We start from the raw sequence: 72,089 nt of genomic DNA, 5'->3' as shown, positions 1-72,089 counted from the left end.
GGAACCTCAGACTGTGCGGGACGGTGCCGGACCATCGTATTCCTCTTATCCTGAGGAACCTCAGACTGTGCAGGATGGTGCCAGACCATCGTATTCCTCTTATCCCGAGGAACCTCAGACTGTGCGAGACAGTGCCGGACCATCGTATTCCTCTTATCCTGAGGAACCTCAGACTGTGCGGGATGGTGCCATCCTTCCAACAGAGAAGAGGCTTTCCTGTACTGAGTGCGGGAAGTGTTTCCGTTTTAAATCCAATCTTAATAGGCATAAAAGATCTCACACGGGGGAGAAGCTGCAGTCCTGTCCTGTGTGCGGGAAATGTTTTTCACAGAAGTCCAGTCTTTACACACATCGGAGATCTCACACGGGGCAGAAGCCATATTCCTGTCCTGAGTGTGGGAAATGTTTTTCACAGAAGTCCAGTCTTTACACACATCAGAGATCTCACACAGGGGAGAAGCCGTATTCCTGTCCTGTGTGCGGGAAATGTTTTTCACAGAAGTCCAGTCTTTACACACATCATAGATCTCACACAGGGGAGAAGCCGTATTCCTGCCCTGAGTGTGGGAAATGTTTTTCAGAGAAGTCCCGTCTTTCCAGACATCAGAGATATCACACGGGGGAGAAGCCGTATTCCTGTCCTGAGTGCGGGAAATGTTTTTCACAGAAGTCCGATGTTTCCAGACATCGGAGATCTCACACGGGGGAGAAGCCGTATTCCTGTCCTGAGTGCGGGAAATGTTTTTCACAGAAGTCCGATCTTTCCAGACATCAGAGATCTCACACGGGGAGAAGCCGTGTTCCTGTCCTGAGTGAGGGAAATGCTCCTCACTGAAGTCCTGTCTTCCTGTACATCAGGGATCCCACACAACCCTTGAGGTGTATTAGTGCCTTGAGTGCGGGAAATGTCTTCTATATGAATGTTGCTGGACATCACAGCTCTCATGTGGGGAAGAAGCACACCCTGATATACACCTCAGATATACTCCATGGCTGATCTTCATCATGTAAGAAACACTTCATAAGGAGATCAGAGATCACCAAAGACATGGATGAAGTGTTGTACCGTGTTGGCCATTGATAGCAGGAGAAAAATAAAAATGGAGTCATTCCCTCTCATTGGCTGAGTACATTTTGTGGTGGAAGATTTCACAAACACTTCGAGGTCTGTTTAAAAAAAAATAGTTGAACGTTTATGACCGGCATTCACCCAGCTGTGATGAATATTGGTCGTATTTTATTTCATACTCTGATTTCCTTGACTCCATCTAGTGACCATAATGTAGTATTGCACTAATTGAGGTATTTTAGGAAAAATACCCGATTATGGCCACTAGATGGAGCTGATGATCATAGGAAATCACTGTGTTAGATCACAGCCAGAAATTGTAACAGCTGGATGAATGATTGTCACATTAGTCCAATAAATTCTTTGAAAAACAGACGTCTTATTTCCCTTTATCAGACATGTCTTCATACTAATACCTGAGATCATACTCATACACTTATCAGTACAGTACACACTGAAGGATAGAACTTCAATAAGACAACACTATTAGACTAACCATTGAATTAAAATGAGAAATACTATGTTTGGACTTTAGATGGCGCTAAGTATAATAGCAATTATCTCCAGCTAGTGACAAATGTAGTATTTTCTATTTTAAATCAATGGAAATTATTCGACCAGCAAATAGCCAATTAAACTCCATTTTCCCCTCATTCACACAGAAGGAATGTACATGTATTTTCACCCGGAAAATTGCTGTACAATTATTTATGACTAGACCCCTAAATGTCAGGAGACGTTTATATAAAGATGGGAAGTATGTAGCAGATAAATGAATAGACCTCCTAGCAATGTTATTACCAGGCTGCAGCTAGGGGGAGCTCTAATGATTAGAGTGTGACCACAGCAGAGTGATCCCATCTAGCTCACATTAACCCTTTCACTGCCAGAGCTGGTTTTCCGTTATTTTTGCACACATGGTAAAATGCAGATTTTGGGCCTGAAGATTAGATAAAACCCCCAAACATATATTTTCTGAAAGCAGAGGCCCTGGAGAATAAAATGGTGGTAATTGTTAAGGTGTTCCTCGTACACAAATGTCACCTTCATATCCGGGTTTATTTTCTCCTTTCCCCCATTTTCTATGGTGTGATCTTTTCTACAATACTTTGTTATAATAATGTAACACGTTGTGTATTGTATTGTACCCAAATGAATAATGACTCCGCCTCCACATTCCAGACACGTCATTTTCCTGACCAATCGGATTTCTTCCTTTACTATTCCCTGATTTTATGACTGCAATCTTGTTATAAGTAACATTATAATAAAAAGTTTATTGAATGAAGAAAAATAAAGAGTGTGTGTGGGTGTAATGATGAAAATCTGTGATATGAAACATTTCTCATCGGTGACACTATAAAAGTCTTTACAGGTCATCAGTTTAGAGTTCGGGGTCATTATTCTCACCATCTGCAGAGATCTGCCTTGTTCTGCACTAGGGAAATGCACATCTGTGCAAGACACATAGATAACAATTGTTTTCTATGTCTGGTTCACACCCAAACCCGTGTGTGATGTGCGGGGCGGAGCTGTGTGGGGTTATGCAGCATGTCTGCAGTTTTCCGCACCTAAACTGAAGGAAAGTGACAGCGCCGCTCTCCGCTCCATGTGAGAGGAGAGTCGTGTGTCCCCACAGATAAGAGAGGACAGCAGGAGGAATCATGGTGGACAGGAGCATGTGATCAGTGTGGTGGGGGAGGGGGCAATTATTAGAACTGATCTCCTGTGCGTCTCTCCCTGCAGCTGCTGAAAGCTGCTTCTCCTCCTCTCCCTCCTGCTAGCTTTCAGTGATTGCAGGGAGAGAAGCCAAGGAGATCGGTTCTTGTAATTGCCCCCCTCTTCCCCCACCACACAGATCACATGTTGAATGAATGAATGAATGAAAAACTTATATAGCGCGGCACATGCGAACTGAATCGCCTCTGGGCGCTTGATGTTAGTGTCTCATGCCTATCAGAAAAGCAGGGTTTTGATCTGCCTTCTGAAAGACAGGTGGTTTTGCTCCAACCGAATGCTGGTTGGTAAAGCATTCCAAAGCCTGGGGCCCTGGAAAGCAAACCTTCTTTCTCCTTTGGACTTGTATTTGGTTATAGGAACCTTGACCAGATTTTGGTCGGTGGAACGCAGAATGCGGCTGCAATTGTGCGGTTTGATCTTGTCGCATAGATATCTAGGAGCCTTCCCATGGATGCACTTATGTGTCAGGCAGAGTGCTTTGAATGCAATTCTGTCTTTCACTGGCAGCCAGTGAAGGGATCTCAGTGAAGGTGAGATTGATTCCCAAGATTTTTTCCCAGTCACCAGTCTAGCGGCCGTATTCTGTACGACTTGGAGACGAGCGATTTGGTACTTGGGTAGCCCGAGGTAAAGGGCATTTGCATAGTCCAGTCTGGAATTCACGATAGATCCCACCACGACTGCTACGTCTTCTTTGGGAATAAATGGAATCAGTCTGCGTAGTAGGCGCATCAAATGGTGCGCCCCGCTGACTACTGACCCTATTTGTGCGTCCATTGTCATGAAGGTGTCAAACGTGACTCCCAGACTTTTGACTTTGGAGCTAGGGGCGATGATTTGTCCCAGAATGGGAGATGGTGTCCAGTTTGTTGTCGGTGATTTCTTCCGACTGGCATCGAAGATAAAGAGTTCTGTTTTAGCACTATTGAGTTTGAGATAACTCTTAGTCATCCAGTTTTCTATTGAAGAGAGACAATTCTCTAAACTTAGATGATGATCCTTTTTGTGGCAGATGCGAAAATACAACTGCGTGTCGTCTGCATAAGAGTGATAAAGTAGTTCATGGCTACTGATAATATCAAAGAGTGGACGAAGATAGATATTAAACAGCACTGGTGACAAGGGGGATCCTTGGGGGACCCCACATGTCACCGTGCGTTTTTCTGACGTGAAGGATCCCAGTTTCACTGTTTGTGATCGGTTTCCGAGAAAAGAGGAGAACCATGGTAAGGCATCTTCTGAGACTCCGGCGACTTCTGTTAGTCGTCTCAGTAGCAATTTATGGTCTACTGTGTCAAAAGCTGCGCTTAGGTCCAGCAGAACCAGGAGAGATGATTCTCCTTCGTCTGCGGCCTCGAGCGCATCGTCCCATATTTTCAGTAAGGCCGTTTCTGTCCCGTGTCCGGGGCGGAACCCGGATTGAAATGGATCGAGTAGGTTGTGGGTGTCCAGATGCTGTTGCAGCTGATTTACCACCACTTTCTCCATTATCTTGGACAGAGCATTTAGACTTGTTATGGGACGGCGGTGAGTTGGGTCCATAGGATCCAAATTAGGTTTTTTCAAGATCGGCAGGATTGTGCCCTCTTTCAGCAGGGAAGGCACTATGCCTTCCTTAAATGACTGATTTATAAGCTGCGTGATCGGAGGCGCCAGGATGTCGGCACATTCCTTCAGTAGCTTGGTGGGAATGATGTCATTCGGTGCTGTGCTGTCGCGCAGCAGGCCAATGAATTTTTTTGTTGTATCGATGGAGATGGGTTCCAAAGTGAACTTAGTTGATTGTAGAGGCGTTCGGTCGTTGTTTTGATTGAAGACGGGGCTGAGTGGAATATTGTTTTGCCGAATACTTACCCGAATTTTCTCAATTTTGTCGATGAAGAAATCCGATAGTTCATTGCAGAACTCTTGGGTGTCTGAAGTGGGGACTTCTAGACATCCAGGATTCATGGTCTGGGTGACCATCCTGAAGAGTTCGCGAGGACGATTCAGTGCGCTGTTAATCACCCCGGAGAAGTGAAGTTTTTTGGCTTTGAAAATTTCCTTGTGATAGCGCGTAGTTACTGCTTTGTAGATGTTGAGGTGGTCTTCTGACGGACTTCTTTTCCAGGAGGCTTCCGCCCTTCTGCGCTCTTGCTTCAATAGCGACAGTTGGTTATTGAACCAGCTGGACTTATTTTCCCGGCTGCGAAGTTTGCGCTTTGGTGCTGCTAAGTCGGCTGACTGTAGCAGAGCTGCATTAATGGCATTCAAAGTATCTGAAGCTGCTAGCTGAGGAGGAATAGCCCCAATTCGGTTTCCCAGGGTAGATCTGAAGAGTTCCGAGTGGAGCTTCCTCTGAGATCTAGCCCAGTGTATTGTCACCGGCTTGGGTACTTTCATGACTAATGGAGTTCTGGGGATTATGAAGCTGATTGCATGGTGGTCTGTCCATGGCAAAGGTTCATTTCCCACAATATTAATTTTCAGATTCTGTCTGAAAATTAGGTCGAGTGTGTGACCTGAAGCATGCGTTGGTCCGCGTATAAGTTGTTGAAGTCCAAATCCTTCCAGGTGGTTGATGCAGGCATCCGCGATGGGATCCTGTGAGGAGTTAGCCCACAAATTGAAATCCCCGAGCAGCAAAAGATGATTACCGCTAAGGGTGTAGGTGGAAATGAACTCCGTTAATGCTGATATCAACTGCGATTTGGGCCCAGGGGGCCTATAGCAGAGGAGAATATGAACGGTCTCCTGAGAATGAGCTTGAAGTTGAAGCGTAAGGGTTTCCATAAAAGGTAGAGGATTTTGGAGGACCGGTTTAGTGATTGCAATATGCGACTTATGAATCACCGCCAGGCCTCCTCCCCTTTGCCCTATTCTATTTTCCGTTAAGATGCGATAGTTTGCTGGCACCAGTTCTCCGAGAATGGTGTTGCAATCGTCTGACAGCCAACTTTCCGTGATAAAGAGGCAGTCTAGATCGTATTGTAGTAAGAAATCATGGATTTCTGATCGGTGTTTAACTGCTGATCTAGTGTTAAGCAGAGCACATGATATGTGCTTGAGCTGTGTTGAATGATTGAAATATTTGATGATCGATCGATGATCGAACCTCAAAAGTTGGTCTGATTTTAAGGTTATTGTGGTGGCGGCAGGCAATGTAGTAGCGAATTGTCTCAGACCCCAAATGGTTTCTGCAGAGTAACGCAACTTAACCATTGTTGCCAGTCACCAAGGGCTGGGGTGTGGGCGTAGGGTGAGAGAGGATTCGAGAATCCTAGCTCAAGGGAAAATGGGATTTTATTTTTTGGTCCAGAGGAAGGCAAAAAACCCTGGGCAAGCTGGCCAATGTGCTGCGGCAGGGAAAAAATTCCTTCCTGATCCCTAAAGGCGATCGGCTCAAAACCCTGGATCAAAAGACTAACGGCTTGTGGAGGGGAAAAAAGGGGGGGGGGGGGAAGCTGGGTGTCACTGCTGCTGGGTGTACCAAAATAATGGCTGCCAGGCAAAGCACAGGACCCGGGCTGGGGGGGGGGGCTGTCAGCTTGGTAAAAATGCTATTTACCGATAAAGTTGCTGAGCAGGGGGCCTCTGGGGGTGTGGGGGTGAATATCCAGAGCAAACTGTGCTTAGGATTTAAGTGTAAGGAGAAAAAGAGCGGCGCGCCGGTAGGCCGCGGCTGAAGCCGCGGACTTTCCTAAGGTGCGGCGGCCGCGAGAAGGAGCAGGCCGGCGCGGGGGTGAAAGAACACCCAGAAACGCCGGAAATACACCCAGGGGGGGTGATTTGGGACCACCACAAAGTGGGTGGCCGTGCGGGCGATAGATGCCGGCGAGAGGTAGTATGGAAAACCGCAGTGTGGGGTCTGTGTGACGGCTGCCCTGATAAGGACGGCCGTCAGTGGATCCCCAGGATGTCAGGCCCTGAGATGCAGGGTCTTACCTGCGGAAGAGAGGAGTCCTCGTGGAGAGCGAGATGCTGGTTCCAGGTTCCAGGGAACTTGTTTCATGGAGCGTCTAGCCTAGCAGCTGCCTGGCCTCTGACTGCCAGGTCTGGGTGGAAGCAGGCTCGTATGCGGAAGGTCCGAAGCGCCCTACTCCACCGCTGACACTGACTGACTGATCTGACTGACTGTCCTCTATTTGATTCTTCCTGCTTACCGCCCCTCCCCCCCCCCATGTGCCCCCTAAGTGCTGTCATTTCCCCTCCCGCCAGCTGCTGCAAACACACAGGGGGATGTTTCAGGATGGAGAGTGGGGGAAGGGCCATTAACCTCCCTGGCGGTATGATTCTTTGAGATTTTAGGTGCTGAAAGCGGTACCATTATTTTGCATGGAAATTTGGCGTTTTAGATTGCAGGCCTGTAATTCTTAGGAATATCTCGCCTAAATCTGTCCAAACCAGAGTCTAGTAGACGTCTCGGGTATGATAAAGTTTAAAACACAAAATCATAAATTATAATAACAATACTTTTTATCCAATACATTTTAGTAAATAGTATATTCAAAAACTCTGGCCCGGATTCTTAAAACACGTACGCCGACGTATCTTCTGATATGCCGCGTAAGTGCACGGATGCGCCGTCGTATCTCTGCGCATGATTCTTCAAACAAGAAGTCTCCTACGCCGTCGTATCTTGGGCGCATATTTACGCTGGCCGCAAGGGGCGCTTCCATTGATTTACGCGTCAAATATGTAAATGAGCGAGATACGCCGATTCACAAACGTACTTACGCCCGTCGCAGTAATCTACACCATTTATGTAAGGCGTACGTCTGGCGTAAAGTTATTCCACATAAAGCAGGTGTAAGTCATGTTAGGGTATGGGCCACGTAACAGCCGCTGTATTTTACGTTGTTTACGTAAGTCGTACGTGAATGGGGCTGGGCATAGGTTAGGTTCACGTCGTAGGCATTGAGCCGTCGTATCTTAGGGAGTATATGCAACGTGATTCTGAGCATGCGCCATTCGTCCGGCCCTTTATTTGCATGGCGTCACGCTTAATTTTAATAGATCACGCCCACCTCCTTCCTACTTTGAATTTGGCGCCGTAACTTATGGAGCAAGTGCTTTGTGAATACTGTTCTTGCCTCTCTGTTACGTCGGCGTAGCGCATATGAGATGCGCTACGCCCGCTCAAATTTCCGCCGCTCTACCTGAATCCGGGCCTCTGATTTTTTTGGGGGTCAAACAAGGGTGCAATATTAGTAGTCGTATTGCTTCAGTAAACGTCTCGGGTATGAAAAATTGTAAAACAAGGTACAGCACAAAGTCCAACGTCACAGTCGGGACAATAGAAACGCGTTTCTTTTCGGATTTTTCCTTCGGTGTCGTCGCGCTTGGAGCAGCAAACCACACACATCCTTGTGGGTGCCGTCTTCTTTTCAGTGGGTGGAATGTGGTCCATAAAGTGACGACCAGTCAGTCGTTCCGGGTTCACAACACCAGCAGCCCGACGTCCAGATCGGTTTACAGCCGTTGGCGTTTGGTGCTTTAGAAAGATGAGTTCTGCAACCTTCCACACAAAGTCCGCATGGACCATAGGCCTGTCACTCTTTTCATCAGAATGAAGGCATTCTACAGGCACTGTTCTCTAGAAGATGCCTGGAGATTATTTTATAATATTTTTTTTGTTGCTTCCTCATGGCTGGATAAAAGGTCATGGCCTGGTCAGCTCTGTCCACACCTCCCATAGTGTTGTAATCCAACACAACCTGTGGCTTCATCACATCCTTTCCACCTTTGGTGTGTACCATTACGGTCGAGGTGTTATGAATGGTACTCATAAGGCACAAGTCTTTTTTGTCCCGCCACCTCAGTGCCATAATTTTTCCTTTCTGCCAGGCAATAATTTCTACTGCCCCAAGCTTTTTATTGGCAAAGGTTGGCGGCATGTCACGCCGGTTAGGCCTCACGGTCCCATATGTGTCCATCTTGTTCAGTAGAAGGAACTCATAGAGTTCTGGGGACGTATAAAAATTGTTTGTGGTGACACAGTAGCCCTGTTTCAGCAATGGCTCAACCAAAGTGGTTCCCATTCCAAAACCGCTGAATCGCTGGCAGAATTTGGCACCTTTCTCGGTGTACAGGACCAAATTCCAGATGTACCCAGAGCTGGATTCACACAGCATTAATGACTTGATGCCAAATTGAGCGCGCTTTGATGCGATATATTGTATCCAGCTAAGTCTACCTTTGTAGGCCATAATGCCGCGTACACACGATCATTTTTCGGCATGAAAAAAACTTTGTTTTTAAAAAATGTAATTTAAAATGATGGTGTGTGGGCTTCACATAATTTTTCGGGTTCTGAAAAACGACAAAAAAAATTCGAACATGCTGCATTTTTTAACTACGTTTTAAACTATGTCATTTTTCGGGTTGTGAAAAATGGTCGTGTGTGGGCTTTAACGACGTTAAAAACCCGCACATGCTCGAAAAGCAAGTTATGAGATGGGAGCCCTCGTTCTGGTAAAACTACCAATCGTAATGGAGATGGCACATTCATCACGCTGTAACAGACTGAAAATCGCGAATCGTCTCTTACTAACACTGAATCAGCTAAAACAGCCCAAAGGATGGCGTCATCCGCATGGAACTTCCCCTTTATAGTGCCGTTGTACGTGTTGTACATCACCACGCTTTGCTAGAGAATTTTTTTCACGATCGTGTGTAGGCAATGCCGTTTTAATGATCGGGTTGAAAAAAAACGTAGTTTTTTCTAGACCCTTAAAAACGTAATTTTTTTAGAACCCGAAAAATGGTCGTGTGTACACGGCATAAGACTTTCATCAATAGTAATGTCTCTCTCCGGAACATAGGTCTGCTGAAAATTATTCAGAATAAGTTGGTAAATCTCCCACATTTTCTTCAGTTTTGGAGCTGGATGAGAACTCTCATCAAAAACTTCATTATTTGCAAAGTGCAAATATTCCATAATGAGCGAAAATTTATATTCCAACATAACGGTGCCAAAAAAAGGAGTGGTCAGTAATTTGTTGGTTGTCCAATACCATTTCTGCAGGGGTTTCCCCACCACTCCCTGTAAAATTATAAGGCCGAGAAACTTCCAGATGTTCTCTCTGGTTACCAATTCCCATTTTCTGCTCCTTGAAAATCGCTGATGGGTAGCAGCTTGTTGCTCCTGGTAGCGATTCGTCTCCAAAACTATTTTGGCGATAACTTCATCACTCAAAAAGAGCTCAAGGTATTCCAAGGGGTCGTCATCCTCAACATCCACTTTGATCCCCGGTGCTCCTGTAAACGGAAATCTTGGGGGCGCTACGTGCTCCGTACCGCAATCAATCGAGCACCAAGTCCGCACATTGCTGGGCACAGTAGCAGGATCATCGCTGAAATCGCTTTCTGCGTCTGATGATGAACTTCCCCACGCGTCGCTGTCACTCAACTACTCTGCAAGCGATTCTGTATCGCTGTCGCTGTTTTCCAGCAGGTCATGTAGCGATTTTGAGGTAGAGGTGCGCATTTATGATGCCATGGTCTCTGTGCAGTTTACAGTCACAAAGTACAGTAAATCTGCAGACAAGGGCACTGGAGAAAGCACTGGGGGGCAATCTGACGTCACGTTTTTTATTTTTTATTGTAATCCAATAGGATTACATTGTATCAGTGTGTTTTCACTTTATACGTTTAGAATTTGCCGCCGTTCTGCCCCCCTGCGTAGCGACGCTCGCAGGGAAGGGAATTAGGGGAACACTCAACCTTTTTCCGAGGAAAACTCAACCTTTGGGGAACACTAAAGCTTTTTCTCTGCCACAGACCCTCCTGGAATGGACTCAGGGAGACACCTCTGCCACAGACCCTCCTGGAATGGACTCAGGGAGAGACCTCTGCCACAGACCCTCCTGGAATGGACTCAGGGAGAGACCTCTGCCACAGGCCCTCCTGGAAAGGACTCGGAGAAACCTCTGCCACAGACCCTCCTGGAATGGACTCAGGGAGAAACCTCTGCCACAGACCCTCCTGGAATGGACTCAGGGAGAAACCTCTGCCACAGACCCTCCTGAAATGGACTCGGGGAGAGACCTCTGCCACAGAACCTCCTGGAATGGACTCAGGGAGAGACCTCTGCCACAGACCCTCCTGGAATGGACTCAGGGAGGCACCTCTGCCACAGACCCTCCTGGAATGGACTCGGGGAGGCACCTCTGCCACAGACCCTCCTGGAATGGACTCAGGGAGAGACCTCTGCCACAGACCCTCCTGGAATGGACTCGGAGACACCTCTGCCACAGACCCTCATGGAATGGACTCAGGGAGACACCTCTGCCACAGACCCTCCTGGAATGGACTCAGGGAGACACCTATGCCACAGACCCTCCTGGAATGGACTCAGGGAGACACCTCTGCCACAGACCCTCCTGGAATGGACTCAGGGAGAAACCTCTGCCACAGAACCTCCTGTAATGGACTCAGGGAGACACCTCTGCCACAGACCCTCCTGGAATGGACTCAGGGAGACACCTCTGCCACAGACCCTCCTGGAATGGACTCAGGGAGACACCTCTGCCACAGACCCTCCTGGAATGGACTCGGAGAAACCTCTGCCACAGACCCTCCTGGAATGGACTCAGGGAGAGACCTCTGCCACAGACCCTCCTGGAATGGACTCAGGGAGGCACCTCTGCCACAGACCCTCCTGGAATGGACTCAGGGAGAGACCTCTGCCACAGACCCTCCTGGAATGGACTCGGAGACACCTCTGCCACAGACCCTCATGGAATGGACTCAGGGAGACACCTCTGCCACAGACCCTCCTGGAATGGACTCGGGGAGACACCTCTGCCACAGACCCTCCTGGAATGGACTCAGAGACACCTCTGCCACAGACCCTCCTGGAATGGACTCAGGGAGAGACCTCTGCCACAGACCCTCCTGGAATGGACTCAGGGAGAGACCTCTGCCACAGACCCTCCTGGAATGGACTCAGGGAGAAACCTCTGCCACAGACCCTCCTGGAATGGACTCAGGGAGACACCTCTGCCACAGACCCTCCTGGAATGGACTCGGGGAGACACTTCTGCCACAGAACCTCCTGGAATGGACTCGGAGGCACCTCTGCCACAGACCCTCCTGGAAAGGACTCAGGGAGAGACCTCTGCCACAGAACCTCCTGGAATGGACTCGGGGAGAGACCTCTGCCACAGACCCTCCTGGAATGGACTCGGGGAGACACCTCTGCCACAGACCCTTCTGGAATGGACTCAGGGAGACACCTCTGCCACAGAACCTCCTGGAATGGACTCGGGGAGAGACCTCTGCCACAGAACCTCCTGGAATGGACTCAGGGAGAGACCTCTGCCACAGACCCTCCTGGAATGGACTCGGGGAGAAACCTCTGCCACAGACCCTCCTGGAATGGACTCAGGGAGACACCTCTGCCACAGACCCTCCTGGAATGGACTCGGAGACACCTCTGCCACAGACCATCCTGGAATGGACTCAGGGAGAAATCTCTGCCACAGACCCTCCTGGAATGGACTCAGGGAGAAACCTCTGCCACAGAACCTCCTGGAATGGACTCAGGGAGGCACCTCTGCCACAGACCCTCCTGGAATGGATTTAGGGAGGCACCTCTGCCACAGACCCTCCTGGAATGGACTCAGGGAGGCACCTCTGCCACAGACCCTCCTGGAATGGACTCAGGGAGACACCTCTGCCACAGACCCTCCTGGAATGGACTCAGGGAGAAACCTCTGCCACAGACCCTCCTGGAATAGACTCATGGAGACACCTCTGCCACAGACCCTCCTGGAATGGACTCAGGGAGAAACCTCTGCCACAGACCCTCCTGGAATGGACTCAGGGAGAAACCTCTGCCACAGACCCTCCTGGAATGGACTCAGGGGGAGACCTCTGCCACAGAACCTCCTGGAATGGACTCGGGGAGAGACCTCTGCCACAGAACCTCCTGGAATGGACTCGGGGAGACACCTCTGCCACAGACCCTCCTGGAATGGACTCGGGGAGCCACCTCTGCCACAGACCCTCCTGGAATGGACTCGGGGAGACACCTCTGCCACAGACCCTCCTGGAATGGACTCGGGGAGACACCTCTGCCACAGACCCTCCTAGAATGGACTCTGGGAGAAACCTCTGCCACAGACCCTCCTGGAATGGACTCGGGGAGAGACCTCTGCCACAGACCCTCCTGGAATGGACTCGGGGAGACACCTCTGCCACAGACCCTCCTGGAATGGACTCGGGGAGAAACCTCTGCCACAGACCCTCCTGGAATGGACTCGGGGAGACACCTCTGCCACAGACCCTCCTGGAATGGACTCGGGGAGAAACCTCTGCCACAGAACCTCCTGGAATGGACTCAGGGAGACACCTCTGCCACAGACCCTCCTGGAATGGACTCAGGGGGACACCTCTGCCACAGACCCTCCTGGAATGGACTCAGGGAGAAACCTCTGCCACAGACCCTCCTGGAATGGACTCAGGGAGAGACCTCTGCCACAGACCCTACTGGAATGGACTCAGGGAGAGACCTCTGCCACAGACCCTCCTGAAATGGACTCAGGGAGACACCTCTGCCACAGACCCTCCTGGAATGGACTCAGGGAGAAACCTCTGCCACAGACCCTCCTGGAATGGACTCGGAGACACCTCTGCCACAGACCCTCCTGGAATGGACTCAGGGAGACACCTCTGCCACAGACCCTCCTGGAATGGACTCGGAGACACCTCTGCCACAGACCCTCCTGGAATGGACTCGGGGAGAGACCTCTGCCACAGACCCTCCTGGAATGGACTCGGGGAGACGCCTCTGCCACAGACCCTCCTGGAATGGACTCAGGGAGGCACCTCTGCCACAGACCCTCCTGGAATGGACTCAGGGAGAGACCTCTGCCACAGACCCTCCTGGAATGGACTCAGGGAGAAACCTCTGCCACAGACCCTCCTGGAATGGAATCAGAGAAACCTCTGCCACAGACCCTCCTGGAATGGACTCAGGGGGACACCTCTGCCACAGACCCTCCTGGAATGGACTCAGGGAGAGACCTCTGCCACAGACCCTCCTGGAATGCACTCAGGGAGACACCTCTGCCACAGACCCTCCTGGAATGGACTCAGGGAGAGACCTCTGCCACAGACCCTCCTGGAATGGACTCAGGGAGAAACCTCTGCCACAGACCCTCCTGGAATGGACTCAGGGAGAGACCTCTGCCACAGACCCTCCTGGAATGGACTCAGGGAGAAACCTCTGCCACAGACCCTCCTGGAATGCACTTAGGGAAATACCTCTGCCACAGACCCTCCTGGAATGGACTCAGGGAGAGACCTCTGCCACAGACCCTCCTGGAATGGACTCAGGGAGAGACCTCTGCCACAGAACCTCCTGGAATGGACTCAGGGAGACACCTCTGCCACAGACCCTCCTGGAATGGACTCGGGGAGACACCTCTGCCACAGACCCTCCTGGAATGGACTCGGGGAGAAACCTCTGCCACAGACCCTCCTGGAATGGACTCGGGGAGAAACCTCTGCCACAGAACCTCCTGGAATGGACTCGGGGAGACACCTCTGCCACAGACCCTCCTGGAATGGACTCGGGGAGACACCTCTGCCACAGACCCTCCTGGAATGGACTCAGGGGGACACCTCTGCCACAGACCCTCCTGGAATGGACTCAGGGAGAAACCTCTGCCACAGACCCTCCTGGAATGGACTCAGGGAGAGACCTCTGCCACAGACCCTACTGGAATGGACTCAGGGAGAGACCTCTGCCACAGACCCTCCTGAAATGGACTCGGGGAGACACCTCTGCCACAGACCCTCCTGGAATGGACTCAGGGAGAAACCTCTGCCACAGAACCTCCTGGAATGGACTCAGGGAGACACCTCTGCCACAGACCCTCCTGGAATGGACTCAGGGGGACACCTCTGCCACAGACCCTCCTGGAATGGACTCAGGGAGAAACCTCTGCCACAGACCCTCCTGGAATGGACTCAGGGAGAGACCTCTGCCACAGACCCTACTGGAATGGACTCAGGGAGAGACCTCTGCCACAGACCCTCCTGAAATGGACTCAGGGAGACACCTCTGCCACAGACCCTCCTGAAATGGACTCAGGGAGACACCTCTGCCACAGACCCTCCTGGAATGGACTCAGGGAGAAACCTCTGCCACAGACCCTCCTGGAATGGACTCGGAGACACCTCTGCCACAGACCCTCCTGGAATGGACTCAGGGAGAAACCTCTGCCACAGACCCTCCTGGAATGGACTCAGGGAGAAACCTCTGCCACAGACCCTCCTGGAATGGACTCAGGGAGAGACCTCTGCCACAGACCCTCCTGGAATGGACTCAGGGAGAAACCTCTGCCACAGACCCTCCTGGAATGGATTTAGGGAGGCACCTCTGCCACAGACCCTCCTGGAATGGACTCAGGGAGACACCTCTGCCACAGACCCTCCTGGAATGGACTCAGGGAGACACCTCTGCCACAGACCCTCCTGGAATGGACTCAGGGAGAAACCTCTGCCACAGACCCTCCTGGAATGGACTCAGGGAGACACCTCTGCCACAGACCCTCCTGGAATGGACTCAGGGAGAAACCTCTGCCACAGACCCTCCTGGAATGGACTCAGGGAGAAACCTCTGCCACAGACCCTCCTGGAATGGACTCAGGGGGAGACCTCTGCCACAGAACCTCCTGGAATGGACTCGGGGAGAGACCTCTGCCACAGAACCTCCTGGAATGGACTCGGGGAGACACCTCTGCCACAGACCCTCCTGGAATGGACTCAGGGAGCCACCTCTGCCACAGACCCTCCTGGAATGGACTCGGGGAGAGACCTCTGCCACAGACCCTCCTGGAATGGACTCGGGGAGACACCTCTGCCACAGACCCTCCTGGAATGGACTCAGGGAGAAACCTCTGCCACAGACCCTCCTGGAATGGACTCAGGGAGAAACCTCTGCCACAGAACCTCCTGGAATGGACTCAGGGAGACACCTCTGCCACAGACCCTCCTGGAATGGACTCAGGGGGACACCTCTGCCACAGACCCTCCTGGAATGGACTCAGGGAGAAACCTCTGCCACAGACCCTCCTGGAATGGACTCAGGGAGAGACCTCTGCCACAGACCCTACTGGAATGGACTCAGGGAGAGACCTCTGCCACAGACCCTCCTGAAATGGACTCAGGGAGACACCTCTGCCACAGACCCTCCTGAAATGGACTCAGGGAGACACCTCTGCCACAGACCCTCCTGGAATGGACTCAGGGAGAAACCTCTGCCACAGACCCTCCTGGAATGGACTCGGAGACACCTCTGCCACAGACCCTCCTGGAATGGACTCAGGGAGAAACCTCTGCCACAGACCCTCCTGGAATGGACTCAGGGAGAAACCTCTGCCACAGACCCTCCTGGAATGGACTCAGGGAGAGACCTCTGCCACAGACCCTCCTGGAATGGACTCAGGGAGAAACCTCTGCCACAGACCCTCCTGGAATGGATTCAGGGAGACACCTCTGCCACAGACCCTCCTGGAATGGACTCAGGGAGAAACCTCTGCCACAGACCCTCCTGGAATGGACTCAGGGAGAGACCTCTGCCACAGACCCTTCTGGAATGGACTCAGGGAGGCACCTCTGCCACAGACCCTCCTGGAATGGACTCAGGGAGAAACCTCTGCCACAGACCCTCCTGGAATGGACTCAGGGAGAGACCTCTGCCACAGGCCCTCACTGATTTGCTTACGGAGATGATCCTCCTTGAAAGAATTACGCCTGGATCTCCTTCTTCTAGTTGCCCAGGTACCGACTGACAGGTGATAAATGCTTCAGTGTCCGGCTACCTTGATCCCCGGTGGTTTGTTGAGATCCTTTTGGATCGCCAGCCTCTCATTGGCTCTCCTCAGATGGACTCCCCACCGAACAGCTATACTGCTTGGGATCTTCAGAAATGGGAACCCAGTCGACCACTGGGTCCCCGGCGCTTCTCAAATGTTCCGGACCAACATGGTCCCGGGAACCAGGAACACAGCGTGGCACGCGCACCCCGGCCAGGTAGGCCATAATGCCGGGGCGCCATGAATTGGTCACCCTAAAGGTGGGTGCCACACTGGAAGAAGACCGAGACTCAATGGCGTCTGTCCCATAAATACCCTCTCCCAGCATGCCCAGGGAGGAAACTCCCTCCTGATTGGCTGCTGGGAAAGAGCACCCAAGTCTCGACTCCACTGCTGCCACCTGTCATCCTGGGGTGGAACAACACCCCAACAACAGCAGAATGAGCCCACAGCACAGCCAAGCTGAGACAGAGACCCTGAACATTGTAATTCGGATCAGAGTCATTAGCTCTCCGATCTCCCTCTAAACTCCAATATTACCGGTACTTGGAAGTAACCAGGCGCTACACGAGAGATGTTACTAAATGTCCTCATCCTATCAGTGTTTCTATCATTTCCCTCTGCCAGTCGTGGAATCTGATCTCTCTGCCAGTCCCATCCTCTCTGTTTTCCCAGACTAGCATGACATTTGGTGACAGGTGTGGGGGGAGGGGGAGGGGTGCAGAGAGGAAATAAGACGGGGGATGGGGGGTGTAAAGCAGCAGCTGTCCATGGCAGAGAGGAGGAGAGACAGAGAACAGCTGTACAAAGTTCCCGACTCCAAAGCTGTGCAAGTGAAGTGTGTACAACATTTACCATCTGATAGGAGGAGAGTCTCTGACACCGAGAATCACAGCAAAATCTCACACACACTAATATACACTCACTAATATATACACACACTAACATACACACACACTCAATATATACACATACTAACATATACACACACAATAAATATACATACACACACACTAACATATACACACACACTAAATATACACACACTAACATATACACACACACACTAAATACACACACACTAACCTATATACACACTAATATACACACACACTAACATATACACACACACACACTAACATATACACACTAATATACACACACACTAAATATACACACACACTAACATCTACACACTAATATATACACACACACTAAATATACACGCACACACTAACATCTACACACTAATATATACACACACACTAAATATACACACACACACTAACATCTACACACTAATATATACACACACACTACATATATACACATATACACACACCAGTGGCGGAATTATCATGGTCGCAGCAGTCGCACTCTCGACTGGGCCCTTGATTTCCGCTACTGTAGGGGGGCCTGCTACCGGGAGATAGCACACTGATCAATGGGGCACAGTCTCCACCCGCACTCATAGGCATACTGCACAGGCTCCGCCCATTCTCACCGCCCTCAGTCACGGCACAGTCCCCTCGCACTCCGCCCATCCTCCCCGCCGCACTGACACTCACAGGAGCACTTGCACAATCCCCACTCCGCCTATGCTCTCCGCCCGCTCGGATCATCCTCCCCACCCGCACTCATGGGCACACTGCAATGTTTCAGCCCACTCCGCTCATCTTCCCCGCCCTCACTCATGGGCACACTGCCAAGTCTCCACCCATCCTCCCCACCCTCACTCACGGGCACACTGCAAGTTCCCGCCCGCTCTGCTCATCTTCCCCGCCCTCACTCACGGCCATACTGTCGAGTCTCTGCCCATCCTCCCATCCTCACTCACGGGCACACTGCAAGTACACGCCCACTCTGCCAATCCTCTCCGTCTGCACTCGTGGGTACTCACAGGCCCCGCCCATCCTCTCTGCCCAGCCAAGCAAATTATAGCATGGAGGGGGAACAAAGTGATCTGTGAGCGATCTGCAAGTAAGTGGCACCGATATCAACATTGCTACTGATTTCCCCAACACCACCACTGCTGCCACTGATGCCCCCCACCACCATTACTGTCACTGATACAGTCCCCCCACCAACATTACTGCCACTAATACCCCCCCACCACCATTACTGCCACTGATAGCCCCCACCACCACTATCGCCACTGATACCCCCCCACCACCACTATCGCCACTGATACTCCCCCACCACCACTACCAAAACTGATACCCCCCACCACCGATACCCCCCACCACCACTACTGATACCCCTCCACTGCCGCTTATACCCCACCACCACTAGTGTGACTGATACACCCCCAACACCACCACTAGTGCCACTGATGCCCCCCACCACCATTACTGCCACTGATACGGTCCCCCACCAACATTACTGCCACTGATAGCCCCCACCACCACTATCACCACTGATACTCCCCCACCACCACTACCAACACTGATACCCCCCACCACCACTACTGATACCCCTCCACTGCCGCTTATACCCTACCACACCACCACTAGTGTGACTGATACACCCCCAACACCACCACTAGTGCCACTGATAACACCCCCCACACAACCCCCCCCACACCACCACCGATACCCCCCACACCACCACCACCACTGTTGCCACTGATCCACACCACCACCACTGCTGCTGCCACTAAACCACCCCCTCCACACCACACCACTATGACCACTGCTGTCACTGATCCCATCCAAAAACCACCATCCCTGCCACTGATCCCACCCCCCCACCACTGCCACTCATTCCATCCAATCCCCCCTTCCACTACCACTCACGCCATCCCATCTTCCCCAACCACCACCCTCACCACTGATCCCATCCTCCCACCACCGCTGTCACTCATTTCATCCAATGCACCCCAACCACCACCCTTGCCACTCACCCCAGGGGTCACGATTGCAATGGCGCACATGTTGCCCCTGTACACCTGGATGGGGGGGGGGCATATAGAGGAACAAATCCCGTCTATTTTTCTCCTGCAAACGCTAAAAGCCTGCTTTTCCTCCTACCCCTCCCATAGGCCTTCAGTGGCTGCAGGAGAAAAATTGAGGGGATTTTTTCCTCCATATGCTGCCCCCACTAACCTCCTATCCAGGTCCTGCTGCCCCAGAGGTTTCTTGCACCGGGGCCCTGAAGGTTCTAGTTACGCCTCTGACACACACTAACATATACACACACATTAGGAATCATGGAGACATAAGGACATGTATTAATAGACTCTGTGACATCATTGAACAGGTTCTCTCTCTCTCCCCCTCTCTCTCCCCCTCTCTCTCTCTCTGTCTCTCTCTCTCCTCATTTCCTTCTTCTTCCTACAGCAGAAGCACATGTCTACACCGCCATGGTAAGTCACATCTTTCTAATCTCTCTTTTTATGTCTTATCGCTCTCTTTTATTTGCACTAAACTCTTATTTATACTTTTTATATTGTACAGTGCCTTGAAAAAGTATTCATACCCCTTGAAATTCCATATTTTGTATGGCGCCCCCGGAGTCAATACTTTGTAGAACCCCCTTTCACTGCAATTACAGCTGCAAGTCTTGTTGGGTATGTCTCTACTAGGGATGAGCTGAACACCCCCCCGGTTCGAAATTTGTGTGAACACTATTAGTCTATGGGACACGAACATGAAAAATCAAAGTGCCAATTTTAAAGGCTTATATGCAAGGTATTTTAATAAAAAAGTGTTTGGGGACCCGGGTCCTGTCCCAGGGCACATGTATCAATGCAATTTTTTTTTTTTTTAATTGCCATTTTTTCGGGAGCAGTGCTTTTAATAATGCTTAACGTGAAACAATAGTCTGCCTGTAAAATAGCACATCTTTTCCATGTTTATAACCCCACAACCCTTGCCCGGTGGTTGTGGGGGTCTGCGGGCGGGGGGCTTATTGGAATCTGGAAGCCCTCTCTAACAAGGGGGCCCCTAGGTCCCACCACCCCCCATGTGAATTGTACCAATGTACCAAAAAAGTGTCAAAAAAGTTAAAATGACAGCAGACAGTTTTTGACAATTCCTTTATTAAAAAAAAGTGTCCCGTGATGTCCATCCATCCGACAATCGCAAGAAAAAAAACACAGAAAAACTCCACCTCCATGGGAGGCGTCCTGCCGACTGCTGTCTTTTCGCTTTGACAGCTGTTATATTAGGCAGTCTGAGAAAGGACAAGAAGTAGATCACAGAACATAGATTGTGGCCTTCTAAAAGGGAAGAAGGATGAAAGTATTCTACAGAAAAGTTTTGACTGCGTGAAAGGTCCTAATACGTCATGCTGGCGATTTCTAATAGGGTTGTCCCGATACCGATACCAGGGTATCGACCCGGGACCGATACCGAGTATTTGCGGGAGTACTTGTACTCCCGCAAATGCCCCCGATGCCTCATCCGATACCCCCCCCCCACGCCGCCGCCGCAACGAATGCCGCCGCCGCCGCATACCGCAACAACGCCGCCGCCTGGTTAAGCAGCGTGCGGGGAACATTACAGCTTTCATTTGAATAGCTGTAGTGTTTCCCGCCGCGCCGCGTATAGACACTCCCCCTTGCTCGGGTGATCTGTCCAATCCCGAGCAAGGGGGAGTGTCTATACGCGGCGCAGCGGGGAACACTACAGCTATTCAAATGAAAGCTGTAATGTTCCCCGCACACTGATTAACCATGCGGGGGCGGCGGCGGCATCTAGATATAGTGGGGGCATGGCTGGATATAGGGGGGACATGGCTGGATATATGGGGGGACATGGCTGGATATATGGGGGACATGGCTGGATATATGGGGGGACATGGCTGGATATATGGGGGGACATGGCTGGATATATGGGGAACATGGCTGCATATATGGGGGACATGGCTGGATATATGGGGGGACATGGCTGGATATATGGGGGGACATGGCTGGATATATGGGGGACATGGCTGGATATAGGGGGGACATGGCTGGATATAAGGGGTACATGGCTGGATATATGGGGGACATGGCTGGATATATGGGGGACATGGCTGGATATATGGGGGACATGGCTGGATATAGGGGGGACATGGCTGGATATATGGGGGACATGGCTGGATATATGGGGGACATGGCTGGATTTATGGGGGGACATGGCTGGATATAGGGGGGACATGGCTGCATATGTGGGGGACATGGCTGGATATGTGGGGGACATGGCTGGATATGTGGGGGACATGGCTGGATATAGGGGGGACATGGCTGGATATAGGGGGGACATGGCTGGATATAGGGGGGACATGGCTGGATATATGGGGGACATGGCTGGATATATGGGGGGACATGACTGGATATATGGGGGGACATGGCTGGATATATGGGGGACATGGCTGGATATATGGGGGACATGGCTGGATATATGGGGGGACATGGCTGGATATATGGGGAACATGGCTGCATATATGGGGGACATGGCTGGATATATGGGGGGACATGGCTGGATATAGGGGGGACATGGCTGGATATATGGGGGACATGGCTGGATATATGGGGGACATGGCTGGATATATGGGGGGACATGGCTGGATTTATGGGGGGACATGGCTGGATATAGGGGGGACATGGCTGGATATATGGGGGACATGGCTGGATATAGGGGGGACATGGCTGGATATATGGGGGACATGGCTGGATATATGGGGGACATGGCTGGATATAGGGGGGACATGGCTGGATATATGGGGGACATGGCTGGATATAGGGGGGACATGGCTGGATATATGGGGGACATGGCTGGATATAGGGGGGACATGGCTGGATATATGGCCATGTCCCCCGTATATCCAGCCATGTCCCCCCTATATCCAGCCATGTCCCCCATATATCCAGCCATGTCCCCCCATAAATCCAGCCATGTCCCCCATATATCCAACCATGTCCCCCACATATCCAGCCATGTCCCCCACATATCCAGCCAAGTTTATATATATTGATTGTAGTGGTCATCCACATTCTACTTCATTGGTTTTGCATATTTACTTAACTTTTATATATACCAATTTTCCGACAGCTGTTATATAGCCAAGGGCGGGGCCACCCAGTGACATAAATGGTTGACCCACCCCCTAATGATGTCAGAAGGGGGAGGGGTCACCCAGTTACATCACCAAGTGGCCCCCCGCCCTTGGCTATATAACAGCTGTCATCACAAAAAGTTTGACGATGGCTGGACATCACAGGATACTTTTTATTTATTTTTATTTTTTAATAAAGGTATTTTCAAAGACTTTTTGCTGTCATCTTTACTTTTTTGACAATTTTTTGCTGAATGGGTAGGGGTACCATTCACATATGGGGGAGCCAGGATCTGGGGGCCCCCTTGTTAATGGGGGTTTCCAGATTCCGATTATCCCCCTGCCCACAGATCCCCACAACCAAAGGCTAGGGTTGTTGGGATGAGACCCATGTCCCCATTACCATGGGGACAAGGTGCTTTGGGGGGACCCCAAGTCACCCTCTCTATGTTGAGAGCATGTGGCCTGGTACAGTTCAGGAGGGGCGCTCGCTCATCCCCCCTCCCTTCCTGTCCTCCAGGCTGCTTGCTTGGATAAGGGTTTTAAAATGAATACTTGAGCAAATTGGCACCCCATGTCCTGCTTTCTACACCTTGAACCCCATGTCCTGCACCCCTTGTCCTGTGCTTTTTACCCTGCACCATATGTCCTGTGTTCTGTACCACAGGTCCTGCTCCCCATGTTCTGCATTCTCTACCCTGTACCCTTCCCCCTGCTCCCCATGTCCCGCACCCTTCTCTAGTATCCTGCTCCCCATCTCCTGCATTGTGCACCCTGTACCACATGTCCTGCATCCCTCTCTGGTACCTCGTTTACCTGCACTGAGCCATAGACTTCTGTTATTACCTGAGAGTTTGCTGAGCTTTCCGAAAGTGCACCAAACCTGCAGAATATAATAGAAGTCTATTGCACTGCTTTGCACCCGTGGTGCAGGTAAACCGCAGCGCATCAGAGTAAAAGCAGCCTTAGGCCCCTTTCACACGGCCAATCCGACAGTCCGACCAATTGGACCCTCCATTCACCTCTAAATAGTGTCAGACATAATAAACAAAGAAAAAGCCGCGCCCCAGCTAACAGTCCATAAATGTACACAGTCTATGAGGGTGTATTGTGTCCGTATAGAATGGAATGGTGCTTGTAAATTGAAAAGAAGGTCCGGATCGTTCCTAACTATGATGGCTCCTCCAATCCGCAACCCAATAACACTATACACAGAATGACCATCCCCCGGAAAAAATGACAAGGAAAGCCGCTTACCAGAAGGCAAGTGGTTAGGGCAGATGGCTATAACCCAGCCTAGGCCTTTTATCCCTGAGTTTTGCACCAGGAAGTCCTCCGTCCTCTGAATATGTTGTCCTCAGCTCCACCGTGTTTGTATGCAAATAAAACAGAGAGCGCACATAGCGTGATACTGGGACAACTCCTAACAATAGTGTCTAAGGTCCACACCACCTAGTGACAACTATCCATAAGTGTGCATACGTGACCCTCCACCAATAACAGTGGCCGCTTACCAGAAGATGAATGGTTAAGGCGATTGGCTATGACCCAGCCCAGGCCTTTCTCCTTATAGTAGGGGGTCCTTCCTCCCCTCTGCGTGATGCCCTGGAATTGGTTAATGCATGCAGTCCACACCACCCAGTGAACCTATCCGTAAAGTGACCCTCCACCAGCCAGAGAGGCTGCTTACCAGAAGAAAGACAATGACAGGCAGATGGCTATGACCCAGCCTAGGTCCTTGGCTCCTTGCGGTGGGAAGTCCTCCGTCCCCTAAGTATTAGGTTTCCAACTCCCCCGTTTAAGATGTATAAATGAAGAGAAAAACGCACATAGCGTAACTCTCCTCTCAGGTACACCGTGCAGGGCTCAGTCAACTCCAGCTTGGCAGCTCTGGTTTTATCCGATAGTTTCCGCTACACAGTCCACACACATTCGACTTCTCTCGTGATCCCCAATCTGGCGGCGCTCCCACTCTTGACTCCTCTACTGGTTCCCCCTCAGAGATTTAGCATAGGTCTGAGTAGGTGTAGCTGGTCCACACACAGGTGGGAGCGAGTCCTAGTCTCTACGGTCTTAACGAGCACAGACTCAGAAATCAATTAGGCAGACCTAATTGATTTCTGAATACAGAAAAAAGATACGCCAGCGCAACCTAGAACTTACCCGGCGTATCAACAGATACGCCAACGTAAATTCTATCTGAATCCGGGCTTATATGTCGTATGACATCACACTGACCTCACAGCTCCTCCTCCTAATGTCCCTCCATCCAGAGTCAGAGAATCCTATGACATCACACTGACCTCACAGCTCCTCCTCCTAATGTCCCTCAATCCAGAGTCAGAGAATCCTATGACATCACACTGACCTCACAGCTCCTCCTCCCAATGTCCCTCCATCCAGAGTCAGAGAATCCTATGACATCACACTGACCTCACAGCTCCTCCTCCCAATGTCCCTCCATCCAGAGTCAGAGAATCCTATGACATCACACTGACCTCACAGCTCCTCCTCCCAATGTCCCTCCATCCAGAGTCAGAGAATCCTATGACATCACACTGACCTCACAGCTCCTCCTCCCAATGTCCCTCCATCCAGAGTCAGAGAATCCTATGACATCACACTGACCTCACAGCTCCTCCTCCTAATGTCCCTCCATCTGGCTTTTTTTCTGATACTCTTAGGATGTGGGCGGACCCTTGGCATCCTCACTTGGAATGTGAGACTGTTGGTCTTGCATTGTATGTAATGACATCAGAATACCTGCTACAAGCTTTTATCCTGCATAGTGTGGGGGTCCTGTGTGGGTAAATTATATCTCAGTCTGAAGTGGGGCTTTAATAAAACAGAAACCTGAATGGTGAGGTGAGGAGGATTCTGGGAACGTTGATTGATTTTACTGTTTGTGTTCAGATCTAGAGTTTTCCTCCTGTGAAGTCTGGAGATCCTATGACCATCACATTGCCTCCACCTCCCTCCCTGATAGAATAGAGAAATACAAAGAAGATTCTAGAAGTCACCAGAGAGATGATGGAGGAGAGGTGAGCGGTGCCGGGAATTCTGGGACATTATCCAGTAACAGACAAGGGGTGTGTCTGGATGGTGACTGTATCATTGTGTGTGTCAGGTTCCTATAAGGTGTCAGGATGTCACTGTCTATTTCTCCATGGAGGAGTGGGAGAATTTAGAAGGACACAAGGATCTCTACAAGGACGTCATGATGGACAATCAGCCGCCCCTCACATCACCGGGTAAGAGGAGACTTTATTGTAAAGGAGAGAGCAGTACGGAGGCTCCACCTAGATCCCCCATCATCTGATAAACACATAGAAACAATGTATTCAGTCAGTGTGTGTGTTTCCTACAGATGGATCCAGTAATGGGAACCCACCAGAGAGATGTCCCCGTCCTCTGTATTCCCGGGATTCCACACAGGAAGGTCACACCATCCCCCACCATCATCAGGTAGATGAGGAACAATCACTGATAGTATCATTAGGATCTGTACATTATCTGCATTGTTACCATTGATGTCATTTTTATTCTATATTCAGAGTGGAAACCTGAGAGATCATAAAGTTGAGGTTAAAGAAGATTTAAAAGAGGAGGATGATGAGGATGGGGTGATGGAGGAAGAACACACCACCCCCCACCATCATCAGGTAGATGAGGAACAATTATTGGTAGTTATGATTTTATACATAAACATGTTTATTATAATGAATGTTTTATTATATATTCAGAGTGGAAACCTCGGGGATGATAATATTGATATTAAAGAAGAGTATAAAGAGGAGGATGAGGAGTATGGAGTGATGGAGGAGTTTTCAGAAGGACACAAGGATATGATGGAGCCACCTAATACCAGGAACCCACCAGAGAGATGTCCCCGTCCTCTGTATTCCCGGGATTTCACACAGGAAGGTCACACCATCCCTCCTTATTTAAAGGTTGGTGGGGCGGAGCATCTAGAACATGGACTGGTGGAGATGATGTGTGGATTTTGTATGTAAGTTTATATCTTACAGATGATATTCTCTCTCATTCTCTTGGTTTAGAGTGGAGATCCAATCGATATAGAATTTGAGGTGAAATCAGAAGAAGAAGAGACATATGCATATGTGAGGGATGATCAGCAGTCTATGGAGGAGGATGGAATAACGGGGACATTTATAGAGGAGGACACTCCTACAGAGATCAGCACAGGTGGGTCATTAACACTAAATCCATTCCTCCACCCATACTGCTCACTGATTGGTCCAGAGTAGGGCGGGGACTGGGTGATATCAGCCTGTAATCCCCTGGTCACTTTCCTGAGCTGTGTTCCCCGTCCTGTATTTCTCTCGGATAATCTTCCTTCTCTGTGCTGCAGACACAATTTATGTCTCTAGACTGGATTTATGGAGATTCTGGGGTTCAGCTGGTGTGACGGATCTCAGATACCCCAGGTGGGCACATCTGCCAGACCTGTGTCTCCTGTCCTCCAAACGCACCCGCAGCCTGCAGATTCGCCATAACCAGCCCTTAACCCCTCAATCACGAGACAATCCACACAGGTGTTGAGGGTTAAACATGCAGAGCTTAAACTGTTTATTCAATTCCAAAACATACCGTTTTACACACAGTTAGGGACACTCCCCTTAGCCTTGTCAAAGAGGGGAAGGGGACAAGGAACAACCAATGGGAACTGAACATTTGTACATTGAAACAGGCTACAGATAAACCTAATAAGATTATGGTAAGCAGGCAGTCTCTCAATACACACCCCCTGCGGAGAGATGTCTCCAGTCCAGACCATATGTGTCATGAATCAACACAATTAGACACAGCAACAAGAAGGGGGATGGGGGGAGAAGGGCTGTAGCATTACATTACATTCTCTCATTGCCAGCATGTCCCAGGTCTCCAGTATCTTTTCTGGCCCATAGTCTGTCGGTTGGAGGCCAGCCCCCAGTCCCTTTCAAAACACACAGTGACAGTGGGTTCTGTCACAGCTGGCAGCAAAATGTTGATTTTCACCATATGGTTTGCTTGGCCTAGACACCTGGGGTATGTACCTTGGGTCTTCTGCCCCATGCCCGGGTCTAGTGAGATCTCTGACAATACAATTCTCCCGGTTTACTTGCTCTGTTATTTGCTGGCTGTGCCGGGTGGAGGGATATGTCTGTATAGTCGCAGACCCAAGTCACCGAGTGCAGTCTCAGGAGATGGGAGGCAGCGGTGTGGGATCTCTGCAACTTGTCTCCAGTAAACATTTCACCCACCACTGATTACTGAATACCAATATCATGAGTCCTGGCCCCTGCACTATATACTCTGTTGTACATTACATACTCCTGACCCCTGCACTACATGCTCTGTGTTGTACATTACATACTCCTGACCCCTGTACTATATTCTCTATGTTGTACATTACATACTCCTGACCCCTGCACTATATAATCTATGTTGTACATTGCATACTCTTTATTATCTCTGAACAAGAATGGTTGGAGAGCCGGTTTAGGGCCAGGACACATTTGAGTAGATGCAATGACAATTGGCAGACTCCGAGACTTCTATAGGTAGACTGCTATACAGTGGAAGGCCTCCAGCCGGACACCACTTCTGTATAGGTAGGACCGCTGTCTTCTATGGTAACAAATCTTGTTACAGTCACTAACGGTAGTTCTACATAACTCTTGGTAACACAGAATAGTTCTCTTCTTCTCACACAGTCTCTCACTGCAGATCTTCTCTCCCTGAGCTCCCGGTCTCTCACTAGTAGGGATGAGCTTTATGTTCGGGTCGAACATGAGTTCCACTCGAACATTGGCTGTTCTCCCGTTCATCGAAAAACGAACATTATGGGGCGTTCGTGCCAAATGCAATGCTGTGTGATGATTGGCCAAAGCATGCACTATGACCCGCATACTTTGGCCAATCCCAGCGGCGTCAGCAAAGAAAGCCATAATTGGCCAAAGGCATGGTGCCTTTGGCCAATCATGGCTCAGGGGGACTAAGTCCACGCCCCACACTATATAAGGCCGCATGCACGTTCCCTACCCATGTTGCTAAATCGTAGAAAGAAATTTGGTCCCAGCCATCCACATGCTCAGCGTCTGAATGCTAGCTTGGCTACTGCATCTGCACTGCAACTGCTGCCCTTTCAGCTGGTAGACTCTGCCCCCATTTGTGAATTTGTGGAATGTGCGGTACCTCAGTGGCAGGTTCCCAAATGCCATTTCTTTTCACGGAAACGCCATTCCGGTTCTCTACCAGCATGTGGAAGACATGGCATGTCTTGGCCTCGTTGGACAGGGCGGTCAGCAGTAAGGTGCATATTACCGCTGACTCGTGGTCCAGCAGGCATGGACAGCGACGTTACCTTTCTTTCACGATGCACTGGGTAACTCTGCTGGCAGCTGGGAAGAATGCAGGACAGGGTGCAGTATTGTTGGAGCTTGTTCTGCCACCACACCTCTAAAATGCTAGTGGTGGCATTCTCCTCCACCCCCTCCTCTTCTTCCTCTATGGCCTCTTCCTCTGCAGATTTGTCCTCCTGAACCAGCGATGCTCCATAGACGTTCAAGCACTCAGGCAAAAAGATGCCATGCTGTGCTTAAGTTGGTCTGCTTAGGGGACAGGAGGCATACTGGGGCAGAGATTCTGTCAGCTCTGCAGGGGCAGGCTCAGAGGTGGTTGACGCCACGCCAGCTTCAGCCAGGAATGGTTGTAGGCACCAACCTCCTCTCTGCCCTCCGACAGGGACACTTGACCCATATGCCCTGTTTTCAGGAACTTTCCCAGAACTTATCCACCCTTCGCAGAGGGAGCAAAGGATGAAACATCTTTGGGAGGCCTTGCAGAAAGGTTTGTGCAATGCGTTCCCAGAGCCTGGGAGGTTACAATCTCCTGGTGCTGGACAACGTGTTGCTGAGGCTTCGTTCAGTCAGAGAAAGAGCGGTGGAGAAGGTGGCCGTCGCCAGTGTCTGAATTAAATGATGCATCTATGGGCAAGGTCAGACTTGGAGACCTTTCCAACAGAAAATCCTCTGGGTTACTGGGTCTTGAGGATGGTCCACTGGCCAGAGCTTGCACAATATGCAATTGAGCTACTGGCCTGTCCTGCATCCAGCATTCTTTCTGAACGCACATTCAGTGCTGCTGGAGGCTTTGTAACCGAGTGCGCCTGTCCACAGACTCTGTTGATCGACTCACCTTCATAAAAATGAATCGGTCTTGGATCACCAGCTACCAAGCACCTGATGCTGATGTAACCGATTGATTTTTCTATGGATGTGGGATCCCTTGAAGACTGCCTATGCTGAGTGACTATCCTATTATGCTGAGTGACTATCCTATTCCTCCTCAATGTTCATGTTGATAGCTTCTAAGAATATTTTTGTTTCAGGGCACTACCACCGCCGCCTAAGGCCCAATTTTTCTGCCCCTGTTTACACGCCCCTGTTAATTACCATTTTTGATCTAATATTTCACAGCAGGGCCAGTTCCTGCACCCACCAAGAGTAACGGTGAGTGCTTACAGTGTTCTGGTACCACCAACACCTAAGGCACAATTTTCCCCTACTTTCAAACATCCGACTTACAAACGACTCCTACTCACAAACGGAAGGAGACAACAGGAAGTGAGAGGAAATCTACCCCTAGGAAGGGAAATTCTCTCCTGTAAGAGTTAATATGGGGAAAAGGTGTCTCCTCTCCACTGATGCTTTATCACCAATCCTTGTTTCCCTAATAACCCCACATTTTCTAAATCCAATTGTCATTGGGACAGAAAGTGAGGTGAAATCTTCTGAACACGGGGCACAGACAGCAAAACAAATGTTACAGGGGTGATAACCCTTCCCTATGTTTTCCAAAAAGCTTAAAAATTTATTTTTTGTCTGGAGCTACACTTACAAAATGTACCAGTTCCAAATTACAAACAGATTCAACTTAAGAACAAACCTCCAGTCCCTGTCTTGTTTGTAACCCGGGGGCCGCCTGTATACTGTTGTTCAGAGTATATAGAGCCTGCGGGCACTTTTCATTTTTCACGTTCGGGCCCCATAAACTTTAACGGTGTTCGAATGTTCGCACAAACTTTCAGTCCATTCGCTTGTCTTGCCGCGAACCGAACCGGGAGGTGTTAGGCCCCTCCCTACTCACTGGACTTCCAGATTCAGTGGCCACTGAATCTCCTGAGCTCTTCTACAGTTAACCCGCTGTATATTCCTCAAGTGTCACACCCGCTATCCTGCTGGGCCCCTGGCTTGGCACTTACTGATGCTCCTCAAGCGTCACCCCCACTATCCTGCTGAGCCCCTGGCTTGACACTTACTGATGCTCCTCAAGCGTCACCCCCCTATCCTGCTGGGCCCCTGGCTTGACACCTGCTGAAGCTTTCCCACTTCTTTACTGTCCCAGGCTGGTGAGAAGATTGCTCTGCTACTGGCTCCAGCTTACTAACTGTAGTCTCCGGTAACAAGGTGGATGGTCCCTTAGTGGCGACAGCTTCCCCTCCACCTCTGACCACAACTGGTTCCCCGTTCGGCTGAACCTTTACTGTCAGTTGGACTCCAATCCTGCAGTCCCAACTCTGCGCTGCTTCTCTTGTTCCTGGATAGGCCTCAGTCTTCCGGCCTAAGAACCCGGGCGACATAACACACGTCCACCCAGACAGCCGTCCAGGTGGCACAGAACCCTGATCACCTGACTCCCCCCAAATAAATAGGCTCTCCCAGCAGGCCAAGGGACCAAAGAAACCCCTGCCAATTGCCTGAGGCACCCCATCCATTCATAATCCAACTTTGCTTCACCCTTGTCTATCTAGTGACAGAAAAGAAAAGGTGCAGCCATCCAAAGTTAGAGAGGAATCAGTAGATCTCCTAATAAGCAAGGATAACTACCACCTGGTGAACTCAATTTATTAGCCACCCTTCCTAAAAACCAGGGTGCTACATGTTCATTACATACTCCTGACCCCTGCACTATATACTCTATGTTGTACATTACATACTCCTGACCCCTGCAGTATATACTCTATGTTGTACATTACATACTCCTGACCCCTGCACTATATTCTCTATGTTGTACATTACATACTCCTGACCCCTGCACTATATACTCTATGTTGTACAATACATACTCCTGACCCCCGTCCTATAATCCCCTCATCACTGTCACTTCTATAAAAGACAGTTCTCGTTGTTTCCTCACTCTCTGACTAAGGTCCATGAATAAAGAAATGATCTGGTAGGAGATCAGAGGAGCCATTTACTAGTTACCTTGAGGGGGGAATTGTAAGATCCTCAGAGACAAAGCTGCCTGATGTGGGCGGAGTCCTAGTTTAGGGGAACCAATCAGCTCATGTCTAGTAATAATCTTTGTATTTGTATTTTAGTAGATGGACGGGAGATGAGGAAAACCTCAGAGGATTGTCTCACTTTGTCTCCAGACTGTAAAGTAGAAGATGAGGACATCACACAGTATAGTCCAGGAGAAAACCTGACTACCTCACATGTCCATCCGGCACCACACAGTGTAGATGGACCATCGTATTCCTCTTATCCTGAGGAACCTCAGACTGTGCGGGACCGTGCCGGACCATCGTATTTCTCTTATCCTGAGGAACCTCAGACTGTGCGGGACCGCGCCGGACCATCGTATTCCTCTTATCCTGAGGAACCTCAAACTGTGCGGGACGGTGCCGGACCATTGTATTCCTCTTATCCTGAGGAACCTCAGACTGTGCGGGACGGTGCCGCACCATCATATTCCTCTTATCTCGAGGAACCTCAGACTGTGCGGGACGGTGCCGGATCATCGTATTCCTCTTATCCTGATGAACCTCAGACTGTGCGGGACGGTGCTGGACCATCGTATTCCTCTTATCCTGAGGAACCTCAGACTGTGCGGGACGGTGCCGGACCATCGTATTCCTCTTATCCTGAGGAACCTCAGACTGTGCGGGACGGTGCCGGACCATCGTATTCCTCTTATCCTGAGGAACCTCAGACTGTGCGGGACGGTGCCGGACCATCGTATTCCTCTTATCCCGAGGAACCTCAGACTGCGCGGGACGGTGCCGTCCTTCCAACAGATAAAAAGTTTTTCTGTGCTGAGTGCGGGAAGTGTTTCAGTTTCAAAAGCAGTCTTTGTAAGCATAAAAAATCTCACACAGGTGAGAAGCCGTATTCCTGTTCTGAGTGCGGGAAATGTTTTTCACAGAAGTCCCATCTTTCCACACATCAGAGAATACACACGAGGGAGAAGCCTTTTTGCTGTTCTGAGTGCGGGAAATGTTTTTCAGATAAGTACAGTCTTTCCACACATCAGAGATCTCACACGGGGGAGTGGCCTTTTTCCTGTTCTGAGTGTGGGAAATGTTTTTCAAAGAAGGCCAATCTTTACAGACATCAGAGATCTCACACGGGGGAGAAGCCGTTTTCATGTCCTGAGTGCGGGAAATGTTTTTCAGAGAAGTCCAAGCTTTACAGACATCAGAGATCACACACGGGGGAGAAGCCTTTTTCCTGTTCTGAGTGTGAAAAATGTTTTTCAGAGAAGTCCCGTCTTTCCACACATCAGAGATTACACACGGGGGAGAAGCAGTATTCCTGTTCTGAGTGCGGGAAATGTTTTGCAGATAAGTCCAATCTTTCCACACATCAGAGATCTCACACGGGGGAGAAGCCTTTTTCCTGTTCTGAGTGCGGGAAATGTTTTTCAAAGAAGTCCCATCTTTCCACACATCAGACATCTCACATGGGGGAGAAGCTTTTTTCCTGTTCTGAGTGCGAAAAATGTTTTTCAGAGAAGTCCCGTCTTTCCACACATCAGAGATTACACACGGGGGAGAAGCAGTATTCCTGTTCTGAGTGCGGGAAATGTTTTGCAGATAAGTCCAATCTTTCCACACATCAGAGATCTCACACGGGGGAGAAGCCTTTTTCCTGTTCTGAGTGCGGGAAATGTTTTTCAGAGAAGGCCAATCTTTACAGACATCAGAGATCACACACGGGGGAGAAGCCGTATTCCTGTTCTGAGTGCGGGAAATGTTTTGCAGATAAGTCCAATCTTTCCACACATCAAAGATCTCACACGGGGGAGAGGCCTTTTTGCTGTTCTGAGTGCGGGAAATGTTTTTCAAAGAAGTCCCAGCTTTCCACACATCAGAGATCTCACACGGGGGAGAAGCCTTTTTCCTGTTCTGAGTGCGAAAAATGTTTTTCAGATAAGTCCCATCTTTCCACACATCAGAGGTCTCACACGGGGGAGAAGCCACATTCCTGTTCTGAGTGCGGGAAATGTTTTTCACATAAGTCCAGTCTTTCCACACATCAGAGATCACACACAGGGGAGTGGCCTTTTTCCTGTTCTGAGTGTGGGAAATGCTTTTCAAAGAAGGCCAATCTTTACAGACATCAGAGATCTCACAAGGGGGAGACGCCGTTTTCATGTCCTGAGTGCGGGAAATGTTTTTCAGAGAAGTCCAAGCTTTACAGACATCAGAGATCACACACGGGGAAGAAGCAGTATTCCTGTTCTGAGTGCGGGAAATGTTTTGCAGATAAGTCCAATCTTTCCACACATCAGAGATCACACACGGGGGAGAAGCCTTTTTCCTGTTCTGAGTGCGGGGAATGTTTTTCAGTGAAGTCCAAGCTTTTCACACATCAGAGATCTCACACGGGGGAGTGGCCTTTTTCCTGTTCTGAGTGTGGGAAATGTTTTTCACATAAGTCCAGTCTTTCCACACATCAGAGATCACACACGGCGGAGAAGCCTTTTTCCTGTTCTGAGTGCGGGAAATGTTTTTCATATAAGTCCAGTCTTTCCACACATCAGAGATCTCACACGGGGGAGTGGCCTTTTTCCTGTTCTGTGTGCGGGAAATGTTTTTCACAGAAGTCCAGTCTTTCCATACATCAGAGATCTCACACGGGGGAGAAGCCTTTTTCCTGTTCTGAGTGCGGGAAATGTTTTTCAGTGAAGTCCAATCTTTCCACACATCAGAGATCTCACACGGGGGAGAAGCCTTTTTCCTGTTCTGAGTGCGGGAAATGTTTTTCACAGAAGTCCAATCTTTCCACACATCAGAGATCTCACACGGGGGAGAAGCCGTATTCCTGTCCTGAGTGAGGGAATTGTTCCTCACTGAAGTCCTTTCTTCCTGTACATCAGGGGTCCCACACAACCCCTCGAGGTGTATTAGTGAGTGCGGGAAATGTCTTGTATGTGAATGTTGCTGGACATGTGGGGAAGAAGCACACCCTGATATACATTTATCTGCGCCCCCTCTTTGAAATCATCAGCACCCAAAAACTACTTTATCACTCTTATGCAGATGATACACAACTGTATTTTCGCATTTGCAACAAAAAGCATCATCATCTCGGTCTAGAGACATGCCTCTCTTTGATAGAAATCTGGATGACTAAGAGTTATCTTAAACTCAACGGGGCGAAAACAGAACTTCTTCTGTTTCACGCCAGTTGTAAGAATCAACCAGCAACACCCTGGACACCTCCGCCCATTCTGGGCCAAATCATCTTTGACACCCACATGACAATGGATGCACAAATAGGGTCAGTAGTCAGCGGAGCGCATCATATGCTGCGCCTACTACGCAGACTTATCCCATTCATTCCCAAAGAAGACATAGCGGTCGTAGTGAAAGAGGGAAGAATATGGGATTCCCACCTAATAGTCAACAGTGTAGTACTCACCGATATTATCGGGGGGTGCAATCCAATATACAATACAACAAAAAATAAAAATAGAGTCTATTTTTCTTTTTTGTTTTATATTTTGTTGTAGCGGTCGTAGTGGGAACAATTGTGAACTCCAGACTGGACTATGCAAATGCCCTTTACCTCGGACTCCCAAAGTACCAAATCTCTCGTCTGCAAGTCGTTCAAAACTTGGCCGCCAGACTGGTAACTGGGAAATAACCTGGGAATTGATCTCACTTTCACTGAGAACCCTCCACTGGTTGCCAGTAAAAGATAGAATTGCATTTAAAGCACTCTGCCTGACACATAAGTGCATCCATGGGAAGGCCCCCCAATATCTATGCAAAAAAATATATGCTCACAACCCCAATCACGTTCTGCGATCCACCAATCAAAATCTGCTCCAGATACCCAAAGCCAAATACAAGTCCAAAGGAGAACGAAGATTTGCGCTCCAAGGTCCCAGACTATGGAATGCTTTACCAACCAGCATTCGGTTGGAGGAGAATCACTTGACCTTTAGAAGAAAGATCAAAACTCATCTCTTTTGATATCAAAAGAGACAGGAACAACAAGCGCCCAGAGGCGATTTAGTTCGCATGTGCTGCGCTATATAAGTTCTTCACTCACTCACAGGTGAAATTCGAATATGGTGCAAAAGTTCATTTATTTCACTAATGCAACTTAAAAGGCGAGACAAATATATGAGAGAGACTCGTTACATGCAAAGCAAGAGGGTTCAAGCCGTGATTTGTCATCATTGTGATGATTGTGGCTTCCAGCTCATGAAAACCCCAAATCCACAATCTCAGAAAATTCCAATATTCCATGCAATCAATAAAACACGGATTGTACAGAGAACGATATCACACCTCTGAAAAGTAGAAGCTGCGTATTAATTGTGTGAAAATAGTGCAGCGCTGCGTATCTATAAATCTTATAGAAACAAATAATTATACATTCCATAAAACTATTTATGAGAAAAGAAATAAATGATAAAAAAAACAGTTCATATGGAGGTTTCCAAAGCTGTCACCGCTGTGAAAAATCCTATTTAAATGGATCTAATATTCAGTGCGCACCCCCACCTGCTAAAATGCATGCTCACCTCAAGGGTGAGTATAAAACTCATAGACCGATCACTCCTTGTCTCCGATCACGATCCGTCCACTTTACCAATGGTAGTAATTCCTACAGTCTCCAGACTGCACCTCTGTGTGGGGAATCAATGTATAAATTGTCTCCAAACACCACCTTCCTCCATTCACTTATTAATAATCAATTCCACTTCTATATCCCGGGGGGAAGGACATGAAAGAAAAAACACAAGTACCATAGTGCTCTCTACTTCTGAATTTATTATAAAAGCCCACCCCTAAAAAGTTACACAGGAACAAAAATTGTCTCTGGACAGCCGTACTCTGAACAAATTGTCGCCTTTATTAAAAGAAGGACAGCACTACAAGTCACAGCAAAATAAAACCCGACTGCTGACGCGTTTCGCACTGAAACTAGTGCTTAGTCATAGCTAGAGTCCCCTAAAAAGTTACATTTACAAGAAATAACAATAAAAACAGCAAGTATCAAATCACCAGCTCATTCACCGCCGATCTAGACCCACGGCGCTTCGCCTGACATCACAGATAGGGCTCCTCCCTTCTAAACGCTGAAATAAATATAGCATTATAACCCCCCCATTGTAATTTCAGGGTGCCGATGTCATTGCCTAATGAAAAATTACAAGTTACATAAATGTCACAAATTGCTGATGTGAAGAAACCTTTTGGCCTAGTTTAAGAAATGTATGTCATGTGTAGAAATCTTTTTTTCTCTAGTTCTGTAATCTATGGACTTTGCTTCGGCTCATGTTTGTTTAAGATAAGGCATACTGCTATAGTGCTTATGTAAACTCATAAACCAGAGGTTTTCCAGGTCATATACATACGTTAAATGAACTTATGTAACAGCTGAGTAAATGATTGACCTAAATGTATTTTTGAAAAACCACATGTATGCATTGTAAGAATGACAAAGGTGATTCTGAATCTGTATAAATATGAACAAACTCTGATTAAAAGCCAGATGTCATTTGTCACAATACATGCTCGCTTCCTTGTGTCAATTGATGTCTCCGGGGCCCGTGGGCAACTGAAATCTCTGTTCCGTCATTTGAACCGAACAACCTACCTGGGTGGTCTTATAGAAGAACATTCGCCTTACAGATGGGGGCTTTGTCCGAGATAAGAGCTGAAATGAACTGAGGTAAGAGTCTTTTTTTTGTCTTTATTGACTAAATTCTTGCCTCAGCTCTGATTAAAGCTTTTTTAGAACCATAAAATTAGTAGGGGATAAGAACCACGCCAGGAGGTTAATAGTAGGGTTTTTGGTAAATCCACATAGAAGGGTTTGGGGTAAACCCATAGTAGGGTTTTGGTAACCCCACAAAAGATAAGCAGTACTGCATAGACATTCATTTAGGGAAGGAAAAATAAGTGGTTAATGAGGAAGGAGATTCCAGCAGCCTAAAAAATCTTTGCTTTTTTCTTTCTATCGCATAGAAGTATAAGTAATATTAGAAGTATAGGAATCATTTGTTGTGTGGATCAGAAGACTGTGTGGTAAGTCAGTCATCTCCCACTTTCAATATAGGTCAGAAACAAGGTAAAGAAGGTCATCCCCCTCCACCCAACCCAGGGAAAATATGTAAGGATTTTGTAGCTAGAATTTGTGGTACTAATTATGAACTTATAGACCCATGGGTTTCAAATTTAGCACGATGGACCACAGCCTTACACAGTGTAGACCCCTTTCCACACAAAGGTAGCAATACAGAATTCCACATAGATATGGTCAAAGGATTGTGTTTAGGAAATAAGAGAGCTTTCCCTTGGTACCCCGGGGACCCTCAAATGGGATATAGATTATATGGAAAAGGGAGCAGAGAATTGGTTAAAATATGGCCCCATATTGGTTCCCAAGGGAAAATATGAAACAGAAAAAGCCCACCAAATGTTTAAGTAAGGAAGATTATGATCAAAAACATAGAGAAGAAGCTAATAAAAGAACCCCACCCCTGACAATAGTCAGTCACCCTCCACCCTCATATGTACATGTCTATCTGAGTTTAACAAAGGAAGATATTGATCTTCTGGCTGGACATCATGCAATCAGACAACAGCAGGCCCCCCCAGTTTTACAGCCACAACAGCAGGCCCCCCCAGTTCTACAACCACAACAGCAGGCCCCCCAGCTCTACAACCACAACAGCAAGCCCCGCCTGCTCCACAACAGCAGGCCCCACCTGCTCTACAACCACAACAACTGCCCCCCCACTCTCCCTCCCGTTTCACAACAAGATAGACAGCACCTACAGAGGCACAGACAGGAAGTCAGAGTCGAGGTAGCTGAACCAGAAGAAGATCAGGGAGCTATAGGAGGGGTAGTTTCACCACCTGGCCAAGAGCAGGAGGAAGAACAGGAAGACGCTGAAACAAGTAAAACATTTAGCCCCCCTAAAACAAAGAGTGGAGCGGTATATAGTAACACTGACCTTTCATTGCCTTTCATGACGATTGGAAATGAAATTTAAAAAAAAGTAATTGACATTGAAGACATAGATAGGATAGTGAAACATTGCCCCAAACCCACCGCCTCTTCAGGAGGTACTTTAACTTACGTAAAAAAGGCATGTAAGGGGAGAAATTACACACAGGAAGACATGCACCTTATCATTGATGGCATTATAGGACACACCAGTTCCTGGAGCTGGGCAAATGTTCCAAGCATAAACACTATTGACACTGGAAATGCGGGAGCATATGGGTTAAACACAGTAGCAGGTATTAATACCATGTGGACAGAATTAGAGGCTGAAATTATGAATGTATTTAAAAATAAAAGTTCCCTTCCTACTGCCATAGCATGCAAACAAAAGTCAGAAGAAACTGTAGTTGAGTTCTGGAAAAGATTTCATGACAATTGGACAACAGAAGCTGGATTAGCTAAAACGGCTGATGTGGGAGCTTTGTTTATTCAAACCTATATGAATAATCTAAAGCCCCAGTTCGCCTTGTTGGTCAAACAGATGATATCTGAATGGACCACAAAGACGATTGACCAATTTCAGGAAACTTTAATGCAGAAAGAAGCAGCAGGATGTTTTGATGTAATAAGAGAGAAAGCAGTGAGTACCCATTATCAAGGTGGAGTGCAAACCCAGCCTCCCCAAAATAATGGAGGACAATGGGGTAGTGGAAATAGAGGCAGAGGAAGAATAAGAGGGAGAGGGCGTGATTTTTCTAGACCACCCCAACAGTCCTGCACATATTGTTTTAACTGTGGCCTGGAGGGGCACTGGAGAAATCAATGTCCCTATGAATGTAACAACTCAAATAATCAAGATCAAATGCATACACAGGGACCCCAATATAGGCAACAAAATCAAGTTGCCCCAAAGCAACAGGGTCCCCGATTACCTATACAATGGAATCAGCAACAGCTGAAATGAAGCTGCCCGGAAGGTAGTATCCCAGCATTTCCCTTGATCTCACACTCTTACAACGAGCAACCAATTGTGACCCTATATGTTAAATATAAGCCGGTCCCCTTCCTCCCTGATTCAGGAGCAACTCAGAGCAGCATCAGTGAGGACTACTACAGAGGTGAGACTAAAATTGCTGAACCTTCTATGGGAATTAATGGGATACTTACCAAAATATACAAAACACCGCCTTTGCCAGTAAGTGATGTTGAAAGGGGAGGTGCAACAGTCTTGCACCATTGTTTCAGGATTATACCAAACTGTCCTGTGAATCTCTTGGGTAGAGATTTGATGGGAAGGTTGGGTATAACACTGAAAATGACCACTGACGGAGGGGTTTTCATACACTCCAAAGTAATATATTACATTGAGGATAGTGATCTCCCTCCACCAGATGATCCGGTATGGTCCAAAAGCTCCTTGGATGTAGGTCTTATTTCCTGTACCCCATACAAGGCAGCTATGAAATCATGGGCACAGCCGGTTTATCACAAACAATACCCCATTTCAAAAGAAAAAGAGGAAGGAATTGCCCCAATGGTAGAGAGGTTCCTGCAACAAGGAATTCTTAAAGAGACACTGTCACCCTACAACACCCCCATCAACCCAATAAAAAAGCCAGACGGCTCTTACAGGTTTGTACAAGACCTATAAACAACCTGGTGGTGCCCATTGCACCCATAGTGCTTGATGTGTCATCACTCCTAACCTCCATACCATCCGATGCAGAGTATTTTTCGGTCATTGACCTTTGTAATGCATTCTTTAGTGTTTCTGTTGATGAGGAGACACAGCCTATTTTTGCATTTAATTTAAAAAATTGCCAAATGTCCTGGTGTAGAATGCCCCAGGGTTATGTAGACTCCCCTGTAGTATACACAGTGGCCCTCCAAGCAACCCTGCGGTCTTGGACACCCCGCCATGGTTCCGTCCTACTCCAATATGTTGATGACTTATTACTGTCCAGTCCGAGCCGGGAAGCATGTAAAAATGATGGTTTAGATCTGTTACATTGGTTAGCAGACAATGGTCACAAGGTTTCTAAGAAAAAGCTACAATGGTGTCAGGAAACTGTTGAATACCTTGGTTTTGTACTCTCCAAAGGAGAAGGGAAAATCAGTCACAAGAGAGCTGCGGCTCTCATGGGTCTGCCCCCGCCCACTCACTAAGAAGGACATGCTATCCTTTCTTGGTATGATTGGTTACTGCCGCCAATGGATACCTGATTGTTCCTACTATGATAATCTCCTGAGGCAAGCCACAGGTACTGACATGCCACATTGTGTAAAATGGAATGATGAAATGTAAAATGCTTTTTTGTATCTTAAAACTGCAATGGTCACGGCTCCTGGACTCGGACTACCTGAATATGGAAAAATGTTTCACTTGTTTGCAAGGGACAACTGTAAAACTATGGCGGGGGTCCTGGCACAGGAGCATGGGGGCAAACTGTGCCCTATTGCATTTTTTTTCAAAAGTTGTGCCTATGCCAGTACAGGGCATGCCGGCGTGTCTCAGAGCTCTAGTATCCTGTGCGATGGTGGTGGAAATGGCTACATCATTCACTCTGGGTCATCCCACCACCCTGTATACTACACATAATGTATCAATTTTACTAAAGAATATCCATACCCAACACATGTCAGCCCAACGGCTGAGTGGGTATGAGGTTATTCTTTTGTCCAACCCACAGCTTGAAATAAAGTACACCTCTCCTACTTCTGGCCCCGCCCCAATTCTGAATGCTTTGTTAGGGTTAAAAGGAGAACAGGATGAGGTTGTCCCACAGCATAAATGTATCGATCTCATACATAGAGGATACATCCCCAAGGCCAGACATGTCTTCTGTGGCTCTTCCAGATGCACAGAATGTCTTTGTGGATGGTTCCTGTTTCAGGCCGAATGACAACACATACCATGCTGGGTATGCTGTTGTACAATTACCTGATAAAATCCTAGAAGCAAATCCAGTTCCTTTCCAGTCAGCCCAGGCTGCTGAATTAATTGTGCTTACCAGAGCTTGTCAGCTTTTTGAAGGGCAAGATGTAAACATTTACACTGACTAAAAATACGCACATGGCGTGACGCACGATTTTGGGGTCATATGGGAAAGGAGGGGCTACATAGCAGCGGATGGTAAATCAATTTCACATTCCACACTTGTCACAAATCTATTAGAAGCCATACAGTTGCCAAGGTCCATAGCTGTACTACACTGTAGGGCACATACAGTGCAACAAAATGACATAGCCAAAGGCAATGCCTTAGCTGACAAAGCAGCAAGAGAAGCAGCATCCACACAGCCAGCAGACATCCAAATGCCATTGCTTTCACCTGAAATCCCACTACTAGATCAAACATTGCATGACCTCCAAGCATATGCCACAGACCAAGACATCCAGCAATGGAACAAAATAGGTGTCCAGACAAGCCCAGAAACTGGCCTTGTCTGCCAAGAGGGCAGACCATTTATCCCTTTAGCCAGTGAACCCATTTTTATTTCACAATACCATGGCATAGGTCACAGAGGTTGGAATGTCACATGTGAACTTTTGGATAGGGATTTTTACATTCAAGGTCCTCCCTCTCTCGTTAAGCCATATGTTTCCAGATGCATCATATGCATTCGGAATAATCCCAGGAACCCTCACAAGGCAAAACATGAACATCTGATATATCCATCTACACCATTCACTCATTTACAAATTGATTTTACACACATGCCCAAACTAGGTAAAAGACAGGAATATTTGCTCTCAAGATGGATAGAAGTGTTTGTAACAACAAAGGAAGATGCACAAACAGTAGTAAAAATTCTCACACAGGAAATCATTCCCAGATGGGGATGCCCATTTCAGATCAACTCAGACAATGGCCCTGCATTTGTGGCCAAAGTTTGTCAAGATCTAGTAAAGACACTGAAAATAGAATGGAAGTTTCATATTCCGTACCATCCCCAGAGCTCAGGTATAGTGTAAAGGATGAACAGAACCCTTGAAGATGGGATCAGGAAGGCAACTGGAGGTACGTATGCAAATTGGAAGAAGGTCCTACCAGCTGTACTAGCCGAGGTAAGAATGACACCCTCTAAAAAGACAGGATACTCTCCTTTTGAAGTCTTAATGGGTAGACCATTCCCCACCCCATGGGCCAGACAGCCACTTATGTTAGGAAGAGGGGACCTAGATCTTATTCAGGAAGAATATGTAAAAAAACTTATTGAAACTGTAGATTAAGTTAAAAGGAATGTTGCTCGCACCTCTCCTTTTTCTTCACAGAAACCAACTCATCACTTTCAAATGAGAGATGTCGTAGTGGTCCAGCAACTGAAGCGTACCAAGAAGGAAGAGTATCATTTGGACCTCAGACTACAGTGATCGCGGTTACCCGCACAGCTATTCTGGTAGAGGGACAACAGGCTTGGATCCATGCCAGTCGTGTGAAGAAGGTCGCTTATTTCACCACAGACTTCTGGGAAAGCCTTGTGCCTCTTATTCTGGGCTGCCCTGATCGTGTTCCTGCCAATTTGGCTGACAACTAACTGTATTTATCATCCTGAAGATTTGGGACACATAAAGAGCATTTGTGGAGCTTCTAACAGTCCACAACAGAATGATATGAATAATACACATGACAGACACAAGAGAAATGAAAACTCAGAAAGTTTTACAGATAAAATGTTATTATTGAAGTTTAAATATGCCTATGCACAGAAATCAGGATATGAAAAATGTTGGATATGTAGTAAATTATACCCCTCCAGCGTTAGTATTCCTCTCATGGCTGTACCTTTAAATATCACAAATGTTCTATTATTGTTAAAATACAATTAGTACTACAATGGCAATTAGAACTGAGGAAGATCACCCCAGGGAAGAGATAGAGTGTTATCAGATTGTCAGATTAGCAGATTTGTATGATGCCAAGATGGGTGATATGAATGAGTAAAAGATATGTATCCACATACACCTTAAGAAGATCTTTGCTCCACATAGATGTGAAGTAGCACTGTGGACCCTTTGGTGTCATACTAGGTAGAGAAGATATGGTAGTGACCCCGCAATAGGGTACTGATAATGTTGAGATATATATATCTATAAAGAAGTAAGCAAATTACAAGATGACGCTAGAAATATTGCCAAAACATGGGATCCTTTTGCAAACCTAAATTCTGGAGTAGGAATACTGACATGGTTAAAAGGTGCTGCCATAACCATCATTATGATTATTCTTTTTGTTTTGTTCCTATATGCGTGTTATAAGCTTATAATGTGCATAATTGCCAAGGCATCCCGAACCCCTGATCCTGCTGCGGCGAATAGGATTTATCTAAGTATGTATTATGATAGAAGAAATATTATCTAATTGTGAGACATATTGTGTCTCAAAGAGAGGAATTGTAATAAATATAGCATTATAACCCCCATTGTAATTTCAGGGTGCCGATGTCATTGCCTAATAAAAAATTACAAGTTACATAAATGTCACAAATTGCTGATGTGAGGAAACCTTTTCCCCTACTTTAAGAAATGTATGTCATGTGTAGAAATCTTTTCTCTAGTTCTGTAATCTATGAACTTTGCTTCGGCTCATGTTTGTTTAAGATAAGGTATACTGCTATAGCGCTTATGTAAACTCATAAACCAGAGGTTTTCCAGGTCATATCCATACGTTAAATGAACTTGGGTAACAGCTGAGTAAATGATTGACTTAAATGTATTTTTGAAAAACCACATGTATGCATTGTAAGAATGACAAAGGTGATTCTGAATCTGTATAAATATGAACAAACTCTCAGTAAAAGCCAGATGTCATTTGTCACAATACATGCTCGCTTCCTTGTGTCAATTGATGTCTCCAGGGCCCGTGGGCAACTGAAATCTCTGTTCCGTCATTTGAACCTAACAACCTACCTGGGTGGTCTTATAGAAGAACATTCGCCTTACAACAGCCGGTACGGGAACTTTTCCCCGCACTGCTGTCACACAGAGGACTCGGATCGCTGAGCCGCTGCAGGAACATGTAACATCTTCCCGAAGGTGAGCGTTTCCTTTAACCCTTTCACTGCCAGAGCTGTCTTAGGTTTCCTTTTTGCACACATTTAAAAAATTATTTTAGGCCTGAAGATTATATAAAACCCCCAAATATTATATATTTTCTGAAAGCAGACACCCTAAAGAATACAATTGTGGACAATTTATGTCACACAATATTACTGCAACAGTCTAGCAAATGCAAAATATCAATAAAAAACACACTAAAGTTAATTTTAGGGGACCCAAAAACACAATAAATTACCCAATATTTTGTAGAATATAAAAGCTGAGGTTGCACCGTGGAAATAGATACCCAACATGTCAAACCATAAATTTGTGTGCGCTTGTGAAATGGTGACAGACTTCAGTATCCAATATTTTCTGTAGGCGATGCTTTAAAAGCCCCCTATAGGTCCTCAGTTTAGTGTTATGGAGGAGGTCTGGTGATAGAATTATCATTTTCATTCCGGTGTGTGTGCGGCGATATGTAACATGTGTATTGCAATCAATGTTTTCAGGTGTAGGCGTCCCAGTGTATGAGTTTACATTTGTATATGTGGGGGTGCATCAAATATTTGTTTTTTTTTTTGTGTTTGGGTGTAACTTTAATTTTGTACAAGTAAAAGAAAATGTTTTTTTACTTACCTTTTTTTCATGCACATGTCTATTATCCCGCTAATCTTTATAACTCATGACCAGCTGACTGTGTAAGCTACTTTAAACCCACCATTTATCACTGTCTCCTTGCTATGTCCCCCAAGCATTGTGTAAGTGGCACAGATGATCATTTACAATGTTATAAAATTATTAGTTTGCTATGTATTTATATTCTGTATGTTTTTTAGTTTTTTGTTTTTGCTGCCAAGGCATAAAAGGTCCTGAGGAAGTTTATTGATGTGAAACGCGTCGACCTCTTGGACAATTCAGCAAAGCTAAATGAGTCATTATGAATATATATGGCCTAATGTTTGATGGATTTGTTCCCATGTGGTTTTAACAAATCATTTTAATATTTGTAAGAAAGATTTATATTTTATGTAATTTTTATGTTTGGACTTTTTCGTACCAATAAAGTCTGACATACAAGGTTCTTTTTGAAATTATATATATATATATATATATATATATATATATATATATATTAATTGGCGAATAACATGCACAGGGGTATAAAACGCACCCTAACTTAACCCCCTACGTATAACACGCAGGCACAGTTTTCAGGGTAAGAAAGTGAGTGTTATACGCCAATAAATACAGTAATTGATGTGGTACATTTATAGAAGCCAAATCTTCCTCTTTTTTTAAATTTAAAAAATTAGTTGAATGAATGTGAATGAATGAATGAATGAATAACTTATAAAGCGCGGCGCATGCGAACTGAATCGCTTCTGGGCGCTAGTTGTTCGTGTCTCATGACATCAAAAGAGCAGAGTTTTGATCTGTCTTCTGAAAGTCAGGTGGTTTTCCTCCAATCGAATGCTGGTTGGTAAAGCGTTCCATAGTCTAGGACCCTGAAAAGCAAACCTTCTTTCTCCTTTGGACTTGTATTTGGTTTTTGGTACCCTGACCAGATTTTGGTCGGTGGATCGCAGAACGCGATTCGAATTGTGAGGTTCTATCTTGTCGCAAAGATATTGCGGAGTCTTCCCATGGATGCACTTATGTGTCAGGCAGAGTGCTTTAAATGCAATTCTGTCTTTTACTGGCAGCCAGTGAAGGGTTCTCAACGAAGGTGAGATTGATTCCCATTTTTTTTCCCAGTCACCAGTCTGGCGGCCGTATTCTGAACGACTTGCAGACGGGAGATTTGGTACTTTGGGAGTCCGAGGTACAGGGCGTTAGCATAGTCCAGTCTGGAATTCACGATTGTTCCCACCACGTCTGCTACGTCTTCTTTGGGGATAAATGGAATAAGTCTGCGTAGTAGGCGCAACAGATGGTGCGCTCCGCTGACTACTGACCCTATTTGTGCGTCCATTGTCATGAAGGTGTCGAAGATGACCCCGAGACTTTTGACTTTGGAGCTAGGGGTGATGATTTGGCCCAGAATGGGCGGCGGTGTCCAGGTTGTTGCCAGTTGACTCTTTCGGCTGGCGTGAAACATAAGGAGTTCTGTTTTTGAACTGTTGAGTTTAAGATAACTCTTAGTCATCCAGTTTTCTATCAAAGAGAGACATTTCTCTAAGCTGGGATGATGATCCTTTTTGTTGCAGATGCGAAAATACAGTTGCGTATCGTCTGCATAAGAGTGATAGAGTAGTTCTTGGCTACTGATAATATCAAAGAGAGGGCGAAGATAGATGTTGAAAAGCACCGGTGACAGGGGGGATCCTTGGGGGACTCCACATGACACCGTGCGCTTTTCCGACGTGAAAGAACCCAATTTAACTGTTTGTGATCGGTTTTCAAGAAAGGAAGAAAACCATGGTAAATTACCTTCTGCGACTTCTGCTACCTTGGCTAGTCGCATCAGTAACAGTTTGTGATCTACCGTGTCAAAGGCTGCGCTTAGGTCCAGCAGAACCAGGAGACAAGATTCTCCTTCGTCTGCGGCCTCGAGGGCATCGTCCCATATTTTGAGTAAGGCCGTTTCTGTCCCGTGTCCGGGACGGAAGCCTGATTGTAATGGATCCAGTAGATTGTGGGTATCTAGATGCTGTTGCAGCTGTTGTACCACTACTTTCTCCATTATCTTGGAGAGAACATTTAGGCCTGTTATGGGACGGCGGTGAGTTGGGTCCTTGGGATCCAGGTTAGGTTTTTTCAAGATGGGCTGGATTGTGCCCTCTTTCAACAGGGATGCCACTGTGCCTTCCTTAAATGACTGGTTTATAAGCTGTGTGATGGGTTGTTCCAGGTTGTCGGCACATTCCTTCAGCAGTTTGGTGGGGATGATATCATTGGGCGATGTGCTGTTCCGCAAAGCACCAATGATATTTGGTGCTTTCTGGAGATCGGTTCCAGAGTGAACTTTGTTGATTGTAGAGCGTTTCTGTGGGCGTTTTGTGGTTGATTGACGGTGGGGTTGAGGGGGGTATTGTTTTGCAGAATACTTACCCGGATTCTTTCGATTTTGTCGATGAAGAAATCCGATAGTTCATTACAGAACTCTTGGGTGTCTGAATTGGGGACTTCAAGACATCCCGGATTCATGGTCTGGGTGACCATCTTGAAGAGTTCTCGGGGGCGGTTCATGGCGCTGTTAATCGTCATAGAAAAATGATGTTTCTTGGCTTTGAAGATTTCTTTATGATCTTGGGGCTGATTTACCAAGCCTTTACTCCATGACTCATGGAGTAAAAGCAGGAGTAGCAGCCGTTTGGTCATTTACTAAAGAAATACGCTGCTAGTGCAGTGTATTTCCCTAGTTACTAATGTGCTCCGTGCGCCCAGGAGAGGGTGCATTGTGCACCAGTACAGACCTGGCGCACGGCACATTAAACTGTAAATTGCGGGGGTTCGGGCGGGAGTTTATTAGGGGGGGAGGTGGGGGGATGCAGGGGAAGTGAAGTGACATGTGTTTTGAAGTGTTTGGCGGGCCGAATTGAAAGGGAAAGTGTTTTTTGAAAACAGATCCCCGTACGCTTGCACAGTGCGCCTGAACCTCGGGAGGTTCATTTGCATACTGGGCATGCGCAGAGAGAAAAGTCAGGGATTCCCGTGCGCCTTGTCAGTACGCCGTGAAAATCTTGGTAAATACCAAGCGGCGTACCCGTGAATGCGCTGCGTGACGCGGCGCACGGGAATCTCCGAGCTGTTTTCAGCCCTGAAGGGGAACTCTGCGCCAAATTTCAAACTTGAAATCAGCGCGGGTCCCCCTCCAGGGCTACATTAGGCTCTTAGGCTTGGTCCGGAACGTGAGGGGTTAAACCCGCGCCGATTCGGCGCGGGGGTCCCCCCCAGATCCAAACCAAGCCCTCATCCCAAGCATGCAGTCTGGCCCGGACAGGAATGGGGGCGGGGACGAGCGAGCGCCCCCCCCCCCTCCTGAGCCGTACCAGACCGCATGCCCTCAACATGGGGGAGTGTGTGCTGTGGGGGAGGGGGGCACTGCCCCCCCACCCCACAGCACTCTTGCCCCCATGTCGATAGGGACAAGAGCCTCTTCCCGACAACCCTTGCCATTGGTTGTCGGGGTATGCGGGCGGGGCTAATCGGAATCTGCGAGCTCCCTTTAATAAGGGGGCCCCCAGATGCCGGCCCCCCACCCTATGTGAATGAGTATGGGGTACATCGTACCTCTACCCATTCACATTGGGGAAATGTAAAGTTAAATAAAACACCACACAGAATAAAATATTTTATTAATCTGCTCCGGAGCCCCCCCTTTCTTCTTTAGCTCTCTTACAAGGGGGGGGTTCTTCTCTCCCGATCTTCTGCCGGGACCCTGGGCTTCGGTGATTTCTGCCGGGGGAGGGCGCCATCCCTCGGTCCTCTCCGGAGCCTTCCGCCGGATGCCCCCACCCCATTTAAGCTCTTTTTCATTAGGGAGGGGCATCCGGACTTCGGGGTCTTCTGCCGGGGGATGGCGCATATCCCCCGGTCTTTCCGGTGCCTTCCGCCAGGGTTCCGGTCTTCCTGGTCTTCTGCCGGGGGTGCGCCAACTCCCCGGTCTTTTCTCTGCTCCCTCTTCTGCCTGGCTCCCCCGCGGAGCCAGGGCTTTCTTCCGTCTTCTTTCTTCTCTCTTCCTTCTTCTGCCTGTCTCCTCCGGGAGCCCAGGGCTTGTCTCCGCTGTCTTCTTCCTTCTCTTCAATTGGATGTTGACACGACGAGGTTCCGCGCTGACATGCCGTGTCAGCGACGGGCATGGACTTATATAGGGTAATGCCACCATGTGACCTCAACCCATGTGACATCACATTCCCTGGGCATGATGGGAATGTGATGTCACATGGGTTGAGGTCACATGGTGGCATTGCCCTATATAAGTCCATGCCCACTGCTCAGACGGCATTCCAGCGCCGGACCTCGTCGTGTCAACATCGAATGGAAGAGAAGGGAGAAGACAGCGGAGACAAGCCCTGGGCTCCGCGGAGGAGACAGGCAGAAGCGGAAGGCATCGCAGAAGCCCGCGGGTGTCGCCCCCCGGCGGAAGACACCGTACAAGCCCGGGACCCTCCCCCAAAGGCAGGAGCCTCCCTGGTGAAGGGGGTCCCGGTGAATTACGTCGCTGAAGACGGGGGGGTGCCAGTGCACCCCCCCCGCAGAAACCGTCGTGGAAGCCCGGGACCCTCCCCCAAAGGCAGGAGCCTCCCTGGTGAAGGGGGTCCCGGTGAATTACGTCGCTGAAGACGGGGGTGGGGTGCCAGTGCACCCCCCCCCCGCAGAAACTGTCGTGGAAGCCCGGGACCCTCCCCCAAAGGCAGGAGCCTCCCTGGTGAAGGGGGTCCCGGTGAATTACGTCGCTGAAGACGGGGGTGGGGTGCCAGTGCACCCCCCCCCCCCCCGCAGAAACCGTCGTGGAAGCCCGGGACCCTCCCCCAAAGGCAGGAGCCTCCCTGGTGAAGGGGGTCCCGGTGAATTACGTCGCTGAAGACGGGGGTGGGGTGCCAGTGCACCCCCCGCAGAAACCGTCGTAGTAGCCCGGGACCCTCCCCCAAAGGCAGGAGCCTCACTGGTGAAGGGGGTTCCGGCAGAAGATGGCGAAGCCCGGGGCCTAATGGGGTGGTGGTGGGGGGCCCCGGCAGAAGACCCCCGGCTGACTAATAAATTAATTTTTAAATGTGTGTGGTGTATTATTTTTTTCCATTTTTTTCCCCAGGTGAATGGGTAGGGGTACAATGTACCCCATACTCATTCACATAGGGTGGGGGGCCGGAATCTGGGGACCCCTTTATTAAAGGGGTCTCTCAGATTCTGATAAGCCCTCCGCCCGCATACCCCGACAACCAACGGCCAGGGTTGTCGGGAAGAGGCTCTTGTCCCTATCGACATGGGGACAAGAGTGCTTTGGGGTGGGGTGGCAGTGCCCCCCTCCCCCACAGCACACACTCCCCCATGTTGAGGGCATGTGGTCTGGTATGGCTCAGGAGGGAGGGGGCGCTCGCTCGTCCCCATCCCCATTCCTGTCTGACCAGACTGCGTGCCTGGGATAAGGGCTTGGTTTGGATCTTGGGGGGGACCCCACGCTATTTTTTTTTGCGCGGGTTTAACCCCTTATGTTCCAGACCAAGCCTAAGAGCCTGGTATGCACCTGGAGGGAACCCACCTTATTTTTTTTTTGGGGGTCTGGAGTTCCCCTTCATGAACAGCGATATGTCATTTACACATGTCAGTCCCACCCCCCCCCCTACAGTTAGAACACACCCAGGGAACATATTTAACCCCTCCCTCGCACCTAGTGTTAACCCCTTCCCTGCCAGTGGCATTTTTAGAGTAAGCAATGCATTTTTACAGCACTGATCGCTAGAAAAATGCCAATGGTTCCAAAAAAGTGTTCGATGTGTCCGCCATAATGTCGCAGTACCGATAAAAATCGCTGATCGCCCCAATAACTAGTTAAAACAAAAAAAATAAAAAATTTGTAGACGCTATAACTTTTGCAAAAACCAAACACTAAACGCTATTTGCGATTTTTTGGAACCAAAAAGATGTAGAATACGTATCGGCCTAAACTGAGGGGTTTTTTAGTTTTTAGAATATATATTTTTGGGGATATTTATTATAGCAAAAAGTAAAAATAATTTTTACATATGTGGGCGGGACTTACGCAAGTCCCGCCCACATATATAAACATCGTTCAAACCACACATGTGAGGTATTGACGCGTGCGTTAGAGCGAGAGCAATACTTTTACCACTAGACCTTCTTTGTAACTATAAACTGGTAACCTGGAAAAAAAAGAAAAAGGTCGCCTATGGGGATATTCACGGAATTAATTTTGGCCCCATTGCAGGAGTGTTTCCAATAGTAAAGCGTGACATGTAAGGTATCTATTTACTCAGTGTAACATCATCTTTCACATTATCCCCAAAAATTGGGCTCACTTTTGTGTTTTGTTAATTTTTAACCACTTGAGCCCGGACCATATTTCTGGTCAATGACTGGGCAAGTTTTTGTGATTCGGCACGGCGTCGCTTTAACTGACAATTGCGCAGTCGTGCGACGTGGCTCCCAAACAAAATTGGCAACCTTTTTTTTCCCACAAATAGATTATTAAATGTGCGTGTTTACTTCTGTCTTTAACACCTCCCCTTCAGGCTGGAAAGCATCAGATCAGGGGAAACAAAAAAAAAAAAAAAAGCTCTCATTCCATTGCAGCTTGGTTCCTACATGTGTGATGAACTGAGCATGCTCAAACACTTAGAAAAAAAATATCCTTTCTTTTTAAAAGGTGAAAAACACTCCTTGGATGCTCATAGAGCGTGGTTTGGGTTAATTGCAGGTGTGCCCAATTACAAGCTCACCCAAACTAGAGACTGCAATTTGTTCATGTGATTTCAATTGCTTCATTACTAACACTGTTATAAAAAGCTTGGATCGATCAGTCCTCAGCTGCCCTCAGAAGGGGCAGGCTGGCAGAAATGCTGTTGCTAAACACAAATGTGGTTTGTTGCATGGGTTTTGTTTTATTTTGCCAATGGTTTTGGTTTATTTTTAAATGATGTTCACTTTGATGTATTTGTCTATGTGGCCTTATTTTATGAAAAATGTGTGAAGCTATGGTTATTTAGAATTTTGAAATGTATTTTTGTTTGTTTGTCTTTTTTTGCTTTCCTTGTTTTGTTGACCAATAAAAATTACTTTAAAATTGTTAAGTTTGTCTTTTGTTACTTTTTCATGCTACATATGTTGACAGCTGCAGCTGAAATCGGTTTGGGCCTAACAAATTATGTGTGTCTAAGCTTCTTTCCTGGTGTGTAATCATGAAATGTTTGCCATGTTTAATCTCGAGGAAATTAAAGACAGTGGTAAGTATTTTCTTTTTTCTGCAGTGGTCCTCAGCCCTCAAGTACCCCCGACAGGACATGTTTTGTGGATTTCTCTTATCAAGAATTGCTGTCCAGACTGTCTTTTAAAGCACATGTGCAAGATGAAGGAAAACCTGCAAACATGGCCTGTCTGGGGGGGAGGGGGGATTGCTATTGGTGGACAGGCTTGACGTGCTGATTTACAGCACTGTGCTTAAATCTAGCGCAAGGCAATCATATTCAAATTGTGGGTGTTTGAGGGAAGCCAAGTGAGTGTTAGAACCCCTGCTTGTGTTTATTTTTTTTGGGTTGAGCTTTGTGTCCCTTTTCTTAAAATTGGCTTCACTTCCTGTCACACAGCTGAACAGGAAGTGAGGTTAAAACCCTACCAGTGTCTTTTCTTGGGGACACAGGTCAATCTAACTAGTGTCCCCATTAAGCAAATTGCACTCCAGCACTGCTGTGTACACCCCAAATCATGGGTCTTCAAACTACGGCCCTCCAGTTGTTCAGGAACTACAATTCCCATCATGCCTAGTCATGTCTGTGAATGTCAGTGCATTACAAGGCATCATGGGATGTGTAGTTCTACAACAGGTGGAGGGCCGTAGTTTGAGGATCCCTGCACCAAATGATTATTTAGTTTGGGGTTTAGTAAAGGCAAAGCCACTCTGCAGTACAAGCATAGTTGCTGAAAATCAGAGAGGAAGCACTGATGGTTTTAACATCCAATCCTGTAGAAGCAAAGTTGTTTTGTTTTCTTCCTTGCTTTGCACTTGTAGTGCAAAGTGGATTTGCCTTTAGTAAATGGACCCCAAAGTCCAAGATCCCTAATAATTTGGGGTGTAGACAGCAAAATGCTAGAGTGCAATTTACATAATGGGAAACTATTTAGATTGATCTCTGTGTCCACAAGAAAATATATTAGTAAGGTTTTACCCTCACTTCCTGTTTGGCTATGTGACAGGAAGTGAATGAATTAGAAAGGGTGAAGACACCTCACAAATGTTGTCACTATCAGGGGTGCAGACATCCCCAAAAAATGAGCAGATAATACTTATTTGCAAATTAATAATTTTTTAGTTAACATTGGGTGGGGTGCTCTAACACACACATTCCTACATATTAGCAACGCTCTATCCTGGCCTATTGGCATGGTTATATTTTCTTAGGGCTCTCAATAAAACTCTATGAAATTTGTGCTTAAACTAGAACCAGGGGCGGACTGACAACTCATGGGGCCCCTGGGCAATAGAAGATTATGGGGCCCCTCTGGCTTACAGATGACCACCACGCCAGGAGGTAGTGCAGAGGCGGGCAGCTAAAATCTTGGGATATTCACATTAAAAGCATGTCATTTTCGGACATATCAGGGACAGATCTAAAAAAAACACAGATTTTTACATACTGTCCCTGGTTTTACTGAGCCTGGCAACCCGGATGGGGCCCCCTAGTGGCATGGGGCCCTCGGGCAGTGCCCGAGTGACTCAATGGTCAGTCCGCCCCTGACAAGAACTATAATCAACAAGTTTTATTTTCTTTCATTTTGGATAGAGTGAGGGAGGGTTATAGGCCCTGTCAGTTTATTTTGTATTATCTGTGTCCAATTGGGGAGATTTGCCTTCACTTCCTGCCCCATAGCCAAACAGGAAGTGAGAGAAAAACTATGCAAATTAACCACTTCCCGCCCAGCCTATGGCCGATTTACGTCCGGGAAGTGGTTACACAATCCTGACAGGACGTCCTGCAGGATTTCATGCCGCAGGCGCCTGTGGGGGCACGCAGCGCGGCGATCGGTGATGCGGGGTGTCAGTCTGACACCCTGCATCTCCGATCTCGGTAAAGAGTCTCTCACGGAGACGGAGACTCTTTACCACGTGATCAGCCGTGTCCAATCACGGCTGATCACGATGTAAACAGGAAGAGCCATCGATGGCTCTTCCTCACTCGCGTCTTACAGACGCGAGTATAGGAGAGCCGATCGGCGGCTCTCCTGACAGGGGGCGTTCGCGCTGATTGTTTATCAGCGCAGCCCCCCCTCGGATCACCACACTGGACCACCAGGGATGCCCACCCTGGACCACCAGGGTGTGCAAAAACAAAAAAAATATAGAACAAAAAAACAAAAAGCATTAAAAAATAAGAAAAAAGATGCCAATCAGTGCCCACAAATGGGCACTGACTGGGAAAAGCAGTGCCACCCCACAGTGCCCATCCATGCACAGTGCCCACCTATCAGTGCCCACCTGTGCCACCCATAAGTATCCATCAGTGCCACCCATAAGTGCCGCCCATAAGTATCCATCAGTGCCACCCATAAGTGCCGCCCATCTGTGCCGCCCATGAGTGCCCATCAGTGCCGCCTATGAGTGCCCATCAGTGCCGCATAGCAGCGCCGCCAATCAATGCCACCTCATCTGTGCCGTCAGTACTACCTCATCGATGTCCATCAGTGCCATCTCATCGGTGCCCATCAGTGCCGCCATATCAGTGCCCGTAATTGAAAGAGAAAAACTTATTTACAAAAAAATTAACCTAAAAAAAGAAAAAGGTTTTTTTGTTTCAAAATTTGCAGTCTTTTTTTAGTTGTTGCGCAAAAAAAAAAACGCAGAGGTGATCAAATAACAACAAAAGAAAGCTCTATTTGTGGGGAAAAAAGGACGCCAATTTTGTTTGGGTACAGTGTTGTATGACCGCGCAATTGCCATTCAAAGTGCGACAGTGTTGAAAGCTGAAAATTGGCTTGGGCGGGAAGGTGCGTAAGTGCCTGGTATGGAAGTGGTTAAGGGAATCCAGTGCCCCCCCAGAACTAGTGTGTGGGTCCCCTGAAAATTACTGGGCGGGGTTATACAAAAACAGGGTGTGACCTTGACAGGAAGGGGTGGGTCATTTTTCTATTAGGAGGTGCAGATATGTAGTCAGGCCTAGGGCAGAACCAAACCTAAATATACTACTGCATATTAGGGCTTATTTAGACCGGAACCGATTTACAGCGTGTTTTTATATTGTGGGAGGAAACCCACGCAGGCACAGGGAGAACATGCAAACTCCATGCAGATGCTGTCACGGGCGGGATTCAACCAACGACTCTTTTGCTGCTAGGTCAAAGTGCTATACACTACACCACTGTGCTGAACGAACATGATTGCAGCTGAAAGCATGAGAACTTTTTTTTTTTTTTTCAATACCATGCTTTCCAGCCTTATTGACCCCGCCTCTCTCCATAAAGAGGACCTGTCACACACTAGTCCTATTACAAGGGATGTTTACATTCCTTGTAATAGGAAGAAAACTGATCATTTTTTTATTTCAGTGTAAAACATTATAAAACTAAATAAAAATAAATAAGAAAACCCCCAAAAAATTTTTTAAAGCGCCCCGTCCCGACGAGCTCGCGCACAGAAGCAAACGCATACGCGAGTAGCGCCCGCATATGAAAACGGTATTCAAACCACACAAGTGAGGTATCGCCGCGATCGTTAGAGTGAGAGCAATAATTCTAGCCCTAGACCTACTCTGCAACTCAAAAAATGCAACCTGTAGAATTTTTTAAACGTCGCCTATCGAGTTTTTTAAAGGGTAAAAGTTTGACGCCATGCCACGAGCGGGCGCAATTTTTAAGCGTGACATGTTGGGTATCATTTTACTCGGCGTAACATTATCTTTCACAATATAGAAAAAAATTGGGCAAAATGTATTGTTGTCTTATTTTTTAATTCAAAAAAGTGATTTTTATCCAAAAAAAGTGCGCTTGTAAGACCGCTGCGCAAATACGGTGTGACAAAAAGTATTGCAATGACTGCCATTTTATTCCCTAGGATGTCTGCTAAAAAAAAATATATAATGTTTGGGGGTTCTGATTAATTTTCTAGCCAAAAAATTGTGATTTTCACATGAAGGAGAGAAGTGCCAGAATTAACCCGGTGGGCAAGTGGTTAAAGTACTCATGGCTATAAAGAATAGAGTCATTGCTCATTAAAAAAAAAAAAAAAAAAAGGGGGTCCCTCCAAATTAAATTACCAGGCCCTTCAGGTCTGGAATGGATATTAAGGGGAACCCCGCCGTAAAAACCCAAAAACAAAAAGACGTGCGGTTCCCGGCAAATATCCATTCCAGACCCTTCAGGTCTGGTGTGGATTTTAAGGGGAACTCCACCCCAAATTGAAAAAAAAAATGGCGTGGAGTCCCCCTAAAAATCCACACCAGACCCTTATCCGAGCACGTTGACCTGGCCGGCCGCAGAAAAGAGGGGGGGACAGAGTGCGGCCCCCCCCCTCTCCTGAACCGCACCAGGCCACATGCCCTCAACATGGGGAGGATGTCCCCATGTTGATGGGGACAAGGGTCTCATCCCCACAACCCTTGCCCGGTGGTTGTGGGGGTATGCGGGCGGGAGGTTTATCAGAATCTGGAAGACCCCTTTAACAAAGGGGACCCCCAGATCCTGACCCCCCCCTGTGTGAAATGGTAATGGGGTACATTGTACCTCTACCATTTCACCCCAAAAAAATGTCAAAGTGTTAAAAATGACAGTAGCCGGTTTTTGACAAATCTTTTAATAAAATCTTCTTTTCTTCTTTCCTTCGAGTTTCTTCCGCTGCTTCTTTCTTCTCGTCAACATCTTGCCCGACGTGTTCTTCTATCTTCTCCGTCCGTCCTTCCGCCTTCTGGTCCCGCATCTTGCCCGTTGTCTTCTCCGTCCGCCTCCTCGTCCGCATCTTGGGTCTTCTGCGGTCTTCTTCTCGGTCCGCCGCCTTCTCGTCCCCTGCGTTTGAATTTGATTTGGCCGCCGTTTTCCCGCTCCTGGGACCCGCCCCCCTCTGACGCCACAAGTAAACTCCTTAGAAGGTCATGTGCGTCAGAGGGGGGCGGGGTCGCAGAGCGTCACACAGCGGGGGAATTCAATTTCAATCGCGCCGCCCGGAGAAGAAGTTCCCGCCGTGTCACACTCATGTGACCCCGCCCCCCTCTGACGCACATGACCTTCTAAGGAGTTTACTTGTGGCGTCAGAGGGGGGCGGGTCCCAGGAGCGGGAAAACGGCGGCCAAATCAAATTCAAACGCAGGGGACGAGAAGGCGGCGGACCGAGAAGAAGACCGCAGAAGACCCAAGATGCGGACGAGGAGGCGGACGGAGAAGACAACGGGCAAGATGCGGGACCAGAAGGCGGAAGGACGGACGGAGAAGATAGAAGAACACGTCGGGCAAGATGTTGACGAGAAGAAAGAAGCAGCGGAAGAAACTCGAAGGAAAGAAGAAAAGAAGATTTTATTAAAAGATTTGTCAAAAACCGGCTACTGTCATTTTTAACACTTTGACATTTTTTTTGGGGTGAAATGGTAGAGGTACAATGTACCCCATTACCATTTCACACAGGGGGGGGGGGTCAGGATCTGGGGGTCCCCTTTGTTAAAGGGGTCTTCCAGATTCTGATAAACCTCCCGCCCGCATACCCCCACAACCACCGGGCAAGGGTTGTGGGGATGAGACCCTTGTCCCCATCAACATGGGGACATCCTCCCCATGTTGAGGGCATGTGGCCTGGTGCGGTTCAGGAGAGGGGGGGGGCCGCACTCTGTCCCCCCCTCTTTTCTGCGGCCGGCCAGGTCAACGTGCTCGGATAAGGGTCTGGTGTGGATTTTTAGGGGGACTCCACGCCATTTTTTTTTTCAATTTGGGGTGGAGTTCCCCTTAAAATCCACACCAGACCTGAAGGGTCTGGAATGGATATTTGCCGGGAACCGCACGTCTTTTTTTTTTTTGGTTTTTACGGCGGGGTTCCCCTTAATATCCATTCCAGACCTGAAGGGCCTGGTAATTTAATTTGGGGGAACCCCTACACATTTTTTTGTTTGTTTTATGAATGAATCCCTTTAGAATTGTCAGAGCCGACAATTCATTATAGCCGCGTGTGAATTTTTAAATGACTTTTTTCCTTCAGAATGTCACTTTGTGCAGGGGGAGTTCTAAGTGCGGGAAAAATGCGCTATTTCACATGCTGACATTACACCCCCCCTAGGTACGAAATTTAAAGGAATATTTCACTTTTATTGTTTCACTTTAAGAATTATTAATTTCACTGCTCCCGAAAAAACGGCCGTTTTAAAAAATAAAAAAAACATTGATACATGTTCCCTGGGGCAGGACTGAGGTCCCCAAACACTTTTTAGGACAAAACTTGCAGATTAGCCTTTAAAATGAACACTTTTGATTTCTCCCATAGACTTCTATAGGGAGTTCGGCGCGGCTTTACATATTAGTTTCAATGCGCCGGCTGCTACGCTGGTTCATGCGCCCAATTAAGCCTCCACCCGGAGTACTAATTAATGCATGAACCAGCGCAGCGCACATAGCTTAGTAAATCAGGCCCAATGTATTCAGTCAGTGTGTGTGTTTCCTACAGATGGATCCAGTAATGGGAACCCACCAGAGAGATGTCCCCGTCCTCTGTATTCCCGGGATTCCACACAGGAAGGTCACACCATCCCCCACCATCATCAGGTAGATGAGGAACAATCGCTGATAGTATCATTAGGATCTGTACATTATCTGCATTGTTACCATTGATGTCATTTTTATTCTATATTCAGAGTGGAAACCTGAGAGATCCTAAAGTTGAGGTTAAAGAAGAGATAAAGGAGGAGGATGATGAGGATGGGGTGATGAAGGAAGAACACACCATCCCCCACCATCATCAGGTAGATGAGGAACAATTATTGGTGGTTATGATTTATACACAAACATGTTTATTATAATGAATGTTTTATTATATATTCAGAGTGGAAACCTCGGGGATGATAATATTGTTATTAAAGAAGAGTATAAAGAGGAGTATGAGGAGTATGGAGTAATGGAGGAGTTTTCAGAAGGACACAAGGATATGATGGAGCCACCTAATACCAGGAACCCACCAGAGAGATGTCCCCGTCCTCTGTATTCCCGGGATTCCACACAGGAAGGTCACACCATACCTCCTTATTTAAAGGTTGGTGGATTGGAACATCTAGAACATGGACTGGTGGAGATGATGTGTGGATTTTGTATGTAAGTTTATATCTTACAGATGATATTCTCTCTCATTCTCTTGATTTAGAGTGGAGATCCAATCGATATAGAATTTGAGGTGAAATCAGAAGAAGAAGAGACGTATGTGAGGGATGATCAGCAGTCTATGGAGGAGGATGGAATAACGGGGACATTTATAGAGGAGGACACTCCTACAGAGATCAGCACAGGTGGGTCATTAACACTAAATCCATTCCTCCACCCATACTGCTCACTGATTGGTCCAGAGTAGGGCGGGGACTGGGTGATATCAGCCTATAATCCCCTGGTCACTTTCCTGAGCTGTGTTCCCCGTCCTGTATTCCTGTATTTCTCTCGGATAATCTTCCTTCTCTGTGCTGCAGACACAATTTATGTCTCTAGACTGGATTTATGGAGATTCTGGGGTTCAGCTGGCAGCAAAATGTTGATTTTCACCATAGGGTTTGCTTGACCTAGACACCTGGGGTATGTACCTTGGGTCTTCTGCCCCATGCCCGGGTCTAGTGAGATCTCTGACAGAACAATTCTCCCGGGTTACTTGCTCTGTTATTTGCTGGCTGTGCCGGGTGGAGGGATATGTCTGTATAGTCTCAGACCCAAGTCACTGAGTGCAGTCTCAGGAGATGGGAGGCAGCGGTGTGGGATCTCTGCAACTTGTCTCCAGTAATCATTTCACCCACCACTGATTACTGAATACCAATATCATGAGTCCTAACCCCTGCACTATATACTCTATGTTGTACATTACATACTCCTGACCTCTGCACTATATACTCTATGTAGTACATTACATACTCTTTATTATCTCTGAACAAGAACGTTTGGAGAGCCGGTTTAGGGCCAGGACACATTTGAGTAGATGCAATGACAATTGTCAGACTCCGAGACTTCTATAGGTAGACTGCTATACAGTGGAAGGCCTCCAGCCGGACACCACTTCTGTATAGGTAGGACCGCTGTCTCCTATGGTAACAAATCTTGTTACAGTCACTAACGCTAGTTCTACATAACTCTTGGTAACACAGAATAGTTCTCTTCTTCTCACACAGTCTCTCACTGCAGATCTTCTCTCCCTGAGCTCCCGGTCTCTCACTAGACTTCCAGTTTCAGTGGCCACTGAATCTCCTGAGCTCTTCTACAACTAAATCACTGTATATTCCTCAAGCGTCACCCCCGCTATCCTGCTGGGCCCCTGGCTTGGCACCTGCTGAAGCTTTCCCACTTCTTCACTGTCCCAGGCTGGTGAGAAGATTGCTCTGGTACTGGCTCCAGATTACTAACTGTAGTCTCCGGTAACAAGGTGGATGGTCCCTTAGTGGCGACAGCTTCCCCTCCACCTCCGACAACAACTGGTTCCCCGTTCGGCTGAATCTTTACTCTCGGTTGGAATCCAATCCTGAAGTCCCAACCCTGCGCTGCTTCTCTTGCTCCTGGATGGGCCTCAGGCTTCCGGCCTAGCAAACCGGGCGACATACCACACGTCCACCCAGACAGCTGTCCAGGTGGCACAGAACCTCCTGATCACCGGGCTCCACCCAAATAAATAGGCTCTCCCAGGGACCAAAGAAACCCCTGTCAATTTGCTGAGGCACCCCATCCATTCATAATCCGACCTTGCGACAGAAGAGAAAAGGTGCAGTCATCCAAAGTTAGAGAGGAATCAGTAGATCTCCTAACAATAAGCAAGGGTAACTACCACCTGGGAAACGTTATTAGTCACCCTTCCTATACACCATGGTGCTACATGTTCATTACATACTCCTGACCCCTGCACTATATTCTCTATGCTGTACATTACATACTCCTGACCCCTGCACTATATACTCTATGTTGTACATTACATACTCCTGACCCGTGCACTATATTCTCTATGTTGTACATTACATACTCCTGACCCCTGCAATATATACTCTATGTTGTACATTACATACTCCTGACCCCTGCACTATATACTCTATGCTGTACATTACATACTCCTGACCCTCGTCCTATAATCCCCTCATCACTGTCACTCCTATAAAAGACAGTTCTCGTTGTTTCCTCACTCTCTGACTAAGGTCCATGAATAAAGAAATTATCTGGTAGGAGATCAGAGGAGCCATTTACTAGTTACCTTGAGGGGAGAATTGTAAGATCCTCAGAGACAAAGCTGCCTGATGTGGGCGGAGTCCTGGTTTAGGGGAACCAATCGGCTCATGTCTAGTAATAATCTTTGTATCTCTATTTTAGTAGATGGACGGGAGATGAGGAAAACCTCAGAGGATTGTCTCACTTTGTCTCCAGACTGTAAAGTAGAACATGAGGACATCACACAGTATAGTCCAGGAGGAAACCCGACTACCTCAAATGTCCATCCGACACCACACAGTGTAGATGGACCATCATATTCCTCTTATCCTGAGGAACCTCAGACTGTGCGGGACGGTGCCGGACCATCGTATTCCTCTTATCCTGAGGAACCTCAGACTGTGCGGGACGGTGCCGGACCATCGTATTTCTCTTATCCTGAGGAACCTCAGACTGTGCGGGACGGTGCCGGACCATCTTATTCCTCTTATCCTGAGGAACCTCAGACTGTGCGGGACGGTGCCGTCCTTCCAACAGAGAAGAGATTTTCCTGTACTGAGTGCGGGAAGTGTTTCCGTCTTAAATCCAATCTGAATGAGCATAAAAGATCTCACACGGGGGAGAAGCCGTATTCCTGTCCTGAGTGCGGGAAATGTTTTTCACGGAAGACAAGTCTTTACATACATCAGAGATCTCACACAGGGGAGAAACCGTATTCCTGTCCTGAGTGCGGGAAATGTTTTTCAGAGAAGTCCAGTCTTTCGGCACATCAGAGATCTCACACAGGGGAGAAGCCGTATTCCTGCCCTGAGTGTGGAAAATGTTTTTCACGGAAGTCCACTCTTTCCGCACATCAGAAATCTCACACCGGGGAGAAGCCGCATACCTGTCCTGAGTGCGGGAAATGTTTTTCAAAAAAGTCCCGTCTTTACATACATCAGAGATCACATACGGGGGAGAAACCATATTCCTGTCCTGAGTGCGGGAAATGTTTTTCAGAGAAGTCCAGTCTTTACAAACATCAGAGATCTCACACAGGGGAGAAATTGTATTCCTGTCCTGAGTGCGGCAAATGTTTTTCAGAGAAGTCCCATCTTTCCAGACATCAGAGATCTCACATGAGGGAGAAGCCACTTTCCTGTCCTGAGTGAGGGAATTGTTTCTCACTGAAGTCCTGTCTTTTTGTACATCAGGGATCCCACACGACCCTCGAGGTGTATTGGTGCCTTGAGTGTAGACATGTGCATTTGTTTTTGTCAGAATTTCTGGTATTTTCATTATTGTTTTAACAAATGAAAACGAACATGCAGAATCCAAAATCCGAAAGATCCGACATAAAAAATGCTTTATTTTCGTTTTCGTTGCTACAACAGTTCGATATAGATAGGAGATTCGATATGACGCTGACAATAGCAATCTGTGTCTATCGAACCTGTAGTCGAATGTGCCTAACCTTAACTCTATTAGTCCAAGATTATTCTACATATAGGGGAAAGATTCAACATAGAGAGAATAGATTCAACATTATAGAGACAGTGTTGGGGTAGAGTGTAGACCATTCAACATGAACGACGAAGATTAGACGAAGTAGCGAAAAACATAGAAACTTTGAATCTGTCATTGAAGGCTTATGGTGTCTGTCAAAAGTTCTAAGAAGATTCAACAAGCAGCTAAACTGTACGACGCCGCAATCGTACATTTCCAGTCAAATGCTCGGCCCGTAGGCTATAGAAGAATTCTAATGTTGGTTGACTAGTAATAATAATTTATAAATATAATTATTACCAGTGTCACACAACATTAGAATTCTTCTATAGCTTGTAGGCGGAACATTCGACCGGAAATGTACGATTGCGGCGTCATACATTTTAGCTGCTCCGTCGAATCTTCTTAGAACATTCCACAGACACCATAAGCCTTCAATGACAGATTTGACCTTAATTAATTCTGATTTTCAGACGAATGCATTTTTCAATGAAACAAAATATATAAAAAGGAATTTCAGGCGTAACTACATAAAAAAAAAATTCGGACGAAAAAGAAATTCCAAAACTTTTTTAGTGTGCACATGTCTACTTGTGAGTGCGGGAAATGTCTTGTATATGAATGTTGCTGGACATGTGGGGAAGAAGCACACCCTGATATACACCTCAGATATACTCCACGGCTGATCTTCATCATGTAAGAAACACTTCATAAGGAGATCAGAGATCACCAAAGACATGGATGAAGTGTTGTACTGTGTTGGCCATTGATAGCAGTATAAAAATAAAAATGGAGTCATTACCTCTCATTGGCTGAGTACATTTTGTGGTGTAATATTTCACAGACATTTAGAGGTCTGTTTAAAAAAAAAATAGTTGAACGGTTATGACCGGCATTCACCCAGCTGTGATGAATATTGGCCGTATTTTATTTCATACTCTGATTTCCTTGACTCCATCTAGTGACCATAATGCAGTATTGCACTAATTGAGGTATTTCAGGAAAAATACCCGATTATGGCCACTAGATGGAGCTGATGATCATAGGAAATCACTGTGTTAGATCACAGCCAGAAATTGTAACAGCTGGATGAATGATTGTCACATTAGTCCAATAAATTCTTTGAGAAACAGATGTCTTATTTCCCTTCATCAGACATGTCTTCATACTAATACCTGAGATCATACTCATACACTTATCAGTACAGTACACACTGAAGGATAGAACTTCAATAAGACAACACTATTACACTAACCATTGAATTAAAATGAGAAATACTATGTTTGGACTTTAGATGGCGCTAAGTATAATAGCAATTATCTCCAGCTAGTGGCAAATGTAGTATTATCTATTTGAAATCAATGGAAATTATTCGACCAGCAAATAGCCAATTAAACTCCATTTTCCCCTCATTCACACAGAAGGAATGTACATGTATTTTCACCCGGAAAATTGCTGTACAATTATTTCTGACTAGACTCCTAAATGTCAGGAGACGTTTATATAAAGATGGGGGGCCAGATTCACAAAAGAGATACGATGGAGTATCTCAGATACACCATCGTATCTCTGATTTTTACTGGTCCTATCTATGCGCCTGATTCATAGAATCAGTTACGCATAGATAGGGCTGAGATCCGACAGTGTTACACTGTGTTACACTGTCGGATCTTTTTTTTGATTTAAAAATGGCGCCGGGGGCGTTCCCGCTGATTTACACTGAATAATATGTAAATCAGCAAGATACGCGAAATTCACGACCGTACGCGGACCCGACGCGGTGTTCTTACGTCGTTTCCGTAGCGCGGTACCCGTCGTATACTTACCAATGCTAAAAGCAGGGGTAAGTATTGTTAAGTATGGCCGTCGTTCCCGCATCGATTTTGAAATTCCCTACGTCGTTTGCGTACGCCGATTCACGAACACGCGCGTCGCAAGTCCCGCTCACGTCGCAACCACTGACGTCCTATTGACGTCAGTGGGAGCAATGCACGCCGGGAAATTCCCCGGACGACGCATGCGTATTTAAATCGGCGCGGGAGCGCGCCTGATTTAAATATGACACTCCCCTAGCCGCGGAATTTGAATTCCGCTGGGGGAGTTAGGATCCGCCGTCGCAAGTTTGGAGGTAAGTGTTTTGTGAATTTGACACTTTCCTCACAAACTTGCGAGGGCGGATCTTAATTCACATAGGTTACACGGATCTAAAGATCCGCTAACCTTTGTGAATCTGGCCCGGGAAGTATGGAGCAGATAAATGAATAGACCTCCTAGCAATGTTATTACCAGTCTGCAGCTAGGGGGAGCTCTAATGTGTGAGCACAGCAGAGTGATCCCATCTAGCTCACATTAACCCTTTCACTGTCAGAGATGTTTTTGCACATTTTGGGCCTGAAGATTAGATAAAACCCCCAAACATATATTTTCTGAAAGCAGAGGCCCTGGAGAATAAAATGGTGGTGATTGTTAAGGTGTTCCTCGTACACAAATGTCACCTTCATATCCGGGTTTATTTTCTCCTTTCCCCCATTTTCTATTGTGTGATCTTTTCTACAATACTTTGTTATAATAATGTAACACGTTGTGTTTTGTATTGTACACAAATTAATGATGACTCCGCCTCCACATTCCAGACACGTCATTTTCCTGACCAATCAGATTTCTTCCTTTACTATTCCCTGATTTTATGACTGCAATCTTGTTATAAGTAACATTATAATAAAAAGTTTATTGAATGAAGAAAAATGCAGAGTGTGTGTGGGTGTAATGATGAAAATCTGTGATATGAAACATTTCTCATCGGTGACACTATAAAAGTCTTTACAGGTCATCAGTTTAGAGTTCGGGGTCATTATTCTCACCATCTGCAGAGATCTGCCTTGTTCTGCACTAGGGAAATGCACATCTGTGCAAGACACATAGATAACAATTGTTTTCTATGTCTGGTTCACACCCAAACCCGTGTGTGATGTGCGGGGCGGAGCTGTGTGGGGTTATGCAGCATGTCTGCAGTTTTCCGCACCTAAACTGAAGGAAACTGACAGCGCCGCTCTGCACTCCATGTGAGAGGAGAGTCGTGTGTTCCCACAGATAAGAGAGGGCAGCAGGAGGAATCATGGTGGACAGGAGCATGTGATCAGTGTGGTGGGGGAAGGGGGGCAATTATAAGAAATTATCTCCTCTGCGTCTCTCCCTGCAGCTGCTGAAAGCTGCTTCTCCTCCTCTCCCTCCTGCAAGTGTTTAGTGGCTGCCAGGAGAGAAGCCAAGGAGATCGGTTCTTGTAATTGCCCCCCCTTCCCCCACGCAGATCACATGTTCCTGTCCACTATTTGATTCTTCCTGCTTGCCAGCCCCCATATGCCCCAAGTGCTGTCATTTCCCCTCCTGCCAGCGGCTGTAAACACACAGGGGGGTGTTTCAGGCTGGAGAGTGGGGGAAGGGGCCATTAAATATGTCATTTACCAGCCCTGGTGTACTGTTTCTAATATACTTCAGGCAGGCAGGTGATTCAGCTATCTGCAGTGTATTTAGTATTTAACTATATATCCCGGCTTGTGTATATAGATATATATGTATACATATATATATATACACTGCATCCTGTGTAGCTAGATCTGACTGCAGGCCATTCCTGGTGTTAGTGTATGTAACTACACTTCCAGGCAGGCAGGCGATTCAGTGATATACAGTGCATATGATATATATATACAGTCTCCTACATATATATCAACTGCATTATAGTCCAGCCAAGCCTATACCTGACTGCAGGCCATTCCTGGTGTAATTGTTCTAGTAAACTTCAGGTGGTGTTTTGCTAATCCATTTTTACAGCACATCTGGAAGGCCACCAAGGAAAGGCAGACACTCAGGCCGGGTACACACGGACAAACATGTATGGTGAAAGCGGTCCGTCGGACCGTTTTCACCATACATGTCTGCCAGAGGGCTTCTGTACGATGGTTGTACACACCATCGTACAGAAGTCCGCGCGTAAACAATACGCGGGGCGTGTCCGCGGTGTCGCCGCGTCGATGACGCGGTGTCGCCGCGACAATGACGCGGCGACGTGGGCGGCCCGCCTTTAAAATGCTTCCACGCATGCGTCGAAGTCATTCGACGCATGCGAGGCACGGCGGGCGGCTGGACATGTACGGTAGGTCTGTACTGACGACCGTACATGTCCGAGCGGGCTGAATTCCAGCGGGCTGTTTTAAAACAAGTCCAGGAATATTTGTCTGCTGGGAAAAGGCCCGGCGGGCAAATGTTTGCTGGAATTCGGCCCGCTCGCGCCCACACACGACCAAACATGTCTGCTGAAACTGGCCTGCGGGCCAGTTTCAGCAGACATGTTTGCTCGTGAGTATGGGGCCTCACAGGCCACTAAAAGAGGGCAAACAGTCTCTGTTTCCACAGCCAACAGTGCTGGTCGTGGACACGGTGCATCCTCAGCACATGGCCGTGGGGCACGCTTGTCCTTTTTTTCGACAGCTGGCCGTGTTGAGCCGCAACATGCAGAAGAGTTGGTGAAGTGGATCACAAAGTTGTCCTCATTCTCTGTCACCCAGGCTCAGAGAACTTTGGCTGCCAAAGTGGCCTATTCCATTGGCTCAATGACATCAGTCACTCCTTCCTTCCCTAGCCCCACCATCATGTCCTGAGGAGTCCCCCGAACTGTTTGACCACAGTGTTGGGTACATGCTGAAGGAGGATGGGCAGCGTTTTGAAGGCTCCGATCATGGCACCCAGGTTAAGGATGAAAGCAGTAACGTGAGCCCAGAGAGCGCGCGTTTTCCAAAACGCCTTTGGTGTGGGCCTTTTTTGAGACGTGTGCAGCAGATTGCACTTTTGGGCACCACATGCTTGACCAGACATATGTCGAGCTTGCATGCAGTCCATTGGAAACAGTACTTAAAAGACCCACACCAAAGAACAAGGTGGACCTCTCCTTGCTCCTCATCAGCTGGGATCTCCAACCCCACTATACCCTCAGTCCTCTCAGAAACCTGCACTTAGAGGAATGAAGGCGTAGAATTAAGTGTACCAAGCACTTGCGGCTAATATGCTAGCGGTACACCTAAATCTGATTGTAGCAGGCAAATTTCCCTTCTCAGTTGCTAAACCATCAAAACAAATTTGGTCCTGGCCATCCACATCGGCTGAATGCTAGCTTGGCGAAATTGCTAGCACTCCAACTGCTGCCTTTTCAGCTGGTAGACTCTGCCCCCCTTTTTAGAATTTGTGGAATGTGCGGAACCTCAGTGGCAGGTTCCCAAACGCCATTTCTTTCTCTGAAGGCCATTCCGGCTCTCTACCGGCATGTGGAATGCAATGTCTTGGCCTCGATGGACAGGGCGGTAAGGTGCATATTACCACTGACTCATGGTCCAGCAGGCATGAACATGGACATTACCTTTCTTTCATGGCACACTGGGTAATTCTGCTGGCAGCTGAGAATGATGCCGGACAGGGTGCAGTAATGTTGGAGCTTGTTTCTCCACCACACCTCAAAAATGCTGGTAGTGGTGATAATGCCACACCTATCTCCTCCACCCCCTCCTCTTCTTCCTCTATGGCCTCTTCCTGTGCAGATTTGTCTTCGGAAACAGCGGTGCTCTGTAGACGTTCAAGCGGCTACCCAAGCACTCAGGCAAAAAGATGAAATGCGGTGCTTGAGTTGGTCTGCTTAGGGGACAGGAGTCACACTGGGGCAGAGATTCTGTCAGATCTGCAGGAGCAGGCTCAGAGGTGGTTGACACCACACCAGCTTCGCCAGGAATGGTGGTTTGTGACAATGGCTGGCACCAACCTCCTCTTCGCCCTCCGACAGGGACACTTGACCCATATTCCCTGTTTGGCTCACATCCTTAATTTGGTGGTGCAGTGGTTATTGTGCAGGTACCTGGGCTTGCAGGATCTCCTGAGACAGGTCAGGAAAGTCTGTGTGCATTTCCACTGGTCATATAATGCCAGTGCTCGGCTGGCTGACCTTCAAAAGGAATGTAACCTGCTCAAGAATCGTCTCATCTGTGACATGCCCACCAGGTGGAACTCAACGTTGGCAGAGGGCCATCAATGAGTACCTGTGTGAGTATGGCACCAGAACAGGGTCAGGGGAGCTTGGCTTTTTTTTCGCCACGCCAGTGGCTACTGATCAAGGATGAATGAATGAATGAATGAATGAATGAATGGATGAAAAACTTATAAAGCGCGGCGCATGCGAACTGAATCGCTTCTGGGCGCTAGTTGTTCGTGTCTCATGACATCAGAAGAGCAGAGTTTTGATCTGTCTTCTGAAAGTCAGGTGGTTTTCCTCCAACCGAATGCTGGTTGGCAAAGCGTTCCATAGTCTCGGACCTTGAAAAGCAAACCTTCTTTGTCAAGGATGCATGCACTGTCCTGTCACCATTTGAGGAGGCCACACGGATGGTGAGCAGTGACAGTGCATGCATCAGTGACACTGTCCCTCTTATTCACTTGTTGGAGCACACGCTGCATGGAATAATGGACAGGGCCCTTGAGGCAGAACAGAGGGAGGACTTCCTTACCTCTCAAGGCCCCCTCCTAAAGGCCTGCCTATCACACAGGAAGAGGAGGAGGAGGAAGATGAGGATTGTGTCAGCATGGAGGTGGAGCCTAGCAATCAGCATCAGTCTTCAAGGGATCGTTTTGAGTCCCCAGAAACCCATGTGTTGTAACATGTTGGCCGATTTATGTAGGATATTGTATTGCATTACCATATTTACCGAGAATTCAGTTGAACTGTCCAAGCCAGCTGAATTCTAACATATCAAAGGGACAGCTGAAGACCCTTTGATGTGTTATTCTTGGACCCCTTTCACACTGAGGAGTTTTTCAGGCGGTACAGCGGTAAAAATAGCACTGCTATACCGCCTGAAAAACTCCTTCACTCCCTATTCAATGTGAAAGCCCGAGGGCTTTCACACTGAGGCGATGCGCTGGTGGGAGAGAAAAAAATCTTCTGTCAGCAGCATCTTTGGAGCGGTGAGAGGTGCGGCGTGTATACCGCTCCTTCCCATTTAAAACAATGGGAAACCGCGGCAATACAGCCCGCAATGCGCCTCTGCAGAGGCGCATTGCGGGCGATATTAAACCTTTATCGGTCGCTAGCGGGGTTTAATACCGCACCACTAGCGGCTGATTCCCGTGGCAATTTCGCCAGTATAGCGCGACTATTTGACTATACCGCCAGCGCCGCTATTTTTAGCGGCGCTATCCCGCCAGCGTGGCTCCCACCCCAGTGTGAAAGGGGCCTTATGCAAGACTACCTAGGTGTGTGAGGTGGTCTGTTAACCTCAAAGGGTACATTGTCTACATATTTAAGGAAGCATTTATTGATGATAATTAGACTTGAGGGGGTATTCATTCATGGGAAACATTTGGTTGACCTGGCAGACCCCCCCCCCCCCTCCAGTGTCAGTCGGGTATTTGAGACATTCAAGCTGGCATTCAGTCAATCTTTATCACTCTGTAAGAATATGAAGGCACAGGTCTAGAATTGATCTAGGAGAAATGGGACTCTGAATTATATGTACTCTGTTGGATTTGTATCATCTGTGGTCTTTGGACTTTGTTTTGTGTTGGAAGTCAAATAAATTGCACTCTCTGTAGAACTCGGGTTGCTGCTGGAACATAACTTACATCATCATACTAACACCGAAATGTCAATTATCTAACGAACTATATATTACATCACTACAGGTTAGGCCCAAATAAGTTTTACATTTCTAAACCTTGATAGTTCTCTAATGCGAATTGTCTGGCAAGAGTTGAATTTGGGTTGGTGGTGATGTACTGTTGTGTGTATAAATTCCTTCAGCTCACAATCGATCGATACAGATCTTCCATGAAAAACAGCTAAAAAAAATCTAGGGGAGTTGTTAAATTTGCTGTTTCCACCTGAATTCTGGGTTGGACAGTGAATGGGGGAAGTACGGGAGCTGCACAGTCTGAGGGATACCAATCAGGACTTGCACGCACATCTGGAAGAACACTATGGGCCTGTGGTCAAACTCTTGGTGGTTGCAGGTTGCTACTAGTGCTAGCCACCTCACCAGCTTGGACTGCATTTGTAAGACTCGCCAGGACAGCACGAAATACTTCTGTCCTGGTATGTAAAAGACTAGGATGTACTAGGCTGCTGGTACCTGGCAGTTTACCAAAAGGTAGTGCGGCACTAGTACTGACATCCTGCTGAATATTAGACAAATCAAGTATTCCTAGCACTTCAACTACCCGGGTTTGGGTACTCCTGACCTTAGCAGGGACCTCTCCTCCATCCTCTGGGCTCCCTGTCATGGTGCCGCTGCTCTCCACAGGTTCATTTTCAGAGCCTGATTCTGTAAGGGAGGACTCCTTCCCTCTCAGCTGTCATACTCAGAATCCTGTAGTCCTCTTCACTAGTGTACCTTTGTTGGGACATTTTGGCCACTAAATTTATGGGTACCTAGTGTGACTCACGGAAAAAAGAGGTCATGGCTGTCGGGGACTGCTTGAACTACTACAAATAAAACGTACCTGCTAGTGCTAGGAGAGATCAGGCCTGATAGTGCAATTTATCAGAGGTGCCGGTGATCTACTGACACTGGGCCAGATTCTCTAAGAAAC

At 47.6% G+C, this 72,089-nt stretch overlaps 1 long non-coding RNA gene across 1 annotated transcript; it reads left to right on the top strand.

The window, feature by feature from the left end:
• Nucleotides 1-26,817: 26,817 nt before the first annotated feature.
• Nucleotides 26,818-44,011, top strand: LOC120921814. Its single transcript, XR_005744986.1, has 2 exons — nucleotides 26,818-26,862; nucleotides 43,194-44,011. It is a non-coding gene; the product is annotated as an uncharacterized LOC120921814 (long non-coding RNA).
• The last annotated feature ends 28,078 nt before the right edge of the window (nucleotides 44,012-72,089 follow it).

The sequence above is a fragment of the Rana temporaria genome (genome assembly GCF_905171775.1).
Source record: "Rana temporaria chromosome 4 unlocalized genomic scaffold, aRanTem1.1 chr4x, whole genome shotgun sequence".
Taxonomy (NCBI): Eukaryota; Metazoa; Chordata; class Amphibia; order Anura; family Ranidae; genus Rana; species Rana temporaria.
The sequence above is the reverse complement of the archived record's forward strand: the minus strand, read 5'-3'. Positions and strand labels throughout refer to the sequence as shown.